The 72,089-nt window shown below is 41.9% G+C and overlaps 1 protein-coding gene and 1 pseudogene across 1 annotated transcript; both read right to left on the minus strand.

Annotated features, from left to right (window-relative positions):
- Positions 1–29,919: 29,919 nt before the first annotated feature.
- Positions 29,920–30,941, minus strand: LOC147419530 (uncharacterized). The gene has a single exon (XM_086506004.1). The coding sequence runs from the start codon at positions 30,939–30,941 to the stop codon at positions 30,408–30,410; it is 534 nt and encodes a 177-aa protein (XP_086362130.1). The 3' UTR covers positions 29,920–30,407.
- Positions 30,942–31,000: 59 nt separating this feature from the next.
- Positions 31,001–33,324, minus strand: LOC147419531 (uncharacterized; annotated as a pseudogene).
- Between the last annotated feature and the right edge of the window lie 38,765 nt (positions 33,325–72,089).

Here is a 72,089-nt window from a genome sequence, read left to right on the forward strand (position 1 = left end):
ACCTCCATCTTTTCCAGAAAGTCCTCCACATCTTCATCACTTCTTCCATGAAACTCCGGATAAGAGAAAGCCATGGCTAGAGAACCCCTTCAAACACACGTGCAAGAACCCAAAACTTTTCACTACCCAATCCCCAGAAACTTCAATGGAGCTCAGCTTTAGATGAGAACAAACACATGCACATCAAATGAGTTTTCATAGTTGATCATCGGAATTACAACAGGAAAAGGACATTCCAGGATCTCTCTCAATCTTCTTGGCCCAAACATAAAGACTATGCGCTGCTGGAAAAAGATCTTCCTGGACACATGAACATTAATCTGAATTCTTTGAGTTAAATGAAAAGGAGTGAACTGAGGGCCATTTTGATCATCCATTAAAGCCAACCATGAATCTCCCAAGAAGGCACACCTGACTCAACCTCTGATTTTGCCAGAATTTCAGCAGCATAACAGCATAAATGGCTCAAAATACCAAAAAACCAGCCATCATAACTTGGGAAAATTTCGACAGAGTTTCCCCAGAAGTAGAGCAATGAGAACCCAAAATATAGACTGTATCTGTATGCATAAACTGCCAACAATAGAACCCGAGCATCAAATAGGACTCACTAGTGCATAGCCTATGGCGAGGTCACGAAAAGGGTGCTCCAGCTACCTGTATCACCGAAAGGATCTCCACATTTGAGAATCCCCCAGCTCAATAAAAACCTCACGCTATCGACCCTCACACGAAGGATAATGCAAATCGCGTATAGTCAAGTCTCAAAAATGACTATCTTCCAAACCAAGTCTCAGAAATGGCTGGGACTGCCAAATACAACCAAGTATGGCTCCACAAATGCGTACAATGGCAGTTTCCACAAGTAACGTACAATCCAGCAGACAATGCGCTCAAATAGGTGCCAAGTGATGCATACCCACAACAACTGCAAGTGACATCACTGCTAGTATATCACTGTACTCCAGCTACCTGTACCTGTGTGAATCACCTGTACCTGTACCTGTCCCTGTAACCTGTAACCTGTAACCTGTAATCTGCAACCTGGAACCTGTAATCCCGAAGCTCGAAGCTCGAAGCTCGAAGCAGAAGGTACTCGAAGAAGATCCTCAGTGGGGGCGCCAAAAGAATGTGAGCGGGATGAAAACACACACAACGCCTCTATAACGACCCGACACACACTCTTGGAAAGATACACATACACACTATGGGGCACCACTCGGCTTAGACAACACACCTGGCCGAGACAGGGAACACACCTCTGGAGTGAGAGGAGAGAGACTATCCACTTGCCCACTCCACACACACACACACACACACACACACACACACACACACACACAAAAACTCAGCTCAAAAGAGGAGAACTTCTAATGTTTAGATACAAATGAGCTTGGGCCAACACCAATGGGGCAAACAGCTCACACAATATGGGTAAAATAAGCCAGATACAATCACAAACTGGAGCAGAAACTTTGCTCATAGGAGAAACTTACACAGAAAAACAGCAGGAAAAGAGTGAGGAATTTGGCAAAATGGACAGCGCCATCGCGTCCGGAACGGCCCAAAACCCCAGTCTACAATGTCAAAGTGCTCAAATCCGACCTCGGATGAGCAGTTTACGGCCAAAACAGGCTCCAAAATGAGCAAAAACACACCTGCGGCTGTTCCTCCTCTCTTCTCCACGTTTTTTCTGGTCTTCTCTCAGTTTTTTCAGTTCCCACACTTAGCTTTATTAGTTGGGCACCCTTGGCCTTTTAGATGACCTCAAATGGACCCCGAACAGGCCAAAAACTGACCTCGCAGTGCATAGTTGTCACCTTTTTGCATCATTCGCACACCTGGCACTCAGCTTTTTTCCAATAATGCATCTCGCCACCACGTGAAGTGGCCCCAAAAAAAGGTCCTCATGATGACCTTTCTGCATAATTCTCACAAGCAAACACCCACGTTGTGTCCGTCCTCATCTGCGTGCAAATATTGACCTCGTTCGCCCTCCTGACGCCACTAGATGCCATCTGACGCACCTGCTGACCTCACATCGTCGGCCCGCGGATAGCTTCCTCGAGAAGTTTTACGCGCTACCAACTCCTCCTTATTGTAGAAAAACACAATGGTACTAGTAACGATGAAAATCGATGCACTATGTACATGGTGTCCTACCTGTACACATGTGGGCCCCACGTAACCACCTGGCTCTGGAAAATGGGCAATACTTTATTTGATGCACCATGCATGGGTATGTACATATGCGCAATCCCTTGCTCCAAAAAACTCCTGACACCGTTTTCTCTCTCTCTCTCTCTCTCTCTCTCTCTCTCTTTGTGTGTGTGTGTCTCTCTCTCGATGTTATATTTCAAGCACTCCTTTAACATGGTAGAGGGATCTCGTAGGCAGCATGGCATGTGGGCCAGCATAGCCCTTGGCGTCCAGCCCTAGGTCATGCCTTTTATCCTTTAGAGTTGATCTCCCATTGTGAGTGTTGATCTAATTCTGTAACATAAGTCTTTAGTAGATCGAGTATCATAAGATTGACTATCTCACTTTGTCCATCCATTTGTGGGTGATAGGCTGCCGAAGAGAAATTCAATCTTGTACCTAGATTTTAAAAGATACCTTTCTAGAAATTATTGGTCATTCTAGGATCTGTTGGGGTATAAAGCCCAATGTGGTCGCCCAGGTAAGTGGGCGGGCCGCCAGGTATGTACACATGTTCTTTTGTAAAAACCTAATAAGAACTCACTATGCTCTACACATTACAGTAGAGCAAGTTCACCATATCATCGTGCTCTTCTTCTCGCACTCTCTCTCGCGTCGCACTTCCGCTCGTACTCCTTCAACTGGTATCAGAGCTCAGATCGAGGCTCGGGGCAGCACTGTAGGAGGCTAGAGTCACCAACTCAGATTGGAGTGAAATTTGACAGGCTAAGACACGGCCCCAAATCTCGTGGGACATCTCGAAGGGCTTGGTGTTGTCAGAATTTCATTCTGAGGTCATCTCGGCCACCGTTCGGCTTTGACAAAGGTCTACGCAGGCCATTTTCGACTACGTGGTCTCGACGGGTGCAGATCCGACTCTGCAAATTTGGGGTTTTCGGCCTATGATTGTAGGTGCTGAGGATATCGACCCTCCCAGAGTGTTGATTTGTGGCTGTCTACACATCGAAGGACGGCTCACAGTTCTTGGAGGCGTGTCACATACGACACGGGCGCATCTACACACAGAGTGTAGGCGACATCCACTAGTTCATCAGGTAGCTTGTGTTTGCTACTTGATATTCCAGATTTCATCCTGACATTGTAGGTACTTCCACATGGGATGTATTGTCAGAGATGATGTATGTCTGTTGAGGGTTTGCTGGCTGTGAGTCACGCAGCAAACAACCGCTGCAGCGGTTACATCATACAGTGGGAAATTTGTGGATGTATGACTTTGTGGGAAGTCTATGTACTGTCAGATTTACTGCAGCCTTTGTTGAGGGTCGAGTGAGGTTTTATTGAGCTGGGGGATTCTCGAATGTTAAGATCCTTTCGGTGATACAGGTCTTGGAGCGATCCCTCGAGCACCCTTAGATAGGCAGCTAGGATGTATTGACTGTGAGTTAGACAGTTGGGATTGCATCTTTGCTTTACTGCCATTGAGGCATTCTCACAGTCTATGCTTACAGGACAGTGACAGGACAGTGAGAGACAGTACAGGTGCAGGACAAGTTTACCCGCAGCTTACAGTGTCAGAGAGACAGTGTTTTTTGAGCTGTTTTTTGGTCTGTTTTTAGTACACCAGAGCCATTTTACAAAGGAGACTCTGCCGAAATTTTTGCAGAATCTGAAGCTTTCTTGGTTCATTTGACAGGTTGATATTGGTTCAGAGGTCAGTTTACAGGGGAAACTCTGCCGAATTTTTCTCAGAAAAGTAAACTACTGTGAAGCGTAGCTATGGCTGGATCACAGGACACTGCTCTTTACAATATCAAGAAGCTGGATGGAACCAATTTCCCATTGTGGAAGAAGCAGATTTGGCACGTGTTGGTACAAAAGAAGCAGATAAAACCTATAAAGCTCAAGGGGATAAAACCAGAAGATATGGACGAAGATGAATGAAGCGAAATGGATGAATTGGCACTTTCTACCATTATGCTGACTTTGGTAGAAAGCGTTTACTTCAATGTAGCAGACGAGATGTCGGCTTATCAAGCATGGTTAAAGCTGAGTGATCTTTATGAGAAGCAAAGTGCAGCTTCACATGTATACTGGCTTAAGAAGCTTGTTGACTTGAAGATAAAAGAAGGGACACCTATGTCCAATCATCTGAATGAATTCAACACAATCTATAGTCAGTTGTCAGCTCAAGGTGTCAAGTTTGATGAACCTGTTAGAGCTATGTTCCTATTGATCACATTGCCGGAAAGTTGGGACACTTTTCGCACAGCTTTGAATGATTTTGCACCTCCAGATGGTTTGAACATAGCAGGTGTAGAAGGAAGTCTGCTTACTGAAGAAACCAATAGAAAGACAATGGACAAAGGCAAAGGAACAACCTTAGTTGTCAGGGGAAGGACCAAAGAAAAGTACAAAGGTGGAAAGAGGAATCAGTCTCGTAGCAAGTCGCGCAGTACTAAAGGCAAGAGTGACATAGAATGCTATCATTGTGGCAAGAAGGGTCACATGAAAAGAGACTGCAGAGAATGGAAAGCAGAAAAAGGCAAAGAGAAAGCTGAAGACCATGGTGAGAAGAACAAGTCCTCAGTGAAGATTCAAGAAATAAATGTGACAAACACTATTGCAGAGGATGACAGTCTAGTGTCAGGAGACATCTACTTCTTGAAGAATACAATGGACTCAACTCTTCTTACAACATCTGATGGAAATGCACTGAGTGACTGGATTTTAGACTCAGGGGCATCACTTCATGTGTCTCCAAACAAGGAGTGGTTTACCTCTTATGTGACCACTAAAGATCATGTTCGGCTAGGCAATGGGCAGACATGTGAGATCTTAGGTATTGGAGATGTTCAATTGAAGTTTCAGAATGGCTCTTCTTTCACGCTGAAGAATGTGAGACATGTTCCCGCAATTACAAAGAGCTTGATCAACACAGGTTTACTTGATGATGCTGGCTACGTCACCACTTTTGGACAGAACATGTGGAAGATATCCAAGGGTTCTATGACAGTAGCACATGGAGTAAAGTCTGGAGGACTTTACATGATTTATGTATCAAATGTCTCTAAAAATGTAATCAATGTAACCGAGCAGCCGGACGTTTCTTTGTGGCATAGCCGGTTAGGACATATGTCCAAGAAGGGAATGGAAATCTTGTCTCGTTCTAGTTATTTGCCTGGCTTTTCATTTAATGATTTTGAATTCTGTAGCAAACACAGCAGCCACATAAGCATAGAAGCAGTAGAAGAGATACACAGTTGGCACTTGGTTATAGTGATTTGTGTGGACCTATGCCTAACCTATCTCTAGGGGGAGCTTCTTACTTTATGACATTTATAGATGATTACTCAAGGAAAGTATGGGTTTACTTTCTCAAGCACAAGGATGAAGCGTTTAGTGTTTTCAAAACGTTTGTGACACTTGTGGAGAATCAGAGTGGCAAGAAGCTTAAATGCTTGCGCACTGACAATGGTGGAGAGTATGTTTCAAAGGCCTTTCAGGACTTTTGTGAGTCAAAAGGTATAAAACGTGAATTTACTGCTCCTTACAATCCTCCTCAAAATGGTGTTGCTGAGAGGATGAATAGGACCATACAAGAGTAGGTCAGAAGTATGTTGTCTAATGCACAACTGCCAAATGGGTTTTGGGCTGAAGCTGTATTAACAGCTGTTCATCTTGTAAATAGATCTCCTAACAAGGTTTTGCAGAAGGATTCAGTGCCAGAGATGGTATGGTCAGGCAAAATGCCCTCATACAAGCATCTCAGAGTCTTTGGTTGGGAGGCATATACTCACGTTCCAAAGGAATTTAGGAACAAACTTGAGCCAAAGAGTAGAAAGTGCATCTTTCTAGGCTATGGTAATTCTGGTGAGATGGGGTACAGACTTTGGGATCCCGAATCCAGAAAGGTTGTCCGCAGCAATGATGTTCACTTTAATGAATCCAAATATCATTCTAAACCAGAGAGGGTTGAGGAGATTAGAAGAGTGGTCTTCCAAGAAGATGGACCTGCACGTGCAAGACAAAATGTCAGGGCTCAAGAGGAGCAAGGACAGGATAGAGTGGAACCACAGGTTGTGGCTGAGCCTGAGCCACCTATTGTACGTAGATCTGGACGTGTCACGCGACCTCCTGATAGGTTTGTTCCATCTATGAACTATGTCATGTTGACTGATTGCAATGAGCCTTCATCTTACAAGGAAGCAGTGCAAATGAAGGACTCCGGGAATTGGCAATTGGCCATGCAGTCAGAGATGACAGCTCTGCATAAAAACAAGACATGGAAGCTAGTTAAATTACCACGGGGCAAAAAGGTTGTACCCTGTAAATGGGTTTACAGGTATAAGATCACCGCTCATGATAGTCAGCCAAAGTACAAAGCAAGGCTTGTTGCCAAGGGCTTTAAGCAAGAACAAGGCATTGACTTTGATGAAGTCTTCTCTCCGGTGGTCAAGATGACTACATTGAGATGCTTTCTTGCATTGGTTGCCATAGTAGATTTGGTGTTGCACCAAATGGATGTCAAGACAACGTTCTTGCATGGTGATTTAGATGTGGAAATTTACATGCAGCAGCCAGAAGGGTTTGTTGAGAAAGACAAGGAAGATTGGGTATGCTAGTTGTTAAAGAGTCTTTATGGCTTTAAACAATCACCGAGGGCATGGTACCATAAATTCCACAAGTTTATGCTTTCTCAAGGCTACAAACGTAGTGAGTTCGATCACTGTCTATATACAAAGAAGGCTAAGGATGGTAGTTGGCTGATCCTTATTTTGTATGTGGATGACATGTTGATTGCTGGCAAGCACTTGGAAGAAATTTCAGCTTTGAAGTCAAAGATGGCAAAATCGTTTGACATGAAAGACATGGGTGAGGCAAGTCATATACTTGGTATGCGCATTGAGAGAGACAGATCAAAGAAGGTAATTTGGTTATCTCAAACAGAGTATATTGACAAGGTTTTGCAACGTTTCAATATGGAGAAGGGAAAGGCACTGAGTGTTCCATTGCCACCATATGTGAAACTTAGCAAACAAGATTGTCCTGTGTCTGAGGAAGAACAGGCTGAAATGGATAAGATTCCATATGCGTCTGCAGTGGGTAGTTTGATGTATGCAATGATTGCTACTCGCCCAGACATTGCATTTGCAGTGGGAGTAGTAAGTCGATACATGTCAAACCCAAGCAAGCAACATTGGGAGGCAGTGAAAGGAATATTGAGATACCTGAAAGCTACAAAGAGTATGTGTATATGCTATGGGAGTTAGGAGCTAAGTGTAAAGGGTTTTACAGACTCAGATTATGCAGGTGACTTAGACAATTAAAGGTCTACGTCAGGGTATGTCTTTACATTGGCTGGTGGAGCAGTATCATGGCGTTCTAGATTACAAGATTGTGTTACTCAGTCTACTACAGAGGCTGAATATGTTGCAGCATCAGAGGCATGTAAAGAATCAATTTGGCTTAATCGACTAGTAACAGATTTGGGAATCAAAGAAGAGATGCCTGTGTTATATTGTGATAGTCAGAGTGCTATACAATTAGCTCGCAATCCAGTTTATCACTCAAAGACAAAGCATGTGGATGTGAAATATCATTTCATCAGGGAAATGATCGAGGATAAGCAAATTCAGCTTGTCAAAGTTCACACCACAGAAAATCTTGCTGATCTACTTACAAAAGGACTTCCCTCAGAGAGCTTTGCGCATTTTCGCAAGCAGTTAGGTGTAGGGTAGTACATCACTTCTCTACATCTCTTGTATATTAGCTTGTATAGTAGCTTCTCTCACACTTAAAGTACCACATTGGACTTTAAGTGGGAGGTTGTTGGGGTATAAAGCCCAATGTGGTCGGCCAGGTAAGTGGGCGGGCCGCCAGGTATGTACACATGTTCTTTTGTAAAAACCTAATAAGAACTCACTATGCTCTACACAATACAGTAGAGCGAGTTCACCATATCATCGTGCTCTTCTTCTCGCACTCTCTCTCGCGTCGCACTTCCGCTCGTACTCCTTCAGGATCTCTATCTAACACGATGGATGTTGTCAATCCATGGTTTTCAAATATCTGAGATATGAAGGGAGTTGCCATTTGGTGTGCATTAATAGTCTTTTTGACAGGAATAAAGTGTGCTTGCTTGCTAAACTTGTCGACTATTGTCCATATTCCTGTATTACCATGGATATACTTGGGTAATTCAACGATAAAATCCATGGATATACTCTCTCATGTGGTGAATTAGGGATTGGCAATGGTTGGAGTTATCCAGGTTGCTTCCCTCTATCATACTTAGTCTTTTGGCATACCTCACATTTAAAAACATACCCTTGTATGTCCACTTTCATGGTAGGCCAATAGAAGTATGTCTCTACTCCTCGAAGAGTAGGTTGAATGCCTCTATGCCCCGCATAGGGAGGAGCATGGGATTCATACATGACTTTCTCATGAAGGGAGTGAGTAACACATAACCATGGAGAAGATAACCATTTTGCAAGGTGAATGGTTCTTCTTTCAAGTCAGGGTCGATAGCATACTCATCTATCATAGAAGATAGGTCATTGTGAGTTGCTATAGACACCACATTAACTCTTGGTCATCATGAAAGTGCATCGTCCACTTGATTGTGCTTACGAGCAATGTGAGCAATATGAAAATAAAATTGTAAAAGAAAAATTTCCCACCTCATTGTTTTAATGGAAAGCTTGGTTTGCGTCATGAAGTACTTGAGACTTTGGTGGTCCCTTTGCAAAATAAATGGAGTCCCCAAAAGAAAATGCTTCCATGTGTGTAGGGCATGTAGAACAACTAAAAGCTCTTTTTTGTATATGCCCAAGACCCGTTCATCGGCATTGAGCCTTTCGCTCTCATATGCTATGGCATGTGCTTCTTGAAGCAAAACCACTCCAAGGAAATCATCACAAGCATCACATTGGACCTCAAATGGCTTTGAGGATTCGGAAGCATAAGGACTGTTTGGGAGGTAAGCTTGTCAAAATCATTTTGTCCTTTAGCACTCCATGAGTACTAAACATTGTTCTTTGTTAAGTCATGCAATGATCTTGCTATTTGAGATAATTTTGCTATGAATCATCTATAGTATGCACACTGACCAATAAAGCTTCTTAGCTCATGTAGATTCCTTGGATTAGGCCATGCTTTTATTACCTTCAACTTTGATGGATCCATACGGATACCATCTTGAGAGATAATATGACCTATGTTAAGTATGGAGCCTGATTTACCCTTGTAATTTTCTATGGTAAACGCACATTTGTAAGGCCCCCATTATGAGGAGAAGCCATCGTGCGTGAAGGAAAATCACTCACCGGAAACCAAAATTTTCACGGACAAGAATCAAGGGCAACTTTAGAGGAATAATCCTTTTCGCTGGAATATTATGGCCATACGGCGGCCAGAAAGTGGTCGGAAAACAACCGGTCGGTTGGCCGGTGGCCGGTAGTCAATGGCCGATGGCCGGTGGTCGGAAGTCAATGGCCGATGGCCGGTGGCCGAATTCAATGGCTGGTGGCCGAATTCAAAAGCGGACTTGTCTTCTCAAGGGCGGCCACACATGGGCGGATTGGAGGGTCCGATTTGGACTTATTCGCACAGGGGCGGCTACACATGGCTGTCTCTCATAAGAGAGGGCAGCCCTTTTGGCCTATAAAAGGAGGCCATTTCTACACACATTTCATAGTGTGAAGTTGATGCAACAAGGTGAGTGTGAGGTGGTGAGAGTGAAGCAAGGCGGGAGCTCTATCAAGGGTTTAATCCCTTTGTAAACTACTTCTTCTTTTGAAGTGCTAAAGCCATTGAGGCCTGCTTTCCCGTGGACGTAGCCCACATTGGGTGAACCACGTATATCGTGTATACTCTCTCTCTCTCTCTCTCTACTCTATAATCTCTTGTTTGTGAAATCTATCTCTCTCCATTGTAATCTACTAAAAAATCTATTTAGCTACGTCTTATTTTCTAACAACTGGTATCAGAGCAAGGTTTGCTCGTAGCTAAATTATCTCAAGGAAAGGATTCCTTGAATTGAGTGGGAGTTATGGCGGAGGAAGGGAAGCTCAAGATTGAGAAGTTCAACGGCAAAAACTACCAACATTGGAAGATGCAGATTGAAGACTATCTCTACCACAAGGACCTCTATTTGCCACTAGGCGGTCTTGCGAAGAAGCCCGCAACAATGGCAGATGAAGCATGGATTGTCCTTGATCGAAAGGCACTGGGAACAATCCGGTTAAGCTTGGCGTCAACGGTGGCCTTCAATGTTTCGGAGATGAAGACCACGGAGGACTTGATGAAGTCACTTGACGACTTCTACGAGAAACCATCGGCATCCAATAAGGTATTTCTTATGGAGCGCTTGTTCAATCTAAAGATGGCAGAGAATGGTTCAGTTGCAGAACACCTAAATGACTTTAACACAAACATAAGTCAACTTCGATCAGTGAAAATCAGTTTCGATGACGAAGTGCGAGCTCTCCTTATACTATCATCTCTACCGGATAGTTGGGACAGCCTTGTGATGGCTGTGAGTAATTCTATCTCTGGCACAAATACTCTTAAGTTTGATGATGTTGTGGGTATTCTCCTAAGCGAGGAAATGTGAAGGAGAAGCACAGGAGAATCATCAAGTGCTGCACTATCAGTGGAAACAAGAGGAAGGCCTAAGGAGAGGTTCAAAAACCAAAAGGGTCGTGATCGCTCAAGGCGGAGCAAGTCACACACAAAGTCAGTTCTTGAATGTTGGAATTGCGGCAAGAAGGGCCACGTCAAGAAGGATTGCTGGTCCAAGAAGAAGAAGGAGACAGAGTCTCAAGACAACAAGCCAACATCGGAGGCCAATGTGGCAGGTAAAGTAGAGCAAGATGCTCTAATTCTCTCATTACACAATGTGTCTAATTCCTGGATAGTAGATTCTGGGGCTTCATTCCATGCGACACCACACAAGCAACATTTCCAAGACTACACCAAAGGTAATGTTGGGTATGTATACTTGGGAGATGATGAAGCTTGTGAGATTGTCGGTAAAGGTACAGTTTCTGTCAAAACTGCTAACGGAAATGAATGGAAGCTTAAAGATGTTAGGCATGTTCCTTCTCTTCGCAAAAAATTGATCTCTACAGGACAATTGGACGATGAAGGTCACAACATTGCATTTGGAAACAAACGGTGGAAGATCTCAAAGGGATCTTTGGTGGTGGCCAAGGGTGAAAAAGTCGGTACACGTTACTTGTGTACTGTTAGCACGCAACCTTCAGCTTGTGCAGCAACTACAGAAGTTGACAGTGCGGTGTGGCACTACCGACTTGGGCATATGAGTGCCAAAGGAATGCAAATCCTTCAAACAAAGAAGCTTCTACCAGGTTTGAAAGAAGTGGACTTAGAGTTCTGTGAAGATTGTGTTTATGGTAAACAAAAGAGGGTAAAATTTCAAAAATTAGGAAATGAAAGAAAAAATAAAAAACTTGTGTTGGTTCATTCTGATGTTTGGGGTCGTGCAAGTACACCATCACTTGGTGGCTCATTGTACTATGTAACATTCACAGACGATGAGACTAGAAAAACATGGGTTTATGTCATGAAGAATAAATCAGATGGATTTTCCATATTTCAAAGGTGGAAAGCCTTTGTGGAGAATGAAACAGGTACCAAGGTTAAATGCCTCAGATTCGACAATGGAGGCGAATATTGCAGCCAAGCTTTTGAAAGCTTTTGTGCTAGCAATGGCATTCGAAGGCAAAGAACAACCCCAAGGACACCTCAACAAAATGGGATTTCGGAAAGGATGAACAGGACAATCATGGAACGAGCACGAAGCATGCGGCTACATGCAGGCCTACCGCTTGAGCTTTGGGCGGAAGCTGTAAGTACGTCTGTGTACTTAATCAATCGGTCACCCTCAACGGCATTGGATGGGGGAGTTCTAGAAGAGGCATGGACAGGTAAATCGGTGAATTATGCATTTCTCAAAGTGTTTGGGTGTGAGGCTTTCATGCACATAGATAGAAGCCTAAGATCAAAGCTAGATGCAAAGTCCAAAAAGTGTTTCTTCATTGGCTATGGAGAAGGAGACTTTGGGTATCGCCTATGGAATCCTGAAGATGGTAAAATATTAAGGAGTAGGGATGTAATTTTTAACGAACAAAATATGTACAAAGATTACTTGGAAAGAAAACAAACAAAAGAAACAGGTGATGAGTACATGGAGCTTGAGGACGGTGAAGACTCAAGGACTGCAAATGGTGACAATGTGCAACAACGTCAACCAAATGAGGAGCCTCAACCTATTCCCCGAAGATCTACAAGAGCAAGTAGACCTCCAGAAAGGTTTGTTCTTTCCTTCAACCATCTCTTGATCTCAGATTCTGGAGAGCCGGAATCATACGAAGAAGCTATGCAACATGAATCAAAGAATAATGGACGAAGAGCATGCAAGTAGAGATGGACTCACTACATCGCAACCAAACATGGGAGTTGGTTGAGTTGCCTAAAGGTAAGCGGGCACTTCAAAACAAATGGGTGTACAAGCTGAAGGAAGAAGAAGGTGGGAAGAAAAGGTACAAGTCTAGGCTTGTGGTAAAAGGTTTTTCTCAAAAGAAAGGTATTGACTTCAATGAAATATTTTCTCCTGTTGTAAAAATGAACTCAATTAGGCTTGTCTTAAGCCTTGTGGCTGCTCATGATCTAAATCTCGAGCAAATGGATGTAAATACAGCATTCCCTCACGGTGACTTAGAGGAGGAAATCTACATGCTTCAACCAAAGGGGTATGAAGTAAAAGGTAAGGAGAAAATGGTTTGCAGATTAAAGAAGAGCTTGTATGGTTTAAATCAAGCATCAAGACAATGGTACTTGAAGTTTGATCGATGGATGTTGGATCATGGATTCACAAGATGCAACTCGGATCACTGCGTCTACACGAAGAATTTGGGAGATGGGAAATTCATCATCCTAATGTTGTATGTTGATGACATGTTGATTGCAAGTGCTAACATGCAGGACATCAAAGACCTAAAAGACGAGCTGTCCAAATATTTTTCGATGAAAGATTTAGGTGCTGCAAAGAGGATACTTGGTATGAAAATATCAAAGGACAGGACGAAGAAGACAATAAAGCTATCTCAAGAAGATTACATCAAGAAGGTACTAGAAAGGTTTGCAATGCAAAATGCAAAACCAGTTTCTACACCTTTGGCTGGTCATTTTAAACTAACGAAGGATATGTGTCCAAAGACACAAGAGGAGATAGCCTATATGTCTAAAGTTCCATATGCTGCAGCGGTAGGTTCTCAAATGTATGCTATGGTCTGGGCAAGGCCAGACATTGCACATGCAGTGGGAGTTGTGAGTAGGTTCATGGACAACCCAGGTAAAGAGCATTGGCAAGCTGCGAAGTGGATACTTAGGTATCTAAAAGGGACAACAACAAATGCTTTGTATTTTGGAGGAACTGATATTTTTCTAGAAGGGTATGCTGATGCAGATATGGCAGGTGACAAAGATACTCAAAGGAGCACTACTGGCTATGTGTTCACGGTTGGAGGCACAGCAGTAAGCTGGGCTTCAAAGCTGCAGAAAGTGGTTTCACTTTCTACCACGAAAGCAGAGTATGTAGCAATGACGGAGGCAAGCAAAGAAATTCTGTGGCTTCACAGATTCTTAGAAGAGCTTGGATTCAAACAAGACAATTGTGTCTTGTATAGCGATAGCCAAAGCTCTATCCATCTTGCGAAGAACTCAGCCTTTCATTCAAGGAAAAAGCACATTGAGGTGAGATATCACTTCATACGCACTCTTTTGGAAGAGGGACAGCTAAAGCTAGGAAAGGTGCATACAAGTGAAATTACTGCAGACATGTTTACAAAGGTGGTCAACAAGGAGAAGTTGAGCTTTTGCTCATATTCAATCGGCATTCAAGGATAATAAGCCAGAATGGAAAGCAGTCACAGGTTTGGTTTGGAGATCAGTCTCCAAGTGGGAGATTGTTAAGTATGGAGCCTGATTTACCCTTGTAAAAGCGCACATTTGTAAGGCCCCCATTATGAGGAGAAGCCATTGTGTGTGAAGGAAAATCACTCAACGGAAACCAAAATTTTCACGGACAAGAATCAGGGGCACGCCCCAACTTTGACACAGATCAATTAAGCACCTTAAGTTAAGGTCACTAGCTAATTTTCATCAAGTTTGGACAATTTTTGGTCAAATGGTCATCAATTATCTATTCGCAGACTAACTTTGCAATTTTAGTCACAATTCTCAATCCAGTGATTCAGATCTTACCAAATTTGGTTTGTGAGCTTATTACAACATGGTAAAACTAGTGGTATGCTGACTTGGTCAAAAAGTTGAAAAATGGAACAAATGTAAATAATCGCGATTATTTACACCTGGTAACTTTTTTCATCTTTTTGATCAACTGAGCATATACACATGTTTATCACATCAATATAAGCCTATGGATAAATTTTCAACAAGTTTGGATACTTTTTTTCCCAATTTACAAGAAAGATTCAAAAAGCCAGTACAAACTTTAGTTTTTACACTGTTTTTTGTCAGTTGAGTGATCCAAATCTTTTGGGCCTTTACAAAAGTTGTTTGTACACATGCAATGAGTCGATGGTATGAACCTTGGCCAATTTAGAGCAGAAAGTTAATAATCACGATTATTAACTTGACGCTTGAAATGAACACTTTTTTGCAATTTTCTCAAAGACGGTCTTTTTATGATGTTTTTTAAGCCTATAAATCAAGTCAAAACTTAATTTGGCCTAAAATATCAAGAAAAAGTAAATAATCTGAGTTTTGGTCAACTTCTTGAAATTTTTACCTCGAAGTGTCTTTGAGCTTACCCACTGGTTCGGACAACTCTTAGGCTTACTCTCCAATTGGATTGAGTGAATTCGAGTCTTTTCAAGCTATTTCTAACTGTAGACCGAAATTTTGCAACTTTACATAACAACTCACACTTGATTCTTTCAGAAAGAGAAATGTTCTGAAATCTACTTCGGATCCTACTTACCCTACTCCTAGTTTCTCATGCAATGGGGTTGTGGAAAGTGTCCACAAACACTCGTTTTCTTGTGTTTTTCAGATTCTTGATCTTAAGACTTGTCTCGTCTACCAATCATTCTCCAGATCCTAATCATAATCTACAATCCTACAGTCCTAAAGGTACTCAGCAAGTATGATTACTTCCAAGCTACCCCTACACAACAAAAGATGACAATCTTAAGCTATGTGGTTCCTAAAAGAAAGTTTTGAACTCTAGGCGAACCTAGAGAAAGTTAAAGGACAACTACACCAGACGCTCGTATTTTCCCTAGTTTAGGTCTCTTCGATCCCCGGCAGCGGTGCCAAATGTGGGACGCATGTCTAACCTCACCATCCTATTTTATAGTAGTATTAGCGAAAACCACGATTAAATTGTCAATCCATGGGATGAAGCTGACTCGACTAGTGCATAGAGGCTACAAGAGGTTGTCAATCTCTTGGAAAACAACTAACAACTCGCATCTAACTCAAGCTACACTCAAGTGACTCAAATCACCAAAAGCCAATCGCTCATCGACAAGAAAATCACATCCGTTCCAACATCAAATGACATCCAAATGTAATGAAACTTCTAGGACAAGTTTATAAGACCTAAGCACACATGCCTATGGCCTCAAACCCCACTTTAGGTCAAGTTCAAAAATCGCAAGTCTAACTCTTCTTGATTCCTCTCATTTTCATTTGATAAAACATTAGCATCATTGTTGGATTCTTTGGCAAAAATCATGTACGTAGAAACCGATCTTTTCATTGACTTATCAAAAGCAGGTGAATTTACAAGTGGTATAGTATGATCAAATTCACTAGCATCTATATACATCCTCTTTCCCCTGTAGGTGAAGTAGATTCCCCTTCTAGAGAACTTCATGTTGCAGCCATCCGGTTGAACCATGGTGCCCCTAGGATAACATCCTCATGTTAGATAGGGGAGATGAAAAAATCTTCTTTGTTGACATAGCTTTGGACATGAAGCCTCAAATTACCAATTAAGGGTGTAACATTTAATGGCCTAGTAACTTGTGTGTAGCAGAAAATAACATAGACATAGTGAGCATTTCATTAGAAAAGATTCCTAATGAGCATAGCAAGAGTGCTTCGATGGAGAGAGCAACAAAAAGCATAACATAGCTTAGTAATTAGCATGGTAGAGGAGATGAGCATGAATTGAATCTTTGCTCTTGCTTGGATTTGCATCACAAGGCCAAGAGTTGTTGGTGCAGGCCTCCCTTCTCACAAGCTTGGAGTAGGTGATGAGCTTTCCATTAAAGCTTGAGAAGGAGAGAGAGAGAGAGTCTTCTTACTTCACACATGACCTAGTGTGAGTGTGTGTAAAATAATACCTTTGAAAAATCAGCCCTCTCTCTCTCTCTCTCTCTCTCTCTCTCTCTCTCTCTCTCTCTCTCTCTCTCTCGACCCCTCTTGCTAAATGCTCTTACTGGCACCTCATTGGACCTCTCCAGGTTTAGCCAATGGAATTTAAGAAGCATAAGTGATAGCGTACTGGCATGTGCCCCAGGATTCCCCTTTTGTGAGAGCTTTACGTAATTAATTAATGCAACTAAACTCTCATTGGACCCCTTTGTGTCCTGGCCAATAGGAATCAGGCAAGCCATTGGGCTGCTGAATGCTCATTGGATCCCTTGGGAGACTATCCAATAGTCTCCTAGAGAGCTTAATTCTTATTGGTTCTTTTATTAAGTGTTTTTTAAATGAATTAAACTAGATTTACTCTAGACTAATTCTCATTGGTCCACCTCCATGGCCATCCAATAGGATTTGAGTGCACCTTGTGGGCATCTTGGCTAGGGAGCTGACATATGTCTCTCATTCCCTTTGTGCAAAGGGAGCCGGTGAGTGTGTGTGTGTGTGTGTGTGTGTGTGTGTATTTCTCTCTCATCCCCTACTTACAGGGCTTGCCCCCTCCTATGTAGGAGCCTTAGAGACTTTTTTGGCACCTCACAAGCATCCAATTTTACTGAGTTGGAGGTATTGGACACAACCTTTGAATTTTGGAACGTTAGCATTTTGGAAGTCTTAATAGACTGAACATTAGGGTCTTTAAAGCCCATTGTTGCACATTGCTCTTTTGCAGATGGCTCCCCCTTTGGATCCCTATTTTCCATCCTTTGGATCCCTACTGTGGCAAATCTGCCAGCTTAACCAATATTCTAGCTTTTTCTCCCCTGGCACTTTCCTGTATTAAATGATCAGTTTAACATGAGAAAATCATTTAGGAGAATCAGATATTAGTTATTATGACATTACCTCTCTCTTGAAATCATAGTCGTCCTCCACTATTGGGTAAAGAAGATAAAGCCTATTCATTGGTCCTTTTTCCAGTGGGTAGAGGATCCCTATCTTACCCTACGACATCGTTCCAGAACGGATGACTAATCCATTTGGCGCTTGAGAGCCTAAGCTACCGCAAGCATGTTTGCACATTAGTCCTATCAGTCTTCCATAGTAGAGTAGTAAGCTCTACTTGGTGTTTGGGAGACGTCATCTCCGCAAACTTGATTCTAAGCATGCATACTACTTCACATTTGTGCACAATAAAGAAAAAGAGAGTCTTATAAGACAAAAATTTGTCCATTTTAAACATTTGTACATTTGCTCTCTAGGGAAGCATCGTAAGCATCGACAAGGTTTAGGTTATCCGTTAATTATATGCCTTGCATCCATGTAGCATCTTCAAAAGGATAATTTTTAAACTTAATAAGATATCATTGAATAGTCTCACTGCCTCTTAATACCTTGTCTTCATGTCGGAGGATGGACTTGGGTTGTAGCACCTCTTCTTGGTCCTCGATCTCTGGTGGGTCTTCAATAGTTGGTTCTTGAGGTGGCTCTCCTTTGTAAGGCTTTAGTAGGCTCACATGAAAAGCATTGTGCATGAGCCAATGGCTGGGCAACTTGAGTTGATAAGCCATCTCATTGATTGGCCTAAGAATCTGGAAGGGACCATAGTACCTATTTACTAACTTAGCATGGTACTTTTGGTGTCCCGTAGGATTCTTGCCCGTGGTGTGCCTTAATCGAGCTTTGGGAAATTTAAGAAAGACCCAATCATTTTCTTTAATGGCTTGGGCTCTTCTGTGCTTATTAGTAGTAGCCTTTTGCCTTTGTTGTGAGATAGAGATAGCATCCTTAATCTTTTGGAAAGATTCTTGTAGGTCTCGGCTATACTCAGCTACAGCGAAGATCTTCCCGTGTACCTTAAGCAGCAAAGGAATTTTAGATATTTCCTCAATTACCTCGAAAGGTGCTTTTCCCATAGAAGTATGTATAGTGTTGTTGTAGGCATACTTCACCAAGTACGTTCCCATTGGGACCTTTGATCTACTTCCGTTACGTAGGCTTTTAGTAGATCAAGAATTGTTAGGTTAGCTATTTCACTTTGGCCATCCGTTTGGGGGTGATAGGCCAAAGAGAAGTTTAGCCTTGTCCCTAAATTCTCAAAGAGACCCTTCTAGAAGTTACTGGTCATTCTAGGATCTCTATCGACACTATGGACTTTGGCAAGCCATGGTACTTGAAGATTTGTGGTATGAAGAGGGTTGCCATTTGATAGCCTTTGATAATCTTTTGATAGGTATAAAATGAGTATGTTTGTTGAACCTGTCTACTATCGTCCATATTCCAGTATTCCTATGGATAGACTTAGGCAATCAAAAGATAAAATCCATGAATATGCTCTCCTATGGTGAATTAGGGATTGGCAAAGTTTGAAGCAATTCAGGTTGCTTCCCTCTATCAAACTTTGTCTTTTGGCATACCACACATTTAAAAACATACTCTTGTATGTTTGCCTTCATGGTAGGCCAATTGTGGGACGTATGTATAACCTCACCATCCTATCTTATTGCAGTATTAGCGAGAACCACGATTAAATTGTCAACTCATGGGATGAAGCTGACTCGACTAGTGCATAGAGGCTACAAGAGGTTGTCAATCTCTTGGAAAACAACTAACAACTCACATCTAACTCAAGCTACACTCAAGTGACTGCAATCACCAAAAGCCAATCGCTCATCGGCAAGCAAATCACATCCGTTACAGCATCAAATGACATCCAAATGTAATGAAACTTCTAGGACAAGTTTATAAGACCTAAGCACACATGCCTATGGCCTCAAACCCCACTTTAGGTCAAGTTTCAAAATCACGATTATTAACAACAGTGGATTTTTGACCTAGTCATTTTCGACCCAGAATGCATCTAAATGCTTAGCAATGATGCCCCAATACCCCGCCTATGCTTAGTTTTTATTTTAAAAGTGTAAATTTCTAGTTATGATAAAATTAGGCCGCGGATCGGCGATGCCAAAAGCTACAAAATACTGTGAATGGCTTACGTCAATGCGTAGAGATCTTACCTACGGTTGCAATGCAACAAACACATTCATAATATGACAACTAGGGAGGGAGTAGGAAGCGCGAGAAGGAGAGGAGTGAGCGCCGTTAGCTCACACTGTGTATTTCTTATCCAAAAACTTATAAAAAACTTACAAAAATTGGCTTTTATACCTTAGCCAAGGTTTGTGAGTCGTCAAAACTAATAATTTGGAGTTCTACCAAAGCTGAGAATTGATTGGCTGATACAATTTGGAAGCTTGTAGCCCCGGCTCATTAATTACAAAGATTACCAAGAAAATAGGAGTTATAATATTCCCGATTTATCAAAATAATAATTGTTTTACAAGGAGAACTCCGAAAAATGGTGTCCGCGTTAGCTTGCTACTAACATTCCCCCCCTCCTCGCCTGTGTCGTCCCTTGACACAGCTTTATGGGCTGCAGTAGTCTTTGGGTTGACGGCAGGCGAGGCGGTCTTTAAGTGCTTCCAGTGCCTTTTGGTATCTGATTCATTGTTCTTTGCCATGCACTTGCAAAAATTGCATGTTGACTTGGTTTTTCAGTTCCAACGCTGAGTAGCCTACAAATCTGGATGTGAGGTTGTTTATCATCGGTGCAAATATCTTCGTTTGCCAGGTGAAGAATCCAGTGTAGAATGCTTCTTCAAAGGCTAGCATATTATGTGAGGGCAGGAACATGCATCTGGCATAGAATCCGTAAAGGATTTCTTCTGAAGGTTGCCCACTCAAATCATAACATAAGCCTTTGTTTCCTTCCAAGAATGAGAGCCATGGGGCTCCTGTTTGCTCAGGCTCATTGAAAACTTGTATGCATGTGAGTAGCATCCTGCAGAGCTTATATAGCATTGCACAGGAGAGATCTGGCAGACTCTTGAAGAATGACATGGCGCCCGTGAGGGTTTTCACCATGTATTCCTCTGTCTCTTGGCCTCTCTCTGGAGCTGGCAGCCTGGGGAAGTTGAGGCCTCTTCTTCTGCAGTGCTTCATGCACTTGCCATGTCCTTACTCTGGGTACATGAAAGAATGTTGGATCTCTTTGTAAGGCTGCAGGTGCTCTTGTGAACAGAATCAGGTATCTTGGATTCTTGTTCAGCCAGCTTAACCTCCACTTCGGGTGGTCTTTATCTGCACCATCTTCTTGCATATCCTTGTAGAACCTTTCTTTTACCTGCAAAAGTTCTACCTTGATGAGAGGGTACGGCAGGGATAGTTGGTGACATTGAGCATTGATTTGATTGGGAGTGAGTTGAGTAACGTTGACAGAGTGTAAAACTCTCAACTCCCAATCCATAGCGGCCTTCCACTGCTCATCCATATCTAAGTGATTTTATCCTTCAGTGTGTCTTCTTCATCTTTTGACAGTTGGACCATTGGCACTGTATCTTCGTCTATAATCTGGACTTGAAAGTCTTCATCACCACTCCGCTCTGCTGTGGACTGCGTCTCAAATTCAGCAAACGAGACCAAGGGAATGTCTATTTGGGGCGGCTTTGAAGTGCCTGCCTCTTCCTATGTGTCATGCTTTCCATCTCTGAGGAGTTGATATATGCGCTTGAGTTCTACTATCTCCTTTAGGAGCTCTTCCTCTCTTTGAACCCGCATCAGTGCTACGTCTCTGCACTGTGACTGTTCGAGCTTTAATTCCAGTTCTAAATCCTTGTTTTTCTTTTCAAGTGCCTTGTACACTTCATTTGTTCCCTTGATCGAGGCCATGGCTGGATTTTCTCTGATTTGCCGCAAGAAAATGGCCTGATCATTGATTCTCTGTTCGAAATATTGCAGAGAAGCGTTGGCTACATCTAACTGCACTTGAATTTTCTGAGCTGACAGAAAGGTGGTAAGAAGTTCATTCGTGACTTCTGTCAGCTGCTCGTCTTTCACCTTGCAGGCATCAGATAATTTAGTGAGGAGGTCACCTAACTCCTCCATTTCCTTTTGTTGTTTGTCTCTGGCTATCTGATGTTGTTTTGCTTCTGTCTTTAGCTCTTGCACTTGCCTTTGGAGATCAGTGATGATAATCATCATGTCTTCGAGCTCTCCTTGAAGAGCATCGATGACCATTTCTAGTTCCTTGGCCTTTGTGCTGCGGTTTAAGGCTGCTGAGCAGAGTTTCCCCGTCATGTCTTGCATCTACCTTGCATACTCGTTTACTTGTAAAATAACTTTGTCATTGGACTGTCACTCCTCTTGTCTTGCTAGTTGGGATGTGCCTATAGCCTCCCGTGTTGCTTCTTGCTGTGTTGTAAGTGTTGGTGGTTCTGTAGAGGTAGATCGTTGTTCTTCTCCTTGGTCATCCTGAGGCTTTGATGCCTCGGTAGTTTCTGGCTGAGTGGAAGTAGATGGTGTGGTCTCAACCCTTACCGTCTCTTCAGGTGCTGGCCTTTCTGCCTTCTCTGGCTCGGGCTCCATCTCATGTGTAGTGGTATGCTCTTTTTCTCTATCTACTTCCTTATCAGTTTCTTGCACCGGCTTTTGAGTTTCTTCTGCTGCCTGCTCGGGTTCTAGCTTGGCTTCTTTTTCCTCATGCCCTTCTCTGTGGTCAACTTTTTGTGTAGCTTCTGTTCGTTGGGTGAATTTAGAATCTTTTTCTTTTTCAGTCTCTGCTTCTTCATTGGTACCTTGGCCTGGTGGTGATGGTGGTGGGCTAGGCATGGGATGGTCTTGCTGTTCTGATGGCAGTGAGGTGGGTCGGGGAGATGCCTGGCTTTGCTCTTGAGTAGCCGTTTCCTCAGCTTTCTTTGTCGCTTCTTCTACCTCTTTCAGCTTTAGGGCTTTGGCCTCTTGGTACATTCTTTCTAAATAATCTTTTGGATCATCTGCCTCTTTTCTTGTATGATGCTTTGTTCGAGGTCCTTTCAGTCCTGTGGGTACCCACTTTTTTGGGTCCTTTCCTTGTGCTTGCCTACTGCGCTGGTAAGCCAGTTTTTCTCTTTCGAAATGTGCTTGTTTTTGAGCTGGCTCCTCTTGGTGGGCAGCCACAACTTTTCTCTTTATCTCTTCCCTCCTAGCACTCTTTTCTTCGTTGTCAGAGCTCTCGCTGCTGTGTCACTCTGGTGACTGTCATCTGATTCATCACCTGATTTAAAAGATCTTTTACCTGATCTTGTAGCTCTTGGAGAGGGTTGTGCTACCAAGATCCATGTATTTTGATCAGAGGCAGGCGGTAGGTTATCAACCATGCCGATGGCATGCTAGGCTATTCTTGTCAACACTTCTCGCGTGCCCAAGTATGTTATTTTACCCTCCTTCTTGGTGGCCTTCAAGGTTGTCAAGGCATACTGCGTGTGGTCCACAGGCTACCTTGTTGTTGACTTCAGAACCTGAGTAAAGGTGGTGCCCACGGCGTGATTTGGTGTCGTGTACCTTGGTGGCCTTTTTGCCAGGAAATGGAAGTGTTGATGGTCCAGACGGGCTGGCTCTTCCACCTGTTTGTGGATGAGATCAATGAATGTGGCCGCGGCTGTTTCTTTTGTAAATGTGCCCGTGGTTTTCCTGTCTCTTGCCCGCATGGTCATTCCTTCAGTGGGCAGTCTAAGTGCCTCCGCCACTATTTCTTTTGTAATTACTACCTCGACCTTGTTCGCTTGGGTGCCTAATATCTGGGTGGTTCCGTCTTCTTTGATTGTGGACAAAAGCTCGTAAGCTTTCTGAAAGTCCACTCCGCAAAGCTCTTGTTCGTAGAAATGTCTGAGCCCCAACCTGCGGTTAGCCTCTTTGGTTTCTGGCTTTGTAGCTACATCATAGACCTCTTTAGGTAAGAGCTGCAACTCCACCTGATGCCCTTCTTCACTCTTGAATCTGCCAGTGAAGATCGTGGTGTGGTGTTCTTCTAGCTGTTCTTTAGAAAGATAGGATGCTATTGCCGTCTTGATTGACTCGGGGTCCAGTTGATACGCAGGCAGTTTTTGTAGTTTCTCTTTTTGGTTTAGCTTCTTCTTGGCCTTCTCCGTGGCTTGCATTGCTCCTGTTCAGTGAATAGAGTGCAAAGTTAGCAGATTTGTCGTATTTTTCTCTGGAATGTCCTTTTAGACTGAAATGCTAATAATCTGGTCCAAATTGCTTCAAATCAATTTTTGAACAAGCAAAGATGCATAAAATCATGCAAAGAACAAAATTGTATGGTCAAAAGAAAAATTTGCAACCAAAGTAAATAATCGCGATTATTTACAACTGAGGAAAATTTTCAACTTTTTGCAAACTTGGCTTTATAGGCTTGAAGTATATGCCAGATACATGCTCTGAGTGAAATATGGGCTCATTTGGATGCACAGGTTGAAAATGGTACCAGATTTTGGCTTTAGGTCTCTGAAACAGTAGATATAAAGAAAAATTGAAGTTTTGAAATCCAAATTGATTCAAAGTTGGCTAGTGGTCTTATCACAATATGTACTTGGATGTATGATGGCCAAATATCAAAATTCCCCAATTTTGATCAAAAAGTAAATAATTGCGATTATTAACTTTTCTTCCAAAATTGACATTTTTTGGCACAAATTGGTTCTAGGCATGGTATAGACCTTGGGTATGAGATATGAGGTGATTTAGATCAAGAAAATTTGTTCATAACCCGATTTTTGGCTTGCAAAGACTTCTTTGCGTTTTTTGGCAATTTTACAAGTAATGGGTGGTCATTTTGGCTCATACTTGGTTTTTGGCATGTAATAGGTGTGCATGCATGATAGGTGAGGTGATTTGACAATTTCCAAGCAAAAATGATGCAAAAGTAAATTATCGTAATTATTTACTTCAGTGACGAAAACTTTGTAAAACTCACAAATTTTGACCTAGACATGTTTCATACACCTAATACAAGTCCTAAATTGAATTTGGTCAAGTTTGATCATGCCGGCATCACTTTGTGCTATGTCGACTCTGAAATCACCGTTTTTTGTGATTACTCTGTCTGTTGGGTTGGTTGGTCAACTTTGAGGCTTGGGACTTGTCCGTAACATAGTCGTGAAGCTACCTGTCCAATTCTAGCTCATTTGGAGTCAGTTTGGACTCGTATGTCGAATTTGACGCTTTGTAACCTTCGAGCCGTTTTCTGCTTTTCGGGGGCTTTGTTTGATGGATTTCACCAAACCAATTATATACCTTGAATATAAACCTCATTAGCAAGCCATCTATGGAGTCAGGTCGAAATTCTGACATTTGCCAAAAACCTAACTTTTCTACTGGGGACCCCCTTGACCCCAGTCGAATGGTCATCTAATGGTATAGAAAGGTTCTATTATGTTAGGGCATGCTATGCTTCAAATCCCATCCGATTTGGCCAGCTGGCAGGCCGCTATGGTCAGTTTTAGGTCGTATGTCTTCGTGCAATGCTCGGTTTCTAGGGTTTTTTCTAAGGGTTTAGACTAGCTACCGGCCGTACAAAATGGATCATTATCGAGTAAAGAACAACGGTGCTGAAAAAGGTCAACTGTGGGCTCCAAAAATGTTGCGCGAAAGAGGCCGAAATCTCTCTCTGCAAAGGCTCCAAGTGGAAATGAGGTGGTTTTAGCCTACCATGGATATCTATACCTGGACTTTCCGAACCAAATTTCCTCAAATTCCCCCGTTAGTCCTACTAAGCCGTGAAATCTATGTTAGACTCAAAAATTTCTCTGATAGGATTCCTGTAGCTCATTCTGCAAGAATTTTACAAAAGTAGGCATGGCCGCCTAATTTAGGCTTCCCGCTTCCGTCTTCTGATTTCATTGAAAATTTTTGTGCTTGTCCTTCCAATCACCATCGTTTCTTCAAGTTTTTCATATGTGTTTTCTTGCTATTTATTATTAATTTTGACCTATTTATTTGAAAAAATCAAAGAAAATAGCAAAATCCTTTGAAAAAGTAAAGTAAAAATCCAATAATTAAGAAAATCACATGAAAAACACAGCTCTATTGTTTTTTGTTGGATTTCTCCATTTTTAAGTTTCTTTTTTAACCAAAAAAATGAAAAATATCCAAAAAATGACTATTTTTAATGATTTTTTGATAGTGTATACACTATTTACACTCATCGGGAAGATATTATCAATGAATATTCCCTTGTTGATGAATTATAAGGGTATTATTAGGTAATTTTTCAAAAAATCACACGTTAACATGGAACTTTTTCCTCCCTCTTCAAACATTGCCGTTGACTACTTACTACTTAGTGCCCTTCCACCCCTCCTAGATGGCGTACTCCGGGACGACTGCGTGCATGGATTGGAACAATTGTGTCTATGCAAAGCCGTGATTGGCTCTACCATGATATAAAATTCAATGCAATTCAAACCAATATGTTGTGCAAGAGCTAGGTCTTGAGTAAATAACTCAAGGGTTTCCGATGTCAAGGTTTGCTGCTGATGTCTTCCAAAGAGCAAATCTTGTAGCTTTTGTGCTCTCTGTTTGATTGTACCATTAGGGTGTTTTAGCACACTGATTGCTTGAGCTGTTGGTAGCACGTTAGATTGTTGTCGAGCTTTTTCTCTCCATTGGTAGCTTGGTCGGCTTGGCGTCGCATGGTGTGGTGGAGTCTGTTGAGACTTAACTCGCCATTGCTTAATTGGTTTCGCGGTTTGTGGAGAAGATAAGTGCTCCTTTTTCTTCCAAACCCTTTTCATGTCAGGTTCCTTGCTCGTAGATACTCAATTCTGTGTTTGAATCCTTGGAACCGTCTTATGTTTCTTTGGTGAAGTTTTAGGCACCCAGATCTGAATTGGTTTATCCTTAAGTTGTGCTTTTGGTACCCAAATCTTCCTGACTCCTTGCATGCTACCTGTAGCATTTGATTGTCGAGGGGATGGAGAAGATTGACTTCGTGGATTGGTCTACTGATTGCTTCTTTTCCATTCCTCCTTGCTTGGTGCAACTGGAACAATGAGTTGCCCTCCTTTAGGTGATATCTTTAGCTAATTCGTATCCCAATCTGGTACTGCTTTGTATGTACGCATCCAGGGAATGCCAAGAATCATCATCTCATTCATGTGTTCATCTAGCAAGCATACAAACTGATGCGGACATGAACATCCATGTACTACCACGTTCAAGTTGACTACTCCCAATGTTGGAGTTGGATTCTTGTTGCATCCTTTGATTGTCGCTATTCAATGCTTGACTTGTTGCCTTCTTGTATGTGGAATAACTTACTGCATTCACTCTAGCTCTTGTGTCTACCAAAGCATTGGTGCTATGATTGTTGAGTTGTACTTTGATGCGCAGATCCATTCCATCTAACCAGTCGTCATCTGTTGAAACTGCGTCTTTAGGTAATTCCCATTGTCGATCGTCTAGTTCCAAAGTGTTGATGGGAATCGGTATCTGTTGATTCTTGAGAGCAGCTTTACGCTTGAGTACCCAAAGTCTAGCTTCCTCTTGGGCTTCATCAATAACCCGCTGTCGCTTGATCTTCCTTTGTTTGGCTATATGAATTCTCTCTAGAAATTCATTGGTTAGTGGCAAATTGTATTTCTTTAAATGACATCCACTAATCCAATTAGCCATTGGTTCACCATCTAGGGTGGACAATTTTACTGCTCCACTTGGAGATACATCTTCAATGATAAATGGTCCGTTTTTCTTTTTCTTAAACTTGGGAATGTGTTGCTTAAGGGTGAAAGCATGTTAACCTGTCATGCTTTTTCATGTCTCGGACAATGCTAACTAGCACAATTTTGACATATGCTAACTAGAACAATAGCTTGAGCTACATCTCCAAGATCTATGACATATGATATATCAATAGAAACCACTTGAAACAAGGAATCCAAATGTACAACCTCCGAAAATTTTTGATATTATTTGTAAAAAATTTACCGGACGCCCAACTTTTTGAAGATGTGCTAACTTGAAACTGCTAACTAGCACAAAAAGCGAGATAGGTTAACATGCTTTCACCCTTAAGGGAATAGACTAAAACTAAGTCCCCTTTCTTGAAAGTTTTTGTGATTAAGTGGGAATTAAAAACTGTTTTTGTTTCTGCTTTTGTGCATAGATATGAGCTACAGCAGTTAGCCTTTGCTCATCTAGCTTTTCCAAATCTTTAAGTCTTTCTGACAATTCATGTTCAGTCCACTCAAGATTTTGTGCTACCCTTAATGTCGGCAATAGAAATTCTATTGGCAGTATGGCATCATGACCATAAACAAGGTTAAAGGGTGTACCATTTAGAGCTGTTTTGAATGAAACTCGATAAGCCCATAGAGCAGCATGGAGATTCATTTCCCAGTCTGTCCTTCCCGAACTAACCACTTTGGTCAGTACCAAGCTAAGAATTTTATTCGTATGCTCAGCTTGTTTGTTTGCTTGTGGGTGATAGGGAGCTGATTTGTTATGGATGACCATAAACTCATTAAGCAAATACTCTATTACCTCATTGAGGAAATGGTTCCCCGATCATTGACAATCTCTATTGGCAGTCCATATCTTATGAATACATACTCATATAAGAATGCAACAGTGGTTCTGTCATCATTCTTTTGAGTCTCTTTAGCCTCGGCCCACTTGGTCAAATAGTCTGTAGCTACAATGATATATTGAGCTTGCGTTCTATAAGCATGTGTCTATATCGGTCCAACAAAATCTATACCCCATTTTGCAAATGCTCTAGTCCCATCATTGGTCTTAAGGGCATGCTGTCTACTCGTGTTGGCATTTTTGCTCGTTGACAAGCATCACACCTTCGAACATATTCTTTGGTATCTGCAAAAAGTGTTGGCCACCATATGTCTGCCATCAAGATTTCTCTTGCGGTGGTCTCACTAGAAAAGTAACCTCCAGCTAATCCAGCATGTGCTTGTTCTATAATCGGGATATACTCGTTTTCATTTGCACGTACATAAACTAGAAGCCTCTCTATAGCCCAGTAATCTGACAGCACCCCTATCCCCTAGCAAAAACACACTTCGATACACACATTGCAAGCAATCAATGTCCAATCCCGATCCCGACCAACCATGCAAAAAACTCGCCAAGCTAATTCCAAGCTCATAGAGTGACTCAAATTCCTCCTTCCTGTCCTCATATACGTACACAATCTCTTTCCTTCATTCCCCTGGTATACAACTCAAGGAGAACGCACATACACATCCGATAATATAATCAATGATGCAAATGGGTAGGGAAGAACATAAAAAATTCGGCTGTGATTAACTTGAAGTTCAGTGGATGCTTTTATGAATGATGGTGTCGCTCTTGACACGGTACCCTATATACCTTCCTCAACCCTGCACATAGCCAGCCCTTCAATTGGTGTTCTTCCTCCGACTCTCATCACCTTCTTACGGCTCTCCCTCCATATGCAGCAGCTTATGGATCCCTTAAACCGCCCTCTGCCTTGTAGACAACACCCCTGATGGTGGCCCTTTCAGGCCCTCCCGTCTGTAGCCACCAACCTGCTCCTTCATGCAGTCCCTTGGCGGCCCTTCTGCTCCGCCACACTCATTTACCTCAAGGTGGCCTTCTCCCCCATGGAGTTGCAGGGCAGCCCTCCTGTATATGCAGCTGACCACACGCCTGTATGGCGTCACCTCCACTCGTCTTCAATTGGCCACCACCTCGTGGCCTTCCCTCCTCGTCCTCTGCGCTCTCACGAGGCCTCCTCGGCTAGTTACTGTCCGTCTCGTGCACAGGCCCGCCACCCCTTCATTGTAGCGTTGCCTCGTCAAGCTCTCCTTCGTGGCCCTCAAGACCCCTTCGCGGCTGGGTCTTTTGTAGCGGCTCTACAGCCCCTTCTTGGCCCTCTGTGGTGCTACCTTCTGGCTGCAGCCTCCCTCTCTTTGATGGCGCTCCCCTGCAGCCCTCACCTTTTTAGTGGGCCACCCGGCCCCTTTGTCATCCTCGGCCACCTGTTGTCCGTCTTGTGCTCAGGCCCGCCACCCCATACTGCAGCGTTGCCTCCTCAAGCCCCCAACTGGCGGCCCTCCTGTCTACCCTTCAACTGCGCCACCCCGTGGCTTACCTCCTCCGGATCCCCCCTCCAGGCCTTGCATGCCCTGCCCGCCACAGATGGCGCCCTCCTTGGCTGCCTTCCACTCATGCATCGCCCAAGTGGCCCTACCTTCTATGCTCGTGCTTCTCGTTTACTGCAGACCCACAGACGCCTTTTTTATTTTCTTGTCGTTTTAATACCTCAATGCTATGCTTTTTTAAGCTTCGCTTGGCAACGGGTCCCACACCGCTTCGAAAAAATTCTTTGACTCCATCTCAAGCACACACTTTTTTGACTCTTGAGTACCATTTTGGATACATCATCACTTTCTGACGAGGAAACCCACCCTCCTTTAGCAACCTTAAGCTCGGACTAGGAAAACTTGAAGAAACCTTTGGCTTGCTAAATACCTCATCCGACACACATATTGGAAGAGCATCTGCTTTACTTTGCATCAAGTATCTCCTCAAGCACTTTACAATCTGCTTGGGAACTTCCATGTACAAGCTTTTGCGCTCACCCTGGGCTGACCAAATCTGGTTGCACCATCATTGCCCACCCCCTCGTTGAGCATTCATGCTCAACCATAGCATTATTTAGGTAAAATAGGACTCCATATGGAGAAAATGATATAACATAGCTACATAGATTGCATAAGAAAAAATGATAATATAGCGGCTATATGGATAGGATGGAGATAGAGAGAAAAACATCTGCTACTGCATCACCCGCCAAGGTCAAATGGAAAGCTCGAGGCTCCCCCAAGCATGGCATAGAGTCCAGCTGGGTCAAATATAAAACACTGGTCGTTGCCATCCACCTGTAAAGCATATATCTTCAAGTCTTCTTTTGCACTTGTAGGCCAATAGATAGGCCATCCTTCCAGCTCTTCATAGCATCGAGCTTTGTCACCCTACATCCACAAGCCCTCGTGCCAACCATAAACATGCTTTTGACCACTTGAAGCACCTGTACCATCAACCGCTATCATGCCATCTGCTATAGAACCCTTAATATCATCATCTTCATCACACGAGCATTGAAACCTGCATTGTACACCTTGCAAAGCAACCTGCAACAACATAGCTATCAATAGCATAACATGAAGCAACAATACCTTTCCATTTGACTCCACTTGCTGCATAGCGAAGCAAACCTGATCCCTTTGCAAACCTGTATCAAAACCCTCTAAACATGGCTCCAAAGCCACCTTTTTATACTCAGGAACATGACCTGCTAGAGCTGTAACCTGTTCTTCAACTACCTCATCACCCGCAAGGTTGGCACCTTCCTCTCTGCATGGAGCCTCTCGCTCATAGGCTGCACCTGTATCAGCTTCCATAGAGTCATCTGCCGGAGCCAACTCTCCACGGCTACACACCAAAACTGAAACTTCAAAGCACACCTCGACATGCTCACCAAGGCAAGGTTGCCCCACCCCCTGCATAGAGAAATCACTTCGACCTACCACAACTTCTGCTTCTAGATCCTGCAAGTCATTCTCAAAAACATACTCTTCATCAAACTGGATGCACAATCAAACCATACCTCTTCCTCCAATAGGGACTCACCATCGCATGACATTTGATAGGGCTACTTGATTGGCAGATTCAAGTAAGGTGAAACACTATACTTCTCTTCAACCATTAGCTGGCTGGCAGGCAACTCGCATACATTGTTCATCACTTCATCTACATGAAAAACATCATAAGTTTCGTACCTAGAAGACATGGACTCCGTCTCCCAAGTAGCATCTATATCCAAACTGCTGTTGGAACTATGGGAACTGTCGGACTCCTCTTTTGCACTTGTCAATTCTTGGACCACGGCTACCTTCCTTATTGCTGGCTCTGGAATTGACACCTCTTCTTTAAGATATTCTACCACCTCGCTCTCTGGAGGAAGCAAACTGGGTGGCATCCTGAATATGCCTCTCTGCACCTTTTGAGCCCTGGTTGGCACTTCTTCTACCTCTTCTACCTTGGCATCAGCTTCACGTGCTTTGATCACATTCATATCAACAAAAAAAGGAGCTTTTACCTCTTGATGCTCTTTGATTTGTTTGGGCTTAGGTCCACTGGCTACTGAGATCGCCGACTGTAGCAATCCTGCTTCCATCTTCTTCATCATCTTTCGACTCTTTGCTCTGGTGACTCTGACGGCTTCACCAAAGGTCCTTGGATCTTCATACTCCACTCTCTCATGAACATAAGGATGCAAGCATGATAGAAACTTTTCCATCTTAAAGAATCCCTCATTGCTTGCTTGGGTAGCAGCCACAAAATCCCCCCAAAAAGTTTCAAATTTATCAACAAAAAGCATCGAAATTTGCACTTACTTCCTGCTGCAAGCCTTTGAGCTTTGCATCTGCTTCCGAAGCAGACACCACCTTCCGATACCTTCGTAGAAAGTGCTCTCGAAATCCGGTCCAAGTCTGCTTGTGTGCCTCTTCTAAGCCATCAAACCAAACTTTTGCTTTGCCTCGTAGCACCAAAGGTAGAGTTTGGAGCTTCAGTTCATCACCTGGCATCTGCAATACTGCCAACATAAATAGCTCAAATTCGGCAAGCCAATCATTTGCATCTTCATCTCCTTTGAACACCGGACCAAATTCCTGCTTCATTTTGACTCACGAACACCTTGTTAGGAAGCAATCACTGGGTCCTCAGTGGGGGCACCACAAGATGGAAAGGGGAAAGTCGGAAAACCACCAACACATAAACTAGAAGCCTCTCTATAGCCCAGTGATCTAACAACACCCCTATCCCCTAGCAAACACACACTTCGATACACACGCTGCAAGCAATCAATGTCCAAGCTCGATCCCGACCAACCATGCAAAAAACTCGCCAAGCTAATTCCAAGCTCATAGAGTGACTCAAATTCCTCCTTACTGTCCTCATATACGTACACAACCTCTTTCCTTCATTCCCCTGGTATACAACTCAAGGAGGACGCACATACACATCCGATAATATAATCGATGATGCAAATGGGTAGGGAAGAACATAAAAAATTCGGCTGTGATTAACTTGAAGTTCAGTGGATGCTTTTACAAATGATGATGGTGTCGCTCTTAACACGATGCCCTATATACCTTCCTCAACCCTGCACATAGCCAGCCCTTCAATTGGTGTTCTTCCTCCGACTCTCATCGCCTTCTTACGGCTCTCCCTCCATATGCAGCAGCTTATGGCTCCCTTAAACCTCGCTCTGCCTTGTAGACAACACCCCTGATGGCGGCCTTTCAGGCCCTCCCGTCTGTAGCCACCAACCTGCTCCTTCATGCAGTCCCTTGGCGGCCCTTCTGCTCCGCCACACTCATGTACCTCAAGGTGGCCTTCTCCCCCATGGCGCTGCAGGGAAGCCCTCCTGTATATGCAGCCGACCACATGCCTGTATGGCGTCACCTGCACTTGTCTTCAATGGCCGCCACCTCGTGGCCTTCCCTCCTCCTCTAATGCGCTCTCACGAGGCCTCCTCGGCTACTTGCTGTCCATCTAGTGCACAGGCCCGCCACCCCTTCATTGCAGCGTTGCCTCCTCAAGCTCTCTCCGGTGGCCCTCAAGACCCCTTCCCGGCTGGGTCTTTTGTAGCGGATCTACAGCCCCTTCTTGACCCTTTGTGGTGCTGCCTTCTGGCTGTAGCCCTCCCTCTCTTTGATGGTGGTGCCCTGCAGCCCTCACCTTTGTAGTCGGCCACCCGGCCCCTCTGTCATCCTCGGCCACCTGCTGTTCGTCTCGTGCTCAGGCCTGCCACCCCATATTGCAGCGTTGCCTCCTCAACTCCCAACTAGCGACCCTCTTGTCTACCCTTCAACTGCGCCACCCCGTGGCTTACCTCCTCCGGATCCCCCCTCCAGGCCTTGCATGCCCTGCCCGCCACACAGATGGCACCCTCCTTGGCTGCCTTCCAGTCATGCATCGCCCAAGTGGCCCTACCTTCTATGCTCGTGCTGCTCAGACCCACATACGCCTTTTTTATTTTCTTATCCTTTTAATACCTCAATGCTATGGTTTTTTAATCTTCGCTTGGTGACGGGTCCCACGCCACTTCGAAAAAATTCTTCAACTCCATCTCAAGCACACACTTTGACTCTTGAGTACCGTTTTGGATACATCATCACTTTTTGACGAGGAAACCCACCCTCCTTTCGCAACCTTAAGCTCGGACTAGGAAAACTTGAAGAAACCTTTGGCCTGCTAAGTATCTCATCCGACACACATATTGGTAGAGTATCTGCTTTACTCTACATCTATCTCCTCAAGCACTTTACAATCTGCTTGGAAACTTCCATGTACAAGCTTTTGAGCTCACCCTGGGCCGACCAAATCTGGCTGCACCAACGATATGTCCAAGAATTTTCCCTTGTCTTCCCATGAATGTGCACTTTTCAAGGTTTAAGCAAATCCTGTAAAGTCTACATTTCTCGAATACCTTTTTGAGGTGTTCAAAATGATTAGCTCGGATTGACAAATGTACGTATAGATCATCCATGTATACTTCTAAGAATTTCCGAAGATACTCTTTGAAAGCATGGCTCATTAATCTCTGAAATGTGGCTGGAGCATTAGTCAACCCAAACGGCATAACCTGATAGGCAAATATACCCCATTCTGTTGCAAAAACAGTTTTATGCTGATCTTTTGGGTCAACCAAAAGTTGATTGTATCCCAAAAAGCCATCTAAGAAGCTGTAAGGTTCTTTTTCTGCCACTCGTTCTAAAACATGCTCAGTTATCGGAAGAGGAAAGTTGTCTCTAATGCTATCTGCATTCATCTTTTTGAGATTAACACACACTCGTAATTTCCCATTCTTCTTAGATACTACCACAATTGGAGACACCCAATCTGTGTGTTCAATTTCGTAAATGAATTCAGCTTCCTTTAGTTTTTCATTCTCTTCTTTGATCTTCCTGGCAAATGTTTCATTATAAGTGTATGGTCTCTGTCTACTAGGTTTCGCATCATCTCTATGGGTATAGTATGTTGACAAATTTCTGGATCAACGCCCTTGAGATCCTTGAGACCAAGCGAAGATATGCCGGTATTCCTTTAACAAGCTCTGCAAAAGCTTTTCTTCTTCTTTTGTTAGGTCATTTGCAATGTAAGCATGCCTAGGCTCTTCTCCTAGTTCAGCCAAGTCTACCTTTTTAGCGTTTTCAGGTCCTTCGTAAGACTCACCTTGTTTCCGTAGTTCCCTAACAGGTTGTTCAATTATGATTTTGTGATCTTAGAGAGTATACTTTTTGTAATGGGATAGAACATGCATTACATCCTTACTATCCTCTTCCGTGGTTTCCATTTCGGTTGTGTATATCTCCTTTAGAGCTTTTTTCAACTCTTGATATTTCTTTTTCCTCTTGACTCTGGTCATGAGTGGTTTTTATCCTGAGATTTTTCGTGAGTACCCTTCCTTGCTTTTCTTGATGTCTGAGACATTTCTGAGTTTTTGTTTGAAGGATATCTGCTAGTTATTTTGTCCTTGACACAATCATTAGCATCTACCTACATTAGGAATCGTGTTTTACTGGAGATTGATGGTATAGGTCGTGTTTTCACGATATTGGTGTCTCTCTTTCGTCTATACCATTTTTGTCTTCTTGATTTTTGGTTTGGAAAGTCAAAAAACTTTTCCTCCCCTCCCTTTAAGAGTATCTGAGCTCTCGTATGCTCTTTTTCTGACCCCGAATCTTCTGAGGTAGCTGAGTGTTCATCTAACTCATCAGTTGCATCGTAATAGATGTCAAAAAAGACTTGTTGAGATTTCATCAAGTCCTTGGGTTCCTCATCTTTGTTTTCAATGTTAAGGACTGACATCATTTGGATGGGAATTATGTCGTAGCCATCCTCATTGCAAAATTGAGTAGACATAGACTTATTCACACATACATCCATTGTCGCTAAAATTTGAATCCACTCGAATGGTTCGAATAAATGCTATGGAAAGGGTTCAGGTATGTAGGTTTCGTCTGCACGGTCCCTTTCTAGGATACATTCCTCTCGTCTTAAGCTTCCATTTTCTGAATCTCCGTACATCCAAATAGGAGTGTCTTTGTTTAACCAGGATGGGAGCTTAGTTTCAGCCGAAGAGACTGAATCAAACTCTTGGATGCGTGTTTTCAAGACATCTCTATAAGTGTGATCTTTTAGATTGACTCTTGTTATAGATCCCCCCTGCTTCAAGTACAGATAGTTGTTTTCCCAATCTTGGATAAGCTGTACTTGTCGCATGAAAGGTCTTCCCAATATGATTTCATAGTTGAGTTTTTTCCCAAAGTCTACTATGGCAAATGTGTGTTGATATTCAATTCCATAGGAATTTACTATCACTGTTTCAAGTAGCCCTAGTGGTCTCTCAATGTGTCCGTCAGCCAACTGCAATTTCATTCATGTTTGTCTAATGGCTGGCTGTCGCCAAGATTCCCATACTGCTTTAGTGGCTATGGCTATGCCAGCTCCACTATCCAGTATTGCCATGGTTTCAATGTCATTATATTTCACTGGGAGGGTAGCGTTTCCTTCTTTCTCTTCATAATATCTCCGACCTTGTTCATAAGGACTGATCGAATCTCTTTGTTTTCCATTTCATTTTTCAAATTTTCCAAATTCTTAGAGATTAACCCCGTTATCCCCACCTTCTCTAGGGTTTTGTGTAAATTGTTCCATAAGTATGGCCCAAGTTTCAATAGTTCTCCCAAAGTAAGAGTGCATTGGATAGGTGTAGACATGATTGAATGAATGTTCTCTACTTCTAAGGTCTGTTTGGCTCTTTTTACTTGAGTGGTCTTGCAAATGATGGATTCATCTTCGTTATCTCCCAAGTAAGAACGTAATGTTTTTAATATCAATGGTTTAGATCTTCCTAAAGCCTCTGATCCGCAATCCCCGTACAAGGATTGTAAATCCATGTTCATGTCAGATGGTAGGTTATCCAACCAGACTTCCTCTATAGGAGCTGACTTTAAAGTTAGGCTCCCATCATTGATCTCTCTTACCCTTTCCCATAAGTGTCCTGGCCAATCTTCCCTTACGAATGGAATTCCGTCTAAGGCATCTTCGTTGTCCGGCACTATAAACTCTAGTTCATTCGTTTCAAGGTGGGGTTTTGGCACCACATCGGATTTTGCTTTCGTTTCTTCTACTGCAAGCTCTTCCGGTTTTGGAATACTTTCAAGCTTGGGTTTTTGTTTATCCAGAATTTCTTGCGTGATTCTTACGAAGTTTTGGTAAGCCTCCAGCTTCGCTGCTTCCATGTCTGGAGATGGATAGTTTTTCCATATGTTTTCCACGTTTTGGCCTGCTTTAAGTCCTGCTTGGTAAGCTTCCAAGGCAGCATTAATAGGCTCAAAAATTTTATCAACCAGAATGGATCCTCCACATTTCACGGTTGTTTCCTTGAATTCACTACCAGTTTCTTTAAACTTGTCATGGGCTAGCACTTTTGCTTTCTCTTCGTTTTCAACCCGTAGTTTTTGTTTTCTCATCTCATATCTTTTTCTTCTGCTCCTTTTGATTCTTTGAGAAGAAACTTTTGTGTTCTCTGAATCATCAGAGGAGTTGTGTTTCTTTTTCTTTGCCTGGGCTCTAGTGATTACCTTGATTGGAACAATCGGTTCGCTCTCTGATGAGCTACTAGGCATCACTTAGACTACGTTTACAACAGTTTTCCCTTGTTCAAAGGATTCTTAGAACAATCTTTCAGAAAGTGGTCATCAACACCATAGTTATGACAGTTTCTTGTTCTGGGCTTCATCATGGGTCTTCCCGTGGAAGGTCTGACACCTTGATTAGCTACATAATACATTGGTGCGAGCTCTGGTGGAGCATAAGTCATGGTTTCTTCCATTGGTGGTGGATGTGGACTATACCAATCTCCCTCTACCATTATTGTAGATGGACTAGGCTTTGCATAGGGTGTAACAGGTACTAATTCTTGTTCATCTATAACTCCTTCCGAGTGCATGTACTTTACAGGCACCGCTTATGTCCTGGATACGGAGGTTGTTGTCCCAGCACAAGTTGAGGTCTTTCCATACCCATTGGTGGTCTTTGAGCTTGGGCCATTTTTAGGCTGATATCTGTATATGGGTTGTCCTTGGGGCCTCATAAGCACGTATTGAACATTCCCATAATACTTTGGTCTGAAGTAGCACTTGTGGGTCTCATGGTTGGTCCATTTACCCTCGATTGCACACCATTTTTGTGGCCTAATTGGTTGTCCCTGTGGAGGTGTCCCTTGTCGTGGTCCTCTCATAGGTTCTTTTTGCATATTGTTCATCGTGTCGTTCATCCTTTTTAGCATATCTTCTATGGCTGAGAGTGGTGCCGTAGCAACCGTTCCCACTTGTGCTAGTTTTGTGGATGATGTCTTCTCACTTTGGTTATCCTTAGGGATATCTTCTTCATTGAAGATCTCAAAATTGTCTCCTAGGTCAATAGCATCAGACACACACGCTTCTAGGGTTGTATGCTTTTTACTATAGAGTATAGCATGAAGTCATTTGTTTAGCAGTCCCTCCAGAAACAAAGATACAAATCGTTCTTCTGCAGGTATCTCCATCTTTGGACATCTGGCAATGTATTGTTTCATTCAAGTTGCACAATCCCTAATAGACTCACCATGTTTCTGTTTAAAGCTGTAGATTTGAGGTATCGTATTATGTTTAATCACCGTTTTGGAAAAAGAATCTACAAATCCCTCGAATTGAGTATGGGAATCGAATATACGCTCTACTCTTAGCACTTGCTTAAAGCTTGCTAAGTGGTCATATGGATCCCTTGATCCACTGTATTTTCTGATCCATTTTTGAAAATCAACTGGTCTGACACGTTTATTTGGTTCAGCTCCAGGTCTTCTGGGAGTTGGTCTTGTTCCGAGTCCTTCAAACCAGTCTGTTGGAAATAGTGACTCATGTAGCCATGTACTGGCCTTAGTGTCACACCCGGTTTTCTACGTGATGAGGTGGTTTCTGGTTTCTTCACATTACTCTCAGATGATCTCTCATGATGTTCGTCTCTTGGAGTGGTTTCTGGTCCTTGACCCAATATCCAATCCCGTATGGAATACCCCTAGTATTTGGTTTGTTCTACCTCCTTAGGAGTCATCATAACAAAGTTGTTGTTATAACAATCCCTAAACAAGTAAGTTGGTAGATCCGCAAATCCCTTATCTTTGATTTTGAAGATATAGATGACCTCCATGGCCGTTAATTGTCCTAGTCTAGCATGAGAAGTCCACAAAAGATCTTTTATGTTTCTATCTTCCCAACAATAGACTCCAATCCTAGGATTATCCGTACTAAGCCGTTTCAAAGGCTTCAAGTCTACTTGATCGTATCCCTCGAATTCCAAAGTTGGTGGTCCTTCTTTTGCTGACATATCTGGGATTATAGTGTCTACTTCCAACCCCCATTTGTCTACCACATTAGGATTTTTGATTTGTACATATTGAGTTCCGTTTCGATCCATGTACATTTTTCCTTGTTTGTTTGCCCTAACCTCTTCTTTGAACTCAATACCATGGTCATCAATGCGAATAGCATACTCCTCGTTAGGGTCCAAGTAAACCTGAGCTCCATGACGGTTAGTCTTGTAAAAGGAGAGTATATGCTTATAGCGCATTGTCTGATAGAAAATATGACGTAGCTAAATAGATATTTGATTAGATTACTTAATGGAGAGAGATAGATTTCACACACAAGAGATTATAGAGTAGAGAGAGAGAGAGAGAGAGAGAGAGAGAGAGAGAGAGAGAGTACACACGATATACGTGGTTCACCCAATGTGAGCTACGTCCACGGGAAAGCATCCACTCAATGGCTTTAGTACTTCAAAACAAGAAGTAGTTTACAAAGGGATTATACCCTTAATGGAGCTCCCGCCTTGCTTCACTCTCACCACCTCACACTCACCTTGTTGCATCAACTTCACAATATGAAATGTGTGTAGAAATGGCCTCCTTTTATAGGCCAAAAGGGCTACCCTCTCTCATGAGAGACAGCCATGTGTAGCCGCCCTTGAGTAGATAAGTCCAAATCAGAAATCCGCCCATGTGTGGCTGCCCTTGAGAAGACAAGTCCGCTTTTGAATTCGGCCACCGGCCACCGGCCATTGACTTCCGACCACCGGCCACCGGCCAACCGACCGGTTGTTTTCCGACCACTTTTCGGCCGCCGTCCGGCCATAATATTCCGATGAAAAGGAATATTTAAGCGAGGGAAGAAAAATTCTCGGGGGATTCCGTCCCCAAGGCCCCTGAAGTTGCCCCTGAATTTTTGCCATGAAAATTTTGGTTTCTGGCAAGTGATTTTCCTTCACGCACGATGGCTTCTCCTCATAGTCGGGGCCTTACAAATGTGCGCTTTTACCACAAAAAATTACAAGGGTAAATCAGGCTCCATACTTAACATTGTCGTTGCAATTTCCGAGTGAGTCGAGTAAGAAGACATTTCGGATGTTGAATCTGAAAAAGTGTCTGAGACTTCTTCAGAAATTGTGTGCAAGAAATTGCCTTGATTCATGCTTTCTTCGTTGGATACTCTACTAGTGGTTTCTCCGAATAGGCCTTGATTTCCTAGCACACGACCAGATCTAAGGTTCATATAGACTTATGAAGCCCTGGATAGAGTACTCACCTTGGATTGACTTGTCGTCAATTTTCACTCGATTCAATTGCAACTTTCTGTCAAGCCACTGATTCCCCGTTTGCAACCTGATTCCTATACAAAATTAATCAAATTAGCTATTTTTCTATAAGGACAATAGAGCTCTTGAGAACTCTCGTGATTGTCTCTGTGTATCACTTCAAATCGTGCTATGGAAGTCAAAATTTGACTTTCAGATTCGGCTTTAGCAAAATCAAGGTCTAATATGCAACTTGTAAACTGAGTGTATCTGTACCAATTTTGATCTGATTGAACCCAACATTACCATGTGACCTTATATTATGCTGGTCTAACACTATATAAGCCCAAAAGTCAAAATTAAAGTCTCTGGATAGCAAAATTAAATAATCACGATTATTTACTTTTGTTAAGTTTTTGCACTTTTTTGATAGGTTTGGCAAGTATACAACTTGTTAAAGCCCTTTGATAAGTTTCAACAAGTTTGGACAAAATTTGATCAAGTTTACCCACTGTTCCATGTCCGCAGACTTTGATTTCAAGAATCTGGCTTAAGTCTCACTTTTGTGGTCCAAATTTCACCAAAATTGATTTGTGGGGTGTACTTGATGTGCTTGACCTTGTGGTATACTCAAATTTGCAAAATCACCAAGTTTTGAAGCAGATGTAAATAATCGCAATTATTTACTCCTGATAAATTTTTGTAAATTTTTGCCCCAACTTTGACACAGATGTGTTAAGCACCTTAAGTTAAGGTCACTAGCCAATTTTCATCAAGTTTGGACAATTTTTGGTCAAATGGTCATCAATTATCTATTCGCAGACTAACTTTGCAATTTTAGTCACAATTCTCAATCCAGTGATTCAGATCTTACCAAATTTGGTTTGTGGGCTTATTACAACATGGTAAAACTAGTGGTATGCTGACTTGGTCAAAAAGTTGAAAAATGGAACAAATGTAAATAATCGCGATTATTTAAACCTGGAACTTTTTTCATCTTTCTGATCAACTGAGCATATACACATGTTTATCACATCAATATAAGCCTATGGATAAATTTTCAACAAGTTTGGATAATTTTTTTCCCAATTTACAAGAAAGATTCAAAAAGTCAGTACAAACTTTAGTTTTTACGTTGTTTTTTGTCAGCTGAGTGATCTAAATCTTTTGGGCCTTTACAAAAGTTGTTTGTACACATGCAATGAGTCGATGGTATGAACCTTGGCCAGTTTAGAGCAGAAAGTTAATAATCACGATTATTAACTTGAGGCTTGAAATGAACACTTTTTTGCAATTTTCTCAAAGACAGTCTTTTTATGATGTTTTTTAAGCCTATAAATCAAGTCAAAACTTAATTTGGCCTAAAATATAAAGAAAAAGTAAATAATCTGAGTTTTGGTCAACTTCTTGAAATTTTTACCTCGAAGTGTCTTTGAGCTTACCCACTGGTTCGGACAACTCTTAGGCTTACTCTCCAATTGGATTGAGTGAATTCGAGTCTTTTCAAGCTATTTCTAACTGTAGACCGAAATTTTGCAACTTTACATAACAACTCACACTTGATTCTTTCAGAGAGAGCAATGTTCTGAAATCCACTTCGGATCCTACTTACCCTACTCCTAGTTTCTCATGCAATGGGGTTGTGGAAAGTGTCCACAAACACTCGTTTTCTTGTGTTTTTCAGATTCTTGATCTTAAGACTTGTCTCGTCTACCAATCATTCTCCAGATCCTAATCTAAATCTACAATCCTACAGTCCTAAAGGTACTCAACAAGTATGATTACTTCCAAGCTACCCCTACACAGCAAAAGATGACAATCTTAAGCTATGTGGTTCCTAAAAGAAAGTTTTGAACTCTAGGTGAACCTAGAGGAAGTTAAAGGACAACTACACCAGACGCTCGTATTTTCCCTAGTTTAGGTCTCTTCGATCCCCGACAGCGGTGCCAAATGTGGGACGCATGTCTAACCTCACCATCCTATCTTATTGTAGTATTAGCGACAACCACGATTAAATTGTCAATCCATGGGATGAAGCTGACTCGACTAGTGCATAGAGGCTACAAGAGGTTGTCAATCTCTTGGAAATCATAGTCGTCCTCCACTACTTACAGGGCTTGCCCCCTCCTATGTAGGAGCCTTGGAGACTTTTTTGGCACCTCACAAGCATCCAATTTTACTGAGTTGGAGGTATTGGACACAACCTTTGAATTTTGGAACGTTAGCATTTTGGAAGTCTTAATGGGTTGAACCTTAGGGTCTTTAAAGCCCATTGTTGCACATTGCTCTTTTGCAGATGGCTCCCCCTTTGGATCCCTATTTTCCATCCTTTGGATCCCTACTATGTCCAATCTGCCAGCTTAACCAATATTCTAGCTTTTCCTCCCTTGGCACTTCCCCATATTAAATGATCAGTTTAACATGAGAAAATCATTTAGGAGAATCAGATATTAGTTACTATGACATTAACTCTCTCTTGAAATCATAGTCGTCCTCCACTATTGGGTAAACAAGATAAAGCCTATTCATTAGTCCTTTTTCCAGCGGGTAGAGGATCCCTATCTTACCCTACGACATCGTTCCAGAACGGATGACTAATCCATTTGGCGCTTGAGAGCCTAAGCTACCGCAAGCATGTTTTCACATTAGTCCTATCAGTCTTCCATAGTACAGTGATAAGCTCTACTTGGTGTTTGGGAGACGTCATCTCCGCAAACTTGATTCTAAGCATGCATACTACTTCACATTTGTGCACAATAAAGAAAAAGAGAGTCTTATAAGACAAAAATTTGTCCATTTTAAACATTTGTACATTTGCTCTCTAGGGAAGCATCGTAAGCATCGACAAGGTTTAGGTTATCCGTTAATTATATGCCTTGCATCCATGTAGCATCTTCAAAAGGATAATTTTTAAACTTAATAAGATATCATTGAATAGTCTCACTGCCTCTTAATACCTTGTCTTCATGTCGGAAGATGGACTTGGGTTGTAGCACCTCTTCTTGGTCCTCGATCTCTGGTGGGTCTTCAATAGTTGGTTCTTGAGGTGGCTCTCCTTTGTAAGGCTTTAGTAGGCTCACATGAAAAGCATTGTGCATGAGCCAATGGCTGGGCAACTTGAGTTGATAAGCCATCTCATTGATTGGCCTAAGAATCTGGAAGGGACCATAGTACCTTTTTACTAACTTAGCATGGTACTTTTGGTGTCCCGTAGGATTCTTGCCCGTGGTGTGCCTTAATCGAGCTTTGGGAAATTTAAGAAAGACCCAATCATTTTCTTTAATGGCTTGGGCTCTTCTGTGCTTATTAGTAGTAGCCTTTTGCCTTTGTTGTGAGATAGAGATAGCATCCTTAATCTTTTGGAAAGATTCTTGTAGGTCTCGGCTATACTCAGCTACAGCGAAGATCTTCCCGTGTACCTTAAGCAGCAAAGGAATTTTAGATATTTCCTCAATTACCTCAAAAGGTGCTTTTCCCATAGAAGTATGTATAGTGTTGTTGTAGGCATACTTCACCAAGTACGTTCCCATTGGGACCTTTGATCTACTTCCGTTACGTAGGCTTTTAGTAGATCAAGAATTGTTAGGTTAGCTATTTCACTTTGGCCATCCGTTTGGGGGTGATAGGCCAAAGAGAAGTTTAGCCTTGTCCCTAAATTCTCAAAGAGACCCTTCTAGAAGTTACTGGTCATTCTAGGATCTCTATCGACACTATGGACATTGGCAAGCCATGGTACTTGAAGATTTGTGATATGAAGAGGGTTGCCATTTGATGGCCTTTGATAATCTTTTGATAGGTATAAAATGAGCGTGTTTGTTGAACCTGTCTACTATCGTCCATATTCCAGTATTCCTATGGATAGACTTATGCAATCAAAAGATAAAATCCATGAATATGCTCTCCTATGGTGAATTAGGGATTGGCAAAGTTTGAAGCAATTCAGGTTGCTTCCCTCTATCAAACTTCGTCTTTTGGCATACCACACATTTAGAAACATACTCTTGTATGTTTGCCTTCATGGTAGGCCAATTGTGGGACGCATGTCTAACCTCACCATCCTATCTTATTGCAGTATTAGCGAGAACCACGATTAAATTGTCAACTCATGGGATGAAGCTGACTCGACTAGTGCATAGAGGCTACAAGAGGTTGTCAATCTCTTGGAAAACAACTAACAACTCGCATCTAACTCAAGCTACACTCAAGTGACTGCAATCACCAAAAGCCAATCGCTCATCGGCAAGCAAATCACATCCGTTACAGCATCAAATGACATCTAAATGTAACGAAACTTCTAGGACAAGTTTATAAGACCTAAGCACACATACCTATGGCCTCAAACCCCACTTTAGGTCAAGTTTCAAAATCACGATTATTAACAACAGTGGATTTTTGACCTAGTCATTTTCGACCCAGAATGCATCTAAATGCTTAGCAATGATGCCCCAATACCCCGCCTATGCTTAGTTTTCATTTTAAAAGTGTAAATTTCTAGTTATGATGAAATTAGGCCGCGGATCGGCGATGCCAAAAGCTACAAAATACTGTGAATGGCTTACGTTAATGCGTAGAGATCTTACCTACGGTTGCAATGCAACAAACACATTCATAATGTGACAACCAGGGAGGGAGTAGGAAGCGCGAGAAGGAGAGGAGTGAGCGCCGTTAGCTCACACTGTGTATTTCTTATCCAAAAACTTATAAAAAACTTACAAAAATTGGCTTTTATACCTTAGCCAAGGTTTGTGAGTGGTCAAAACTAATAATCTGGAGTTCTACCAAAGCTGAGAATTGATTGGCTGATACAATTTGGAAGCTTGTAGCCCCGGCTCATTAATTACAAAGATTACCAAGAAAATAGGAGTTACAATATTCCCGATTTATCAAAATAATAATTGTTTTACAAGGAGAACTCCGAAAAATGGTGTCCGCGTTAGCTTGCTACTAACACCAATAGAAATATTCAATCCCTTTTAGAGTAGACTGAATTCCTCTATTGCACGCATAAGGAGAAGCATGAGATTCATACATTACTTTCTCACGTGAGTTAGTAACACACAGTCTATTGCCATAGAGAAGATAACCATCTTGTAAAGTAAATGGTTCCTCTTTCTTCCGTAATGCAAGGGCTGAAATCACATCTCTAAAATCGGGATCAATAGCAAACTCATCTATCGTAGAAGATAGATCATTGTGAGTTGCTATGGAAACCACATTCACTCTCGGCCGTCTTGAGAGTGCATCGGCTACTTGATTATGCTTGCAAGCAATGTGAGCAATATGAAAATGAAATTGCAAAGCAATGTGAGCAATATGAAAATGAAATTGCAAAGCAATGTGAGCAATATGTGAGAGTGCATCGGCTACTTGATTATGCTTGCAAGCAATGTGAGCAATATGAAAATGAAATTGCAAAAGGAAATTTGCCCACCTCAGTTGTTTGTCGGAGGGGTTGGTCTGCGTCATGAAGTACTTAAAACTTTGGTGATATGTCCACAGGATGAAAGGAGTCCCCAATAAATAGTGCTTCCATGAGTCTAAGGCATGTAGAACTGCGAGGAGTTCCTTTTCATATATGCCTAGAGCTTGCTCAACAGGGTCGAGCCTTTGACTTTCATAGGCTATGGCGTGCCCTTCTTGGAGCAAAACAAATCCAAGGCAATCACCACAAGCATCACATTGGACCTCAAATGGCTTTGAGAGATCTGGCACTGTAAGCACAGGTTGGGAGATAAGCTTTTCTTTAAGATTTTTGAAAGCATTGTTCTCCTTGGCAGACCATGTATACCTAACGTTTTTCTTTGTTAGGTCATGGAATGGTCTTGCTATTAGTGAGAACTTTTCTATGAAGCGTCTATAGTATGCACACATACCTATAAAGCTTCTTAGTTCATGAAGCTTCCTTGGTTTAGGCCATCCTTTTATTACCTCTAACTTTGATGTATCCATTTGGATACCATCTTGAGAGATAATGTGACCTAAATACTGAATCTTTTTGTCAGAAAAAATCACTTTTCTTTCGATTAATATAAAGTTTATTCTTTTGTAGAACTTGAAATATTACTTGGAGGTGTTGCTTGTGTTCGTCTATAGTGAATTAGAGTAGATGATAATATCATCAAAGACCACTCCAGTAAAGTTTTGGTGAGGCCTGAATAGCTTCTCCATCAAGCGGTTGAATGTGGCTGGTGCATAGGTCAAGCCAAAAGGCATGACAATGTATTCATAAAGACCGAACGTAGTGCAAAATGCGGTCTTTACAATGTCTTGATCAACTATCCTTATTTGATGATAGCCCCTTTTTAGGTCAATCCTAGTGAAGTAGGTGGACCCTTGTAGCTTATCAAATCGGTCTTCTACCTGTGGAACAAGAAACCTATTTTTGATAGTGATCCTATTTAGTGCTGCATAGTCGACACACATACGATATGTGCCATCTTTCTTTTGCACTAATAACACGAGTGAGAAAAATGGAGATGAGCTAGGCCTAACCATGCCCTTCTCAACTAACTCATGCACTTGCCGCATAATCTCCTCTTCTGGAGCTTGAGAAACTCTATAAGGAGGTTTATTAGGTGGTGAACTTCCTGGAAGAAGTTCAATTGCATGGTCGTCATTGCCTCGTTTAGGAGGTAGTTCACAAGGGATGTCGTCAATAAAACATCTAGAAACCCCTTGAGAAAATTGGATAACTCCAATTCCTTGTGATTGTTTATATTTTCTTTTGCTAAAGCATTAGGTTCATTTTAAGAATCTTTAACAAAAATCATGTCCACGGAAATAAAGCTCTTTATTGACTTATTGAAAGCTTCTGTATGTACAATGGGTATGGTGTTACCCAACTCCTTAGCATCTATGTAGGTATCTTTTTCCTTGAACCTAAAGTGGATTTTCCTTTCAGGGAATTTAACATTGGCAGCCATGCGATCAAACCATGGTGCCCCTAGGATTACATCCTCGTGCTTGAGAGGAGAGATAAAGAAGTCCTCTTTGTCGACATAGCTTTGGACATGGAGCCTTAATTTCCCGATTAAGGGAGTGACTTAAGCTTCTTGCACCTTGAAAGCACCATCGGCGGGTAGGACATCTCCCATCTCATAGGCTTGGATGCCTAGCTTGGTGGCCAACTCTTTGGATATGAAATTGTGAGTAGAACTAGGGTCAAAGAGAATTAAAGCATCATGTCCTTTGACCAAGGTAGCTCTAGGAGGCTCATGGCGGGTGTTCTTTTGGGAACAAGCGTGGTATGCATGCCCTTGCTCGTCGCATTTGAAACAACGGTTATCCTTAGGATAACACTCAAGCTCTTCAGGAGAGAGTTTTTTTTTGCCTTTTGTAAAGTCCTTTCTCCTTAGCTTTGTGGTTATTCTAATTGCCCTTAGGAGACTTTTGGACATTGTCCTTCCCCTTAGGCTCATTAGAACCCTTGTTTTCCGTGGGCTCAGGATTTTCTTAGCCCCTGTTTGGAAATTGATTCGTGAAGCCACCATAGTATGGTGTATGACCGCAGATATGGTGCATGGCCTTTGAGAATTAACATAAAATTGTCAGTTAAGCTCACACAAAATTGTTGTTTTTGCTCTCCAAAATCCATCTTTTTGAAGACAGTGGCTTTGAGATGTAAATCCCAAAACTTGTCTACATATTTGTGAATGGATTCGTAGGGAGAGAGCTTCAAGCTTCGCCATTCGGTGAGTAGTTTGTCTTTGGCATCGGTGGCCAAAAACTGCTTCATAATGGAGGCTCTTAAAGCTTTTCATGTTCATGGAGCTTCATTGTTGGCCCTTAGGCTAGACCGCCATTGCCTGACTGACTTTTAAAAGTGCATAGCTACATGGCGTAGCTTAGAGGACTTCGTGAAGCCCTCATCTCCAAATGCCACCTCGAATTGTTGGATGAAAGCCAAGACTTTGTCTGTAGCACCAAAGGTGCCATCGTAGGTAAGGAAAGAGATGCTCTTTCCTCCCTCTTTGAACTTCTTGAGCTTGGATGATCTCTTCCACGTGGTATAGGATTTCCTACGGTCTCGTCTTTTTTATGGTTCAAAAGTTGCACCATCTCTTTCTTCAAAAGATGAAGAATTTGAGGAATATGGAGAAGAGGGTGACCTCTTTCTTGCCTTTTTCTTGCCGTGTTCCTCTTTGTTTGCACCATCACTTTCTTCATAAGAGGAAGAGGATGAAAAAGATGGAGAAGAGGGTGACCTCTTTCTCGCCTTTTTCTTCTCTTATTTTCTATCATCCCTCTTTGAATTATGGTGTGGAGAAGTGTGCAATAGTCTTCTTCGTTCAGGAGGTGATGGAGAGCGTTTTGCCCGCCGTCTTTGTGGAGACATCTCCATTGAGGTGGCCGGAGACTCACTTCTTTCTCGCTGGGGCTCTTGAGTTCGCCTTTGGGAAGAAGATGCATCATCAAGAAGAAAATTTTTGAGCCCTTCATATGGATCCTCATCTTCTTCCCGAATCGGAGAGAGGCCTCTTTTGGAAGTCTCACAAGGAGGCTTCCTAGGTACTCTCTCATCATGGTGGGGAGTTTGGAGAATCCCATGAGCACGAAGTTTCCGTTGCACTTCACTTTGGAGAGATGGATTGCCCATGGCTTGCTGAAGCCTAGAAACAAGGTAGTTAACAAGCATAGGGGCATCATTAGTAGCCTGCTCATTAGCAAAATCAAAGCTATCAACATTAATGTCACTCTCCTTACTATTGTCAACCATCTAAAAAATTTAGGTGTAAACGTTTTTAGGTGTACTTTGGCACTTCAAGCCCTAGTTGCTACTCCTCTTTACCCCTTTAGAAAAAGCACTCAAGCTATTGTACCCGTGGCTTGAATACCATAAATTGCCAGGAATAAAAGAGAGCGTCGTTCAACACCAAAATAGTACCAACTCCTATCAAGCTTCTAATAGCTCAATAATGGTTAAGCCATAGGCAAGCCCCGTAGGAATCCACTATTAAGACCATAGCTCTCGATGGTGATGCCCAGTTATCTGCACAAAGACAGGCACACGACAAGGCTGAAAATTCCCTATTCTACTTACTCAATTGCAATTAATATTACCAACCATTTATAGCTAGCTTGAGGACCTCCCTTCTTGAGCAAGAAAAGAGAAACCTTGTGCTCTGATACCAATGTAACGTTTAATGGCCTAGTAACTTGTGTGTAGTAGAAAATGTCATAGACATAGTGAGCATTTCATTAGAATAGATTCCTAATGAGCATAGCACAAGTACTTGGATGGAAAAAGCAACAAAAAGCATAACATAGCTTAGTAATTAGCATGGTAGAGGAGATGAGCATGCATTGAAGCTTGGCTCTTCGTTGGATTTGCATCACAAATCCAAGAGTTGTTGGTGTAGGCCTCCCTTCTCACAAGCTTGGAGTAGGTGATGAGCTTTGCATTAAAGCTTGAGAAGGAGAGAGAGAGAGAGAGAGAGAGAGAGAGAGAGAGAGAGAGAGAGAGAGAGAGAGAGAGTCTTCTTACTTCACACATGAGCTAGTGTAAGTGTGTGTGGAATAATGCCTTTGAAAAATCAGCTCTCTCACTTCACACATGAGCTAGTGTAAGTGTGTGTGGAATAATGCCTTTGAAAAATCAGCTCTCTCTCTCTCTCTCTCTCTCTCTCTCTCTCTCTCTCTCTCTCTCTCTCTCTCTCTCTCTCTCTCTCTCTCTCTCTCTCTCGGTTGACCCCTCTTGCTAAATGCTCTTGTTGGCACCTCATTGGAACTCTTCAGGTATAGCCAATGGAATTTAAGAAGCATAAGTGATAGCCTTGTGACATGTGTCCCCCTTTCCCCTTTTCTGAGAGCTTTAGGTAATTAATTAATGCAACTAAACTCTCATTGGACCCCTTTGTCTCCTGGCCAATAGGAATCAGTTCTTTTATTAAGTGTTTTTTAAATGAATTAAACTAGATTTACTCTAGCCTAATTCTAATTGGTCCACCTCCATGGCCATCCAATAGGATTTGAGTGCACTTTGTGGGCATCTGGGCTAGGGAGCTGACATGTGTCCCTCATTCCCTTTGTGTAAAGGGAGCCTATGAGTGTGTGTGTGTGTGTGTGTGTGTGTGTGTGTGTGTGTGTGTGTGTGTGTGTGTGTGTGTATTTCTCTCTCATCTCCTACTTACAAGGCTCGCCCCCTCCTATGTAGGAGTCTTGGAGACTTTTTTGGCACCTCACAAGCATCCAATTTTACTAAGCTTGAGGTATTGGACACAACCTTTGAATTTTGGGACCTTAGCATTTTGGAAGTCTTAATGGGCTGAACCTTAGGGTCTTTAAAGCCCATTGCTTCACATTGCTCTTTTGCAGATGGCCCCCACTTTGGATCCCTACTGTGGCCAGTAGTCTGCCAGCTTAACCAATATTCTAGCTTTTTCTCCCCTGGCACTTCCCCATATTAAATGATCAGTTTAACATGAGAAAATCATTTAGGAGAATTAGATATTAGTTATTATGACAAAGGGCATGATGGAGGCTTGTTGTCCCTTGAAAGCTCCATCAACAATGATCGTATCTCCCATCTTGAAAGCTTGTATGCCCAGCTTGGTGGCCAACTCCTTTGATAAAACATTAGCATCATTGGTGGATTCTTTGGCAAAAATCATGTACGTAGAAACCGATCTTTTCATTGACTTATCAAAAGCAGGTGAATTTACAAGCGGTATAGTACGACCGGATTCACTAGGATCTATATACATGCTCTTTTCCCTGTAGGTGAAGTAGATTCCCCTTTCAGGGAACTTCATGTTGGTAGCCATGCGGTTGAACCATGGTGCCCCTAGGATAACATCATCATGTTAGATAGGGGAGATGAAAAAATCTTCTTTGTTGATGTAGCTTTGGACATGAAGCCTCAAATTACCAATTAAGGGCATGATGGAGGCTTTTTGTCCCTTGAAAGCTCCATCAACAATGATTGTATCTCCCATCTCAAAAGCTTGTATGCCGAGCTTGGTGGCCAACTCCTTTGATATAAAGTTGTGAGTAGAGTGAGGGTCAAAGAGAATAAGGGCATCATGCTACCTCACCTTTCCCCAAGTATAGGAAAGGGATGAGCCTTTGCAATGAGTATCCTCTTTTTGAGCTTCAACCATGGAAGCTCTAGGAGTGTCATTGCGTACATTTCTTTTGGGGCAGAATGATAACCATGTCCTTGCTCCCCACACTTAAATCATTTATGGTCTTTACGAAAGGCCTCTAATTCTGTGGGAGAGAGCTTATTTTTACCTTTGTAAGCTCCTTTCTCTTGGCCTTGTTGTTGCTGGTGTTGGTGTTGCCTTGGGAAGGGTTTTGAGCATTGCTCTTTCCTTTAGCTTCATTTTGATCCTTGTTTTCCATGGGCTTGAAATTTCTTATCACCCCTTGTTAGAAATTGATCATTGAAGCAACCATAGTGTGGTGGATGACTTCGGTGATAGTGCTAGGCCGTTGTGAGTTGACATACTCGGCCATTTCTTCAAGTAATCCCACATAGAATTGTTGCTTTTACTAGAAAAAGTCTATTTTTGAAAGACAGTAGCCTTGAGATGTAAATCCCAAAACTTGTCTACATATTTGTGGATAGACTCATTGAAGAGTAGCTTCAAACGAGTCTACATATTTTTGGATAGACTCGTTGAAGAGTAGCTTCAAACTTTGGCATTGGGAAGCACTTTGTCCTTTGAATTGCTTGCAAGGAATTGCTTCATGATGGATACTCATAGAATTTTCCATGTCTTTGGGACCTCGTTGTTGCCATAAAGGCTAGCCCACCATTGATGAGCAGACTTCTAGAAGTGCATAGCAACATGACGTAGCTTAGAGGACTCTGTGAAGCCCTCATTTCCAAAGGTCACATCAAATTTTTGGATGAAGGCCAATACTTTGTTGGTGGCACCAAAGTTTCCATCATATGTGAGAAAAGAGATACTCTTTCTTCCCTCTTTGAATTTCTTGAGCTTTGGGACCTTTGCCATGCAGAAAAAGTTTTGCGATGTCCTCTCCTCTTCTATTCTTTGGAAGAATAGTTGTTGCTTTTGTCAGAAGAGGAGGAATGTGAAGAAGAAGGAGAAGAGGGTGACCTCTTTCTTGCCTTTTTTTCCTTTGTTTCCTCTCTTCCCTTTTGGAGTAACGAGGAGGACTATGGGTTGACCGTTTCCTCTTGGGAGGAGTTGGTGACCGTCTAGACCGCCGTCTTTGTGGAGCCACATCTTAAGAGGAACTTAGGGATTTGCTTCTTTTGTGTCCTTTGGATTCCTCCTCTCTTATGGGAGAGATTCTTCTTTTGAGAGTCTCATCAAGAGACCTCCTAAGCTCTCTCTCTCCTCTTGGAGAGGAAGGGAAATCCCATAAGCATGAAGTTGTTGGGTAACTTTGGCTTGCAAAGCAAGGTTGCCCATAGCTTGATGCAACCTAGTAACAAGATAATTAATAAACATGGGGGCATTATCATTAGCACCTTCATGTGCAAAATCAAAGTTATCAATGTTCATTCTACTCTCTTGGATATTGTTAGCCATGCTAATTAAACTTATGTATAGAATTACTTTGTGCTTTGGTACCCTCAAAAACCTTAGTTGCTACTCTTCTTTACCTTTGAGAATTAGTTCTCAAGTAGTCACACCCATGGTTTAGGCTCTGTTGATTGCAAAGACTAGTAGAGAGGGTCTAACATTCCTTGGTTGATTATGGTTCCTGTTGAGCTTGCTCGTAGCTCAATAATGGTTAAGCCAAAGGCAAGCCCCGAGAGACTCCATTATTAAACTATAGTTCCCAATGGTGTACAAGGAACTAAGTCCTTTTCAACCAAGATAATAGATCCCTGTCCCACTTACCCTATTGCAATGAGCAGGTCCAACCTTTCATGGACAACTTAAGTACCTCTCTTCTTAAGTAAGAAAAGAGAAATCAATAGCTCTGATACCAATGTAATGGAAATGGCCTATGATCTTTGAGAATAGTGGAATTAAGAGAATTAGAGTGAGCATTTTTGTGAGACTACTTGGAGAACATAGAGGGTGAACTTTATTAGTGGTAGCAACATAACCATGATACTTAATTAAGTTGGCATGAACAATACTTTTGCGAGAGAGAGAGTTTAGAGAACTTGACAACAGTTGAGGACCAGATTTATGTGGAGCCGGTCCCCCCTCCAATATGCTTTTGTATTATAAATTCTCCCATCAAGAGAGACTTGGTACAATACAATCTTTGTGTTCCTGGTGACCTAGGTGATGCAATGAATATGGAAAGCTTCATGCATCATGAGCATAACATAAAATTTGTAAAAGCATTAACCATCCCCGGCCTCAATCCCAAGGCCTCAAACACCTTCAAAGGTGGAGAGAGCTAACGGTGGGGAATGAGGGTAGGGAAGAGGAAGAAGAAGCATTCAATAGGAGAAAGAAATAGTTCCTCACAACATGCATGTGCCTTTTCTTGGACTTGAAAAAATTGATGCTTTGCTTCCAATATTCTTCTCTTCTTTTGAAGCAATGCCTTGTATGTATACAAATGACTTTGATAGTTGTCTTTGTCCATAGTTGTATCAAGCTTCACCAAGGACTTTTGAGCATCTTGACATTCTTTATCAAACCACATTTTGCGTGATTCATCTTTGTTGATACCATGGACATGCTTTATGACAAAGCATTCTTCAGCACAAGAATAAATAACTTTCTTGTGTCATATTGAAGCTTTATCATCCATAACTTTTGTCAATCATTTCAATGTACATTAGTGCCCATTTGAAATCCATACATAGTGATTACTTCTCTTTGCTTTGGCTGATATTATTGTGCTTAATTGCTTCTCCACATGCAAGGTCAATACATAGTCAACGCATTGTGTGGGATTTGGTGAAGAGAACTCACGCATGGTGTGTAAGCTCTGGGATTTGGTGGTGAATTCATGCCCATTTTGAAGCCTGGTCTGTAACAGACGAACTTCAACCATGGTTGGTGATGTTGAGATGTCCCAATGGCAACATGCGAGCTTGTTGCGTTCGACTTTTCCTTGGGTACTTGGGTCTCCTTTACGGCTCTAATGTAGAGAATAAGAAGATCAAAAGTCGCCCTTGCGACCTTGGGCCCACCCTTTTCCCCCTCTTTGTCAACCCTAATGTGTAACATGAAAATTGGTGCTTCAAATATTTTTGCACATTCGAATGTCAAGATCACAATGGCCTTGTTTGCTTTCTATGTTGCCTTGTCATGCTTGAGTATTACCATAAAACATTCATGGCACTGTTTGCCAACAAGCCTGAAAGACATTCCTAGGGTTGTCTTCGACCACCATGCCTTCTACCTGTTGATGCTCAATCCTCTCACCGGCACCCAGACTGTTTGATCCCAACCTCCCACATACTACCACAATGGCCACGCTTTGGGAATGCACTATTGGAATTAGGGTTGTAGGAAAACACACACATCTTGGAGAAGATGAAGGAAACTCAAGGCACACAATAGAGAGTGTATTACTTAGTGTGAAATGGAAAGATAGATAGCCCTAGAATGAATGTGCGTATATATAGTGCATGACAGAAAAAACCTCCTAGTGAGGAAAAAAATGCCCCAGCTGTCCTAAGTGTGTTCACACACATCACTACCACATGTATATGGTAATAAATCCCCCCTGGAGTGATGCGGTGAACAAAAGCTGGCACATAGAGTAAAGGAACGTGCCATGCCCCGAGGACATGATCATTACACAAAGGGAGTAAGCCCAAAGCTTTGTGGAAAGCTTCAAACTTCTCATGAGACAATGCATTTGTAAAAAGATCTTCAAGGTTGTCCTGTATTGGCACATAAGCCAAGCCAATGTCTCCTGCCAAGAGCCTCTCCCGCTGAGAGCCTCTCCTTGACATAGTGGTAATGCATCTCAATGTGCTTTGTGCGAGCATAAAAAATTGGGTTCCTTGCAACTACCAATGCGCTTTGACTATCGGTGTAGATAGTGTTGGCAGTGTCCTGTCCAACACCCAAATAATCCATAACATGTCTGAGCCATACACACTCAACCATAGCTATAAAGACTGCCATGTACTTAGCCTTACAACTAGAAGTGGCCATAGTAGGTTGCTTCTTGCTCAACCATGATATACATGAACTGCAAAGCATGAAACAAAAACCACTTATGGACACTCGCATGTGAAAACAACCAACCCAATATGAGTCCAAAAAAGCATGTAAGTCTAGTGGCAATGATCCCCCCTTGGGATAAAACAAGCCAAGATGTAAAGTACCACTCAAGTAGCAAAAAATCCTCTTGACAACCTGCCAATGCTTAGACCCTGGGCTATGCATGAATCTGCTAACCTGTGAGACTGCAAACTGAATATCCAGCCTCGTGTTGCATTTTGGTAAAGAGTGACATTGGCAGGATCACTAATATCATGAAGAATTGACTTCAAACCTGTTTCCATGGAAGTGGCACTAGGTTTGCAATTCTCAAGTCCAAACTTACATAGCAATGTCTCTATGTAACTTTTTTGACACAAGGCCCATACCACCATCACACTGCTCAAACCGTATACCCAAGTAATCATGCAACATCCCCAGTTCTTTCATCTTGAAAGTAGCATTCAAATCAGCCTTTAAATTCAACAATATGTCTCTCATTTGGTGGACAGTGATCAACAAATTATCTACATAGAGAACCATAATGAGAAGTACATCACCCTCAGGCTTTACATACAATGTGCTTTTTGTTGGACCGTTTACGAAAGCCTCGTTTGACCAAATGAGTGTAAGCCTTCTCATACCAAGAACGAGGAGATTGCTTCAACCCATTCAAAGCTTTCTTACATTTGCACACTTTATGCTCTTGTCCTTTCTTGACAAAACTGCAAGGCTGCGTTACATAAACTTCCTCAAATATATCACCATTCAAGAAAGCAATAACAATGTCTGATTGATGTACATCCCAACACCAATGCACATAGAAAATGCATAGTAGTCATATGACAAGTGGGAGCAAAATTCTCTTCATAATCTATGTCTTTCTATTGTGCATAACCTTTTGCAACAAGTCGAGCCTCATAGAGATCAATCTCACCATCTAGCTTGAGTTTCAACATGTAAACCCACTTTGTACCAATGCCCTTTTTGCCAGAAGGCAAATCACATAAAGTCCATGTATCATTTTCTATAAGTGCATCATATTCTCATTGCATGGCAGCCATCCAATTTTTTGAATTATGTGCTTCATAAAAGATAGAGGTTCCTCAACATCATGTAAGCTAGAGACAGTCAAAGCATAAAAATCTGATGCATAAGATGCATGGAAAGAACCTGAACGAGTATGACTAGACAAAAGTGCATCCAATTTACTGTCATGCAAAGTATGCACCAGCCATTTAGGCATACCTCTAGCTTGCTCATTCTCAGCCCTTTCCTCATTGAGTACATCATGTACATCTGCATCATTACAAGTCTGATCTGTATCATTTTTAGAAAGCCCCATAGGCTGTACATTTTCCGCATTGGAATTTACATTTGAACTTCCACCACTTAAAAAGAGGCAAAAAAGTGTCATAAATGTCTTGTGAGATTACATTACTGTCTCTAGTACATGCTAGCAAGGGCTCAACAAAATCTTCCAAAAACACAACATCCCGTGAGATTAAGATACACTTTGTTTGTGAAGTATACAACTTGTAACCTTTGCTTTCAACACTATAACTAACAAAAATATATTTGACAGCCTTATCATCCAATTTTTTGCACTGCGTTTGTGGCACCATAGCATGTGCCAAATAGCCAAAAACATGCATGTGCTCAATAGAAGGCTTTCTATCAACTTGGAAAGGTAAAGCTATCGCTTGTGGGCTCAGATTGTACTCAGACCCCTAGAACAACAACATATAGAGGATCCATCGGGCTTACAAAGGGAGTCTCCATTTGTGATAAAGTTGGTTGCTAAGCCTTCCCTGTATCCAAGAATCTCATGAGACCCGTTGAAGGTAAGTGGATCCCTTTGTTCTGCCTCTCCAGCTCAATAACCCTATGGATGACATCACAAACTCTTTGTTGTTGCTCCTCTACGCTAGTAGCACCCAATGTGGATTGTAGGACATCTAACCAATCCATGTGATAGGTGTATAGGTCGATTAAAGTCTCCATTTTTCGTTCGTACTCCTAGTTTTCATTTAGAAATGCTCATCTAGGATTGAGGTGCTAGGGGTGTCCTTTGAATTGGATACAATGTGGATCCCTATGGGTTGACCCTTAGTGGTTGCTAATTCAAGAGAACTCGATTGCTCGACTACCATGGATGTTGACATAGGGGCCTTCGCCTTTAGCTCTCTCCATTTCTCTACCTTGCGTAATCTCTCGATTTCCTTTTCTCTAGCTGCAATGATATATTGCTCAACCTCTTGCACTTTGGCAAGGCTTCTACCATCAGATAATATAACCTCGAAGGGGAATAGCTCTGAAGAGTCAGGGGGTGCGGTGAATGGAGTATTCACATGCATACTCTCTATAGGATCATGGGGTCTACATTGGTCATGAATGGTGAATTTACTTCCCCACGCCCTTCATTTACATCGCTAGCTCCATGTTCGGAGCGAGTGTCTCTACTCAAAGTCTCTTTCAAGCAGCTAAACACGCTCGGCCTGGACCGTGGGTCCATGGCATGCATGTCTTGGCTTGAACTATCAGGATTGGGCATATGTAACCTTCCATGACATCGTAGTCAGACGAAGAGTCACTAGATTCAATTTGTGGATCTTAAGTGGTACTCCCTTTGGTTCCCACTGATGAGGGCCTAGAGCCTAATGTGGAGGAATAGTGGGTGCCCGTGTAAACAGAGACACTCTCTATGTGATCATCTTCTAGCACATGACTAGAGCGTAGGTTCATGTGACCTCAACACCCTAGAAGTGTTGATGAGTGGTGAAGGCCACTCACCTAGTTTTTTGGGTGTTTTGTAGCCCAAATTTACTCTCAATCTTTTGTTTTTTTGGTCCTTTTTTCTAACCAAGCAACAGAATATAGCATGTGACAGCTCAAAACAAGCGTCTTGGTTAGCGGGATGTGTCGTGCTTTACAGCGCTCAATTTGGTTACTTAAAACCCTCGAAATCCTAAAAATATTCTTTTCCTAATCGAAAAGAAGGCTAAAATAAGTAAGTTCAAGGGGTAAGTGTGAAGGGAAGGGTGGAGGATTTGAAGGACTTGTCCCACATGCCCTCCCTTCACTTGAGGGGGTAGTCTTTATATATATAGTAGTGTTTATACTATTTCATAAGATTGAGGACTGAGGCCTGGGCCTGGGCTTGGGCCTGGGAAATGATCCCGATCCTTCCTTTTAATACAAGATACAAGATTTTTTCTTTTTTCCTTTTGTTTTTGATTTTTTTTTTTTTGGTCTTAGACTTTTTGAGCTTTCTTTTTTGGGGACAAAAAAACTTTTTGTGGATAAGATAAGGTTCTGTTGCGTGAGCATCGAGTGCACAGAGCCTACCTAATGCGCGCACACAGTTACACCTTGCAGCTTTGTCTAAACTGCCTACAACTAACATAACTAATTAACATTAATTACTAATGCACACAATGCACATTGCAGCACTACAAAACTAACACATCACATTGTACACTGACAGACTTAATCACCTGCTCACTGTCCACTTCATAAAACCTGCACATTGCAGAGCTACTAACACTAAAAGAACTTGCTAAAACCTGCACAACATAAAACTTAACAGATCTAACAAAACCTGCACATTGTAGCCACTAACAGATCTAACATGACTCAGAAAAAATTAGAAATGACAGAAGTGAATGGCTTCATGATGCAGCACAGAGTGCTCCTTAAGCTTAGCACTAGTCCTATAAAAAATCAGCCACTTTTGTGGCTTTTTGAGACTTTTGTAAAAATTTCTCAACACTATGTTATTATCTAAATAGAAAATGGTTTCAGAAAATCATGACCAACGCTCAATACAAGTTGATAAAAAATAGTACATAGCTAAATGAAGGTTTGAACGTCTCTTTCCATTTCCATCTTCTACAACTAATTTGTGCGGATCGACAAATTTTTTATATTTTTGTTTGAAAGTAAATCAAACCATTGTTAAGCAGGCCCAAACTTCTTTGAAAAATCCCTCAATAGGTATGTGATAGATGTACCAAGCTTTTTTAACCCATATACAAAGACTATCGACATTTTTTACCTCTCCAAGTTAAGTGTTGAAGTGTAGCTTTGCGTAAAATTTACTAATTTTAGAAAAGTGAATTTTTTATTTTTGAGCTTTTCATGTAAATTGTGTATCTAAAAACCTTTTTCATATCTTGCACCCATAATTAAGAAGTTTCATGAAATTTTGATGTCATATACAAAAGTTATGTTTCATTTACTAGAATCCTGATGTGAGCCATTTTTGTGGCTTCAGCCACTTTTATGGCTCATTACAAGTCTAGTGTTAGTGCAAGGCAGTCCCTGGCAACGCCAAAAACGTGTACTTTTACCGCACGTGTCGGAGGCTGGGAACTTGCCAAACACTATGTGCAAGCCACGAATGGCTGCAAGCACACAGCTAGACTGTCCTAGCAAGCTCAAAGGGACAATGGTGTGTCACTCACCGCTCAATGCTTTGCCGTCCTAAAGGATTCCGTGCCGCGAAGAAGAGGGAACCATGATCACCACGCTCAACCGCCTCACTGCTGTCAATGTCGCCACAATGCTCTCTCTCTCTCTCTCTCTCTCTCTCTCTCTCTCTCTCTCTCTCAAGTATACACACACACACACACACACACACACGTTAGCACACAATGGAGAAGGAGTAAAGCAAGAGCACTTCTTTAGCATGCACCTCAAAGAATGAGGAATTTAGGCCAAAATGAACCTTTTATATGAATCTCACCCATTCACACATGGGCGCCCACAGTGGCCGATCATTGCAAAAATCATGTAAAAATAGGATAAATGGTGCGCCTCTCATTGGAGATCATCTATGAACCTATAGGACCGACAAGCCCAATCCATGACTCAAATAAGTGATAAGGCGTCCGCCAAAGGTGATAGGGTGTCCGTAAGTGGTTAACATGTGAACACACTTAGGACCATGAGGGCATTTTTTCCCTCACTGGGAGGTTTTCCCCCGTGCATTGTATATACGTCCATTACTCGAGGGCTATCTATCTTTCCATTGCACACTAAGCAATACACTCTTTGTTGTGTGCCTTGAGCTTCTTTGTCTTCTCCAAGCTGTGTGCGTTTCCCTGCAACCCTATTTCCAACATAAAGGCTCTCCACATCCCTTCAAGCAGTCAGAACCCATTTCAAGGACAATGAAAGCTAACAATGAAACAACCTTTATGAAGCAAAAGGGTCAAGATTTCACTTACAAAGAGTTTCTATATTTAGAGAAAAAGCTAGTACTTCGATTGATCTCTCGACATGATACACCTATCCAATTTGACATATCATGGTGACGATGGCAATAAGTCTTTCAAAATACATGATCTTCATATGAGTAAACCTAGGTAGAAACAATTGTCACTAACAAATGACCGTCATATGTAGTGTCAAGCAAACTATCCCATAAGATACATGACTTATGGTAAGGATATCAAAATGGGAAACTCTAGCAACCTGTATCATAGCTCAAACAAACCTCATACAGAACTCTCCAAAAGGCTAAGTAGGCATAAGACACTACCCACAATCTCAGAAAGGGCCCTTTTGGTCTTAGTCTCAAAAATGGTAAAAACTAAAAAAGATGACAAAAAATGGCTCTGAACGAAGTACAATGGGTAGCACCTACAACTTAACATACATGAGTAAGAACCACACACAAATAAGTTCCAAAGTAATGCAAGTAGCATGTCAAATCTTGACGGGGATATCACTCTCAAAGGAGCTCAATGGCACTGTAGGTGTTAAAAAATTTGCATATGTCAATGCATAACATCCCACCATGAAATTGCTACCAAAAATGAAGGCCCAATACTTGTATCTAGTAATGAGAGTCGCTACCTGTATACATCTAAAGCCTAGAGATGAGTGCATGTGTCAAATGTGACCACAATCGGCATACATAAGTTTAATACAGCTGAAAAACTACTCTATGGCGAGCACTAATGCCTATCAATGTGTCTGGCCACAAAAATGTAATTGCATGCGGGCTCAAAAACCCCCTATAAGCCTATTGTGAGAAACTTGTATGTTGGTGTAGACTCAAAGCCAATGCATCTTCCGCCATGATCAGAAGAAAGATATTATGGAAATTGATATACATTATTTACTACAGTTGACATGTGGAAAAAGCATGACTGAGCTATGAGCTATGCAAAAGGGTATTACATTTATGTACATTTTATTATTCGAGTGCTCTTTATGAGCTATGAACATTATTATGTCCAACCAGGTAGTTTGTACTCATTTTAAGCATTCAAGAAATCTATAAATAATTATGAGTTTTACTAAACACCGGACATAAAAAGAGTGATAGGAGATGAGGAATGCTTAGAAATGTTTGAGGTAGTTATGAGGAAGGATGCTAGCACTTGGTTTGACTCTCTATCTTAGGAGGTTAAGGGAAACTGTAAGGAAGTCATTGATCATTTCAAGCAATACTTCTTTGACCCCCAAAACACTCAAAAGCTATGGCAAGACATCGTTTCTCACAAACAAAAAGACTTAAATGACTACCACATGTAAAAACAAGAGTTTCTACGTCTTTGGGCTGTATGGGTGAGAAATGTTGCCAACTTGGTGATGGTGCAGAGTTCCTAAAGAAGGAGAGGTTCATAGCCACACTCAAGATAAAAGTCGAGGCGGGTGCACCTGCTACGTTTGATGCAGCTGAAACTAGGGTTGTTGAGAAGTATAGAAAACTCAACTGCCTAAGAGGAGAGGTTCCAATAGAGTGTTCTAGACCCAAGGAAAAATTGCAAGCATCAACATCTAGAGAGATTCTTGAGGTAACAACTGAGGTAATTGAAAACTTAATTGAATCTTAAGCAACTTGTCAATTCATCTTGCACAAGTTCTAGGTCCCAAGGGACAAACAAAGAAAGCTGAGGAGCAAGAGCCACGACCCAGGTGAGTACTACAATGTTGGAATTGTGGGGAATTTGGGCATGGGATGTATAATTGTCCTTGGCCCTGTGGGGAGCCAAGGAGACCTAGCTTGAATTACCTAATGATGAATGTAGGTGAAGGAACTGGTCAACAACCAAGGCTTCTACAAAGGCCAAATGGAGCAAGACCACCTCCACAAGGGTAGAAGGAGTTCCACGTTTGCCAGATCCAAATGTACATGTGGTAGAAGTGACAAATTCAAATGAGTTTGACATGTCATTCCATTCGTAGGCTGTTTAATCAGTTTGAAGAAGTGCAACTATATCATATTCCTAGGAAACAAAATGAAGATGCTGATTTACTGACACAACAAGCAATTACATGTATTGAGAAAGAAGTGTAAATCATCATGGTGGCAGCAGCTGTCAAGCAACCGAGATACCAGGGATTGGAGTCATTGGCTCCCATTATTGGCTACATTTTGGAGGGTGAGTTTTCACAAGACTTCACAAAAGCTCAAAAGAGGAGGCTCATGAAGAAGGCAAGTTCCTATCTCTTCCTAGAAGGCTCCCTCTATCAAAGAGAGAAGGATCAAGTGTGTAGAAGAGTACCAACTATCAAGGAAATTTTAGCCATTCTAAAAGGTTTGCATGAAGAGGTATGTGGTGTTCATTTGCCAAGAGTTAACCATGAAGAAGATTTTGCTTGCGGGGTATGTTTGGTCAAGCCTGCATGTGGATGTCCAACATTGGTGTAAAAGCTGTCAGAACTGTCAGGTAAATATAAACGAAGGTTGGTGCATGGTCCAATGCAAATAGTGCTTGCAAATGGATCCTTTGAAAAGTGGGGTGTTGACGCTATGTGTACTCTTCTTAGAACAAAAAAATGGTAAACTCTACATTCTAGTGGTTGTAGATTACATGACTAGGTGGGTAGAGGCTCAAGGTGTGGCAAGGGTAAATGAAAAAACAGTGAGCAAGTTTGTCTACACTAATATTTGTTGTAGATTTGGCACACCTTTGGAGATTGTTTCTGATAATGGTCCAGGGTTCAGGAAAGGTTTACCGACGGAAGTTTGTGAAGAGCTTCACATTCTCCATCATCATAGCACACCCTACTAACCACAATCAAATGGTTTGGCGGAGAAGGCTGATGGTGTCATTGCAAGGATCATTAGAAAGATGGTGAAAAACAAGACAAAATTGTGGGATGACTTCTTGGGTGGTGCCTTGTGGGTATATCGAACCACATACAGGGAGGCCACAGAGTACACACCATTTCACTTGCTATATGGTCAAGAGGCTTTACAACCAATTGAGCTCAACATTCCAATAATACGGCTTCACGACAAAGGGGCACAAGAAAATCAAGAAGCATGGATGGATCAACTTCTTCCCTTGGTGGCTGAGCTTGAGTGAAAAAGAGAAGCAGCTTATGAGTGCTACAAGAGGAAGGTTATGCAAGCAAAGGAGAAGCTTGATAAGAAGGTCAAGGACAAGGGGATCAAGGAAGGTGGGCTTGTGTTAAGGTCTGACAATCAACTTGATAATAGGTTTGATGCCAAATTCAACACCAAATGGCAAGGTCCGTATGGGGTAAAAAAATCAGATAATTCAAGTTACTATCAGCTCATGGATTTAGATGGCAAGGAGGGTACCAACTAAATCCCTACATGAGTCGCACTCTACCAAAGGATCTGCAAGAGCATTTCCACAAAGCTGTATCATCATGTAAGTCTTGTAGTTTGGTTTGTGTCAGACAAGGTGAAGAAGAGCTACAAAGCGAAGATTTGTTTGAGGCACAAAACACAAAACCACTCTTATTGGAAAATATGCCTTTTGATGGTACACGAATGTACCATCATTCTAGGGGAGGGCTAATATAGCCGTTTTTTGGCTATCCAAAATTTCCATAGTGAGCTACCTCAGCCTACCAAAATCACCCAAACACTGTGGCTATCCCTACCTTGTACATAGGCGTGTGTGAGTTAGGGGACTTTCCCCATATCTTCTTAAAAACCCTCACTTAGCTAGTCACTGATCTAAAAAATAAATAAAAATAAAAGCCAAAATATATTATGGCCCTTTTTTGTATAAGTGTTTCATTGTATATAGAACCTAGATATAGGGACTTTTTATTATAATTATTTTTTGTATTTATTTAAATATGTATGCTTAGGTGTGTGTTATTTACCTAAGAATGCTATGCACATTTACTTACCATTACCATGATCTTTCTTACCATGTATTCTATAAAAAGTCATTTCATGTAAGCTTCTCTTATGTTTGGTGTGAATCCACTCCAAGAAAAAATCTTAAAAAGAAAACATTTCACCATCAGTCATTGCCTTTCACAAACACTACAACAAAAAAAGGTGTCATCGACGCAGATATCGACGCACTGCGTCGATATTTGCGTCCCTGTAAAACTGTCGTTATTTGTGTCGATATCTGCGTGGAAAGGCTTTATTTGCCACGCAGATATGGACGCAGTTATAGACGCAAATAGCGATGCAGATATGGACGCAGTTATAGAGACAGATAGCGATGCAGATATGGACAGATACATAGACGCACATATCGACGACCATAACAGAAAAAAAAATTCTTAGGTAGAGGGCAGGTAGCTTGGCCTGTGCCCAGTGAAAAGATGGACACAGCCACAGCCAGACTTCCTACCCTCTGCCCAAGAAAGCGAGCAACACCAAAAATCAACCGTGCTCTCGTGCACAGAAATTTCGGCAGAGTTCCCTTTGTTTTTACATAAACTTTTCAAAAAAAACCATATCATGTATACACCTCCAATAGCATGTAGGATCTAACATGAGATTTAAGGCCAATGAAAGAAATGAAATGAACTTTGTGCAAAACCATAACCGTACCAACTTAAAACCATAACCATAACGAACTTAATTTGGGCAAAACCATAACCAAATTAAAACCATAACAAGCCATAACCATATTGATCAAAACCATAATGCAGATAATCATAACCACAAACAAAACAATAACCATAATCATAACCAGAAAGTTAAACATAACCATAAACAAGCCATCCTTTAGCCATGCTACCCTCAGGACGAGCTCTTTGACGAACGAACCCCTTTAAAGTCTTCATGAATCCCTCCAAGAAGAACATCCATCTGCTGTTGACGGTTCCAGCAACTGCAACTTCATCGACCACAAGCACAAGCAAATGCATTTGGATGGTAAGAATGTTCGTTGGAAAATACTTCTCCACCATACACACTGCTTCGATTGCATTCAAGTGAGCTGCATCTATGCTGTCTTTTCTTATCTCTTTTGATGAGATCCAACGCACTAGCTCATAATTTTATAAATGGTACATCTGATGTCATCTGTCAGACAATCTTTTATGGAAATTGGTAAGATAAACTGTAAAAATTTGTGCCAATCATGCGACTTAAGACCACTAAGATTTTCATCTCTAGTAAAGGCCGTTTTCAAACATCGCATGCACCCAGTAAAAGTATGGAAAGAAGATATGGTCTTCTTCACTTGTTGCTCTTCAGCACGACACAAAACCCATGGACCTTTTGGAATAACATACGCTCCATTGGACTTTAGTCGAGGCCACATCTCTGGCATTCGACCCACAACCTGTAGGTCATCTCTCTGAGCTTTGCTCTCCCTTTTTCCAGTAATGGTCTTCCATATGATCTCTCCCACATTCTTAAAAATGTGCATTGGGTCGAGCAGATGATTAATAAGCAAATCACTCCAGCACGGCAGTTCGTGAAAAATAGACAATCTCTTCATGTCGGGTGGGTTAAAATCTCCACTTTGTCTAGAGGTGCACGGAGATCAAGACCACCGGATAAATCATGTCTTTATTGGTCAAATTAAAGCCTATATTTGTGGGTGCAACATACATACACACACACAGACGTGCTCTTCAGACAATCCATGTAAACGGTCTCAAGAGTTCTCGTTTTATCTTCGGATCCGGATTTGACCTACGACTTGTGTATTTGGCGTTTTTTCTATCCATTTGACCTACGGCTTGCCATACGCGCTCTTGACATTGTCTAAACACTACCTAATCGACTACGGATGGTTTCGGTAACCGTAGAATCAGTTTTCGAAGTCCGTTTGCGTTTTTTCGTAGAAAAATGTAATTGTATCTGATCAATCCCTTGTGTATTTGGCGTTTCTTCTGTCCGTTTGACCTACGGCTTGCCATACACACTCTTGACTTTTCTTTAAGACTACCTAATGGACTACGGATGGTTTCAGTAGGCATAGAAGTCATTTTCGAAATCCGCTTGCGTTTTTCCGTCGTAGAAAAACGCAACTGGATTTGACCTACGGTTTGTGTATTTGGCGTTAATTCAAACCCATTGATCTACGGCTTGCCATACACGCTCTCGACATTGCTTTAAAACTACTTAATGGACTACGGATGGTTTTGGTAGGCATAGAAGCCATTTCCGAAGTCCGTTTGCGTTTTTTGGTAGAAAAACGCAACCAGATTTGACCTACGGCTTGTGTATTTGGCGTTTCTTCTATCCGTTTGACCTACGGCTTTCCATACGCACTCTTGACATTGCCTAAAGACTACCTAATGGACTACGGATGGTTTTAGGAGGCATAGAAGCCATTTCCGACGTTCGTTTGCATTTTTTCATAGAAAGACGCAACCGGATTTGACCTACGGCTTGTGTATTTGACGTTTCTTCTGTCCGTTTAACCTACGGCTTGTCATACACGGTCTTGACATTGCCTTAAGACTACTTAATGGACTACGGATGGTTTCGATAGGCGTAGAATCAGCATTCGAAGTCAGTCTGCATTTTTTCGTAGAAAAACGCAATCGGATTTGACCTATGGCTTGTGTATTTGGTGTTTCTTCTATCCGTTTGACCTACGGCTTGCCATGCGCGCTCTTGATATTGCTTTAAGACTACCTAATGGACTACAGATGGTTTCGGTAGGCATAGAAGTCATTTCCGAAATCCGTTTGCGTTTTTCCGTAGAAAAACGCAACCGGATTTGACCTACGGCTTGTGTATTTGGCGTTAATTCAAACCCATTGACCTACGGCTTGCCATACACGCTCTTGACATTGCTTTAAGACTACTTAATGAACTACGGATGGTTTCGGTAGGCATAGAAGCTATTTCCGAAGTCCATTTGCGTTTTTCCGTAGAAAAACGCAACCGGATTTGACCTACGGTTTGTGTATTTGGCGTTTCTTCTATCCGTTTGACCTACGGCTTACCATACACGCTCTTGACATTGCCTAAAAACTACCTAATTGTCTACGGATGGTTTCAGTAGGCATAGAAGCCATTTCCGAAGTCCGTTTGCGTTTTTCCGTAGAAAAACGTAACCGAATTTGACCTACGGCTTGTGTATTTGAAGTTTCTTCTGTCCGTTTAACCTACGGCTTTCCATACACGGTCTTGACATTGCCTTAAGACTACTTAATGGACTACGGATGGTTTCGATAGGCGTAGAATCAGTTTTCGAAGTCATTCTCGTTTTTCCGTAGAAGAACGCAATCAGATTTGATCTACGGCTTGTGTATTTGACGTTTCTTCTATCCATTTGACCTACGGCTTGCCATACACGCTCTTGACATTGCCTTAAGACTACTTAATGGACTACGGATGGTTTCGGTAAGCATAGAAGCCATTTCCGAAGTCCGTTTGCGTTTTTCCATAGAAAAACGCAATCGGATTTGACCTACGGCGTAGAAGCCGTTTATGAAGTCCGTTTGCGTTTTTCCGTAGAAAACCCCAACCGGACTTCAAAAACGGCTTGTATTTTAGGCGTTTCTTTTATCCGTTTGACCTACGGCTTGTTATATGTCTCCGCCCAACCTTTTTTGAGGAGGAAGCTTGTCTCTAAGAACAACGACGGCGCTGTTGTTGCTCCCTAGAGGACTTTCATGTGTAAAGGTGAGAGTTGAGCTTCGAATGTATTTTGAGCTGGTCAAATGAAGTCAAAGAATCTCAAGAGGAGTGTCACATGTCGGCTGGTTATTAAAAATGCTAGAGGAGAGTGAGAGAGAAGCTCTGTGGAGCGCTGTGATGGTTTTTTGAGCAAGCAATGAGCCACCATCTTTGCCTTTTGTGTTTTGTCGCTCCTCCCTTTCCCTTTTCTTCTTCTATTCTGCTCTCGTACTAGCTGCGGCGCCGACAGAGCGTGTGTACGCCCGGGCCGCTGGTTCTTTGCACACACACACACACACACAGAGAGAGAGAGAGAGAGAGAGAGAGAGAGAGAGAGAGAGAGAGAGAGATTGTGTGTGCTTTACATGTTGTCACTAAGAATGCCGAATGATGACAATAAGATGCAAACGTTTCCATTGGTCATGTAGGGATATGCAAACTTTTTGTTAATGTATTTAAAGCTTTTTTATTCTATTTTTGGATATACAAAACCCTAAAACTAATTAACTTTAACCCTAAAATTAATTTCAAGAAACCCTAAAATACAATTAACAATAACAAATTTGAATATAAATTAAATAACAATAACAAATTAAAATTAAACAACAATAACAATTTGAATTTTAAAATTAAATAACAAATTTAAATATAAAATTAAACCAAAATTAAAATTAATGTGTGTGTGTGTGTGTGAGAGAGAGAGAGAGAGAGCAATGAGATTGTGCACTCACATACACTCGTATGTGTGCACAAAGCTTCCGGAGTAGCTTCCACATCTGCAAAAAAAAAACACACACACATTGTGCTACACACACACACACACAAAAATAACCAAAAAACAAGGACAAAAGGCTTACCTGCAGCAAGTAGAGAAGATGTGATGGTGTTTGCCCAAGCCCGTAGTAGTCCAAAGGTGCAGATCTGGCCGCGAGTTGAGCGAAGAGAGAGAGAGAGAGAGAATGAGTTTTTGGAAACGCGCATAAAATAAGCCCGCGGTTTTGTTTTTACCAGTCGACGTCAAATACGCTGTTGTATACGCATCGGTATACACTGCTGTATACGCGTCGATATATGCTGCTGTATACGCGTCAGTATCTGCATCGGTATACACAACACCCGGTCAGACTACTGACCATGGAGGAGATTGATGAGATCCGCCAACGACAAATACTGGATCTCCTATGATCTACCTATCCCAACTAGCTGTTTTAGCCGTTTAGTCCACACCCAGCAGTTTAAGATTCCATAATATTTTATTTTGTCATTTTGTCATCTTTTTACTCCGACTTTGTATCAGATCCACCACATTGTAACTTTCTTGTCTCATAGGTCACTTTGTCCTTTAGAAGACGTTAATATAACATTTCATTTCATTTCTCTCTTTAATTTTTCTTTCTTTAATTTTAATTTCCTACGCATATATTAATTCTCTCTCTCTCTCTCTCTCTCCTACACACACACACACCGCTCTCTCTCTCTCTCTCTCTCTCTCTCTCTCTCTCTCTCTCTCTCTTTCCTACACACACACACACCTCTCTCTCTCTCTCTCTCTCTCTCTCTCTCTCTCTCTTTCCTACTTACACACACACCGCTCTCTCTCTTTCCTACACACACACCACTCTCTCTCTCTCTCTCTCTCTCTCTCTCTCTCTCTCTCTCTCTCTCTCTCTCTCTCCTTCTCCTACACACACACACACACACACACGATGTAGAGAGAGAGAGAGGGGGGGGGGGGGGGGGGGGGGGGGGGGGGGGGGGGGGGGGGGGAGGGGAGAGTGACATAATACCTGTGCAGCAGGTTTCGACCAAGATTTGAGGAAGCGAAAATGGCCCCTGCACGCGCGGGTTTTCCTTTTTTCCCCCAAATTTTTTTGCGTCGCAATATGCGTCGATATACGTATCGGAATGCGCGTCGATATACGCATGGCAAATAATGCCTTTCCACGCGTATATCGACGCATATATCGACATGCTCTAATTACGTCGATATACGCGTGGAAAGGCATGGCAGTCGATATATGATGCGTCGATATCTTCATGTTATGTTGTAGTGTAAATTCCTATTTTCTACAAGTATTTTTATTTACCTCTTGTAAATAAATATACATCAATAAAAACAAATGAGGACCCTCCTTATTTGATTCCCTATATTTTCATATATTTATTTATTTTTTATACAGTTAACACTATTTTAGATTCCATGAATTGTTTATATACTAATCTGTTTTTTTCCCATCAATCCATATATTATATTTCTGCATAATCCACAACCATGCATGTTTTCAAACCTCTAGAAATCTATTAGGTAATGCTCTCATGAAAGGAGGGGCTCACATTTGGAGCCTTATGCAAACTCAACAAAACGGGGTCCACTAAATGTTACCATATACATGTGGTAGTGATGTGTGTGAACACACTAGGACCGCCGAGGTATTTTTTCCCTCTTTAGGAGGTTTTTTCCCCCGAGCATTGTATATACGCCCATCACTCTAGGGCTATCTATCTTTCCATTGCATACTAAGTACCACACTCTCTATTGTGTGCCTTGAGCTTCCTTCGTCTTCTCCAAGTTGTGTGCGTTTCTCTGCAACCCTAATTCCAACAATTGGTATCAGAGCAGGTTGCGTCCTCCCGGGCTTAGTTGCCAGCGGCTCCAGCACACACCTGCTCACTTTCTCTGTAATGAAAATGGCCTATGAACTTTGAGAATAGCGGAATTAGGAAATTAGGTGAAGCACTTTTAAGAGGTTACTTTGTGAGCATAGCGAGTGAACTTAATTGATGGTAGCAACATAAACATGGTACCTAGTTAACTTGGCATGCACAATACTTTTGCAAGAGAAAGAGTTTAGAGAACATGACAATAGTTGAGGACCGGATTCATATGGAGCCGGTCCCCCCTCCAATAGGCATTTGTATTATAGTTTCTCCTATCAAGAGAGACTTGGTAAAATACAATCTTTGTGTTCCTTGTAACCTAGGTGATGCAATGAAGATGGAAAGCTTCATGCATCACAAGCATAACATAAACTTGAAGAAAGAATTAACTATCCCAAGCCTCATTCCCAAGGCCTCAAACACCTTCGAAGGTGGAGAGATCTAGCGGGGAATGAGGATAGGGAAGAGGAAGAAGAAACATTCCATAGGAGAAAGAAATAGTTCTTCACTTATCATTACTCTTCTTGCTAGCATATATAATATCATAGTAATGAAGATGGAGAAGATGGCAAGCTTAAGCATTGAAGCATAGCTCTTGGTTGGATTTACATTCCATAGCCAAGAGTGTTGGTGTAGGCTTTCACTCTCACAAGCTTGGAGAAGAAGGTGGTGTTCCTCAACTTTCACCAAGTGAGAATGCCTTGCAAATGAGTGTGTGTGTGGAGTATATCCCCCTAGCACCCCCCTTTCTTGCTTTGGGCAAAAATTCTACCTGTTACAAGCTCATTGGACCCCTCTCCCCTTAGCCAATCACATCCAGCATCCAGTCAAGCATATGGGTAGTCTTTTGACAAGTGTCCTCCTTACCCCTTAGAGAGAGAGAGCTTAAAAATATCTAGATATTTGTTAGATGGAAGTAGAATCTCATTGGACCCCTCTTTAGCCCAACCAATAGCATTCAAGCACACCATGTGGTTAAGCTTAGTGAGAGTCTGACATGTGTCCCATGTGCTCTTTTAAAATTTCCCCAACTTTGAGATTTTTATGCATAGGAAGTTTCTCAAGCAACTTTCTCATTAAGTGAGTATGTTCTCTTTTTGACTCAAGCATCTTACCCCCCATGCATAGGAAGCTTCTCAAGCAACTTCCTCATTAAATGTGACAAGTACCTCAAGTACCTTAGTCATCAAGCATGACAAGCACCTTAGGTGGGGTTCCCACCTCAAGCACAGCCTTAGCTTGCTTAAGTTTAGGTCGGGTTCCCACCGCAAGCACAACCCTAGCTTGCTTAATTTTAAGTCAAGTTCCAACCTCAAGCACAGCCCTAGCTTGCTTAAGGTTCCCACCTCAAGCACAGCCCTAGCTTGCTTAAGTTTAGGTCGGGT

This window comes from Adiantum capillus-veneris, chromosome 29 (genome assembly GCF_014529385.1).
Source record: "Adiantum capillus-veneris isolate H3 chromosome 29, ASM1452938v2, whole genome shotgun sequence".
Lineage (NCBI taxonomy): Eukaryota > Viridiplantae > Streptophyta > Polypodiopsida > Polypodiales > Pteridaceae > Adiantum > Adiantum capillus-veneris.

What these genes read in the sequence shown, in the direction of transcription:
- LOC147419530 (XM_086506004.1), bottom strand. Translation starts at nt 30,941, where the DNA reads ATGCAGGGGGTGGGGCAACCTTGCCTTGGTGAGCATGTCGAGGTGTGC.